This window comes from Prionailurus viverrinus, chromosome B2, assembly GCF_022837055.1.
Source record: "Prionailurus viverrinus isolate Anna chromosome B2, UM_Priviv_1.0, whole genome shotgun sequence".
NCBI classification, from domain to species: Eukaryota; Metazoa; Chordata; class Mammalia; order Carnivora; family Felidae; genus Prionailurus; species Prionailurus viverrinus.
The window spans coordinates 150,446,570-150,516,835 of record NC_062565.1 but is presented as its reverse complement, the minus strand read 5'-3'; the positions used below and the strand labels follow the sequence as shown (position 1 = coordinate 150,516,835).

The 70,266-nt window shown below is 54.9% G+C and overlaps 2 protein-coding genes across 2 annotated transcripts in view; both read left to right on the top strand.

The window, feature by feature from the left end:
• The first annotated feature begins 26,929 nt into the window (after positions 1–26,929).
• UNC93A (unc-93 homolog A) lies at positions 26,930–54,438 on the top strand. Its single transcript, XM_047860886.1, has 8 exons — positions 26,930–27,052; positions 32,933–33,114; positions 34,121–34,350; positions 35,847–35,972; positions 40,038–40,249; positions 42,051–42,186; positions 43,186–43,317; positions 53,343–54,438. The coding sequence occupies exons 1-8, from the start codon at positions 26,963–26,965 to the stop codon at positions 53,606–53,608; spliced, it is 1,374 nt and encodes a 457-aa protein (XP_047716842.1). The 5' UTR covers positions 26,930–26,962; the 3' UTR covers positions 53,609–54,438.
• An 8,085-nt stretch (positions 54,439–62,523) lies between these two features.
• The window catches only part of TTLL2 (tubulin tyrosine ligase like 2), a 14,173-nt gene continuing 6,430 nt past the window's right edge, over positions 62,524–70,266 (top strand). Inside the window, 1 exon segment of the mRNA XM_047857805.1 lies at positions 62,524–63,790. The gene's annotated coding sequence lies outside the window, so the exon portion shown is untranslated.

Below are 70,266 nucleotides of genomic sequence, written 5' to 3'. Positions count from 1 at the left end.
GTGTGCATGCGGTGTGTGCGTCTATGTGCTTATGTGTGCATGTCTGTGTGTGCACCTGTGTCCGTGTGTCGTCTCCTTTCCTCCCCGTGGTTTGTGCACTCCGGGGTCCAGGATTGGATCCCCGTCACTGCTGACTCTTTGGGCATCAGAGAAAGATTCCAGGTGCAGTGACCTCGTGTCCTTGTTCACACCGGTCCAGGGTCATGTCCTTGTGTGCAGTGACCTCGTGTCCATCCCCGGCCTGGCCACAGGACCAGTTCACGCCCTTCTGCTCCTCCTATCCACCCCTTCCCCGGGGCCCTTGTCTCTCACTCACACATGGAGCACAGGTGGGCGTGGGAGCGCCGTTTCCTGTCGCCTCCTGTAGCACGGCCTTGGTGGGACAGTTCCTCTTGCCCCCAAACGCCGCTCTCTCTCGGGTCTGCATCCACTAGGGGAAGGTTGAAACCCAGACTTCAGCAGCAGCTGGGTGGGCACCTTCCGGCACCTTCTCGGCCTTGCTCTGCTTTGTTTCCTCTCCTCTGGCAAAACCGGTGGTGGGACGGCTGCGTGCACACACTAGGGACGTAAGAAAATGCAGCCCTCCACATGCACCCCCGTGTTTTGAGCGGCGCTGTCGACAGTAGCCAAAGTATGGAAAGCGCCCAAATGTCCCTCGATGAATGAATGGATAAAGAAGGTGCGGTCTATACAGACAATGGAGTTACTACTCAGCAATCAAAAACAATGAAATCTTGCCTTTGGCAACTACGTGGATGGAACTGGAGCGTATTATGCTAAGTGAAATTAGTCAGAGAAAACAAAAATCAGATGACTTCACTCATTTGAGGGCTTTAAGAGACAAAACAGATGAACATAAGGGGAGGGAAACAAAAATAATATAAAAACAGGGAGGGGGACAAAACACAAAAGGCTCTTAAATGCAGAGAACAGAGGGTTGCTGGAGGGGGTGTGGGGGGGGGCTAAGTGGGGGAGGGGCACTAAGGAATCTACTCCTGAAATCATCGTTGCACTAGATGCAAACTAATTTAGATGTAAATTAAAAAATAAATACATGAAATGCAGCCCCCATGACCCGTGAGAAGCTGCTCCAGGGCTAATACTGTCCGTAAACGTTGGGTCTTGTGAATCTGTGTTGTGCCCAGTCACCTGGTTGTCCTGCTAAACCCCCAGTCTCGGGGGGTCGCCGTTAGGCCGGGTCAGCCCGTCATGCTGCCTCCTCCCCGGACCCTGGGACAGCCGCAGGCCCTGGAAGAATGTGGAAGGATCGGTCACTGCAGAGGCGGCTGGCTGCTTCAGGGACATGGGGCTCCGTGGACTTTCTGTCTGTCCATCTGTTTATGACAGTCTGATCTTCCATTTTCCAGACGATTCTCAAGGCTGCCCCCGAAACGCAGAGCCGTGTCTGGGAAGCGGCGCCCCAGACGTGGACTTTCCTGACACCTGGTGGCCACTGCCTGCCCCCCGGCATCACAGGCTCTCTGCCGTCATACGGTCGTTGCTGAGGAAGACAGATGAGCAGGAGAGAAACCACAGAAGCCCAGCAAGCACGCGGGGGAGCTCGGGACCAGTAACGCAGGGGGGTGGTTGGAACCTGGCTTCAGCGACATCTCTGCCGAGGAACAGTGCGTTTGTAGACAAGGGACAAGAGAGGGAAGGGGCCTGGGGATTCCACGCTGGCGAATACACGGGGAGAGGAGGGAAGATGGGGCTGTCTACACAGGGTCTGCGATCCGGGTCCTCCGGTGCCAACTCTGCGCAGAGTCTAGGCTCCTCTCGTGATTAAGAATCACCTTGCCCTTCCTGGTCGGGGGAGGGCAGCGGGTTTCTCTGTGTCCGCCTTTTCTCAGCTGCCTTCAGCTGGGAAAAGTCCTACAGCAGGGGCCGTGTGACCCCCGGCAGCTTGCGGGAGGCCGGCTGTGGCCGGCGGGCCGGGGGGTTGGCTCTTTCTGGCTCCCCGCCAGCTGCCGGAGGAGCCACTGCGACATCTGTACGCATGTGGCCAGGTGGCCCACGTTTCGTGTCTCCCGAATAGTCAGAGGCAGCAGGCCTGGCTTTGTGGAAGTCACAGAAGTGTGCGGACTGGCCGGACCAGCCGGTTTGCCCTCAGCACCCGCCCCCCAGCAGCGTCGGCCAGGCAGTTCCACCCAGAATGAGTGGGACACGCAGCCCTCCCCGAGGTTCAAGGTTCGCGGCCTCGCCTTGGTTCCTGCTCCACTCTGAGCACACGCTGGGCCCTCGGGAGCCGCGGGCGCTGGCATCCCCTTGTGAAGGCGTCTTTCTTTTGATCTGGACCTGAGCTAAATTCTCCGGGGTCAGGGAACAGAGGACAAGGATGGGCTCTAGCAACATTGACGTTGGAGGAATTTAAGAATATTCTCGGCTGTAGGGAAGAGAAGAACTTTTCCCTCAAAAGTTAAGGAGTTTCACGAGACTCTCAGAAAGGAGGCCTTTCCCTTACACTACTGAACAATTCTTACTCTGTGTGGGACCGTCCAGGGACCACCGGGTGCTGTTTGTTCAGGAACACCCAGACGGAGGTGGGACTGGTGGCCCCAGGCTCAAACTCTTCCTGAAAATCACCTTTCAGACATAATACGTTGACACAATGCACGGAACACATCGTACTGTTGGGACTTGTGATTCGTTGCCAACGTTCTGTTCTACGTGCGTGACCGTCTTAGGCTGCGGGCTTCCAGGAATCAGAAAACATATTCTCTCCTTGATTCTGTTCTGAATAGGACCCTAATGATGTGTCCAACACTTACAGCACGTCTGCAGAAAATATTTGTAGAGTTTGCCTCGGACAAGGTATTGCCACAGAAACAGCAAGGGGTGAAGCATTTAGTTAGCACCGATTGTGTGCCCACAAGGTGCAGGAGAGAAGCAGGAACCCCGCTGAAAAGTAGCAAGAGAAGTGGGTGAGACAGCACACAACGCCCTGTCCCAGGGGGAGACGCCCAAGCATCCCGGGTGAATCTGAATCTGTGTTTCGGTGGAGTCCAGCTGGGAAGATAAGACTACAAGAAATACCTCAAAGACCCTACCGAGCAACACACAGTTTATCGTGAAGAAGTGTAAAAACACATGCTCTCAAAGAAGTCTAAGAAAGCAAAGGCCGTCATAAGCTCAAGAAAGCGTTTGCTTTGGATAAAACCCAGTGCCCGTCTCTCTCGGCTCCTGCCATGGCCTTTCCTGGACACCTGCTAGTTTGGGGTCTGAGAACCGAAGCTCACCTTTGAAGCTACAGGAACATCTGTGCGTGGGGTGTTCAGAAGCAGAGAGCCAGGTCCCAGGATCAGCAGACTCACCTCCTGGCTTGGCCAGCAGCCTCATGGCCCCTGCGTGGCTGCCTTAGGCCAAACGGCACCCTTTCAGACACTTGAGAGGGTAGAGCAGGGGTGGGCACAGATTCATACTTGTTTCTGAGAATAAAAGCTCTGTGCTGTACAGGGAAAAATGCTAAACACGTTGCCACCGTGTCCTGATGACTGTCTCCACAGAAGGCAGTGGGCTCCCTCACGTCTAAATCAGACCGTGCCTTTCAAAGCTTCGCTCCCTGTTCTTCAAGTTTCTCATCATCAAAAGACTTCCTGTGCCTAACCAGGCATGGGTGAGCTCCCCTGTTTTGGTCCTGCTGTTTGGAATGACGATTATTCCAGTTAAAGAGATCCGAGAAAGCCTAAGGCAGGCTTAGTTTGGAAGCCTTAAGCAACTCCATTTGTGCGGCACAAAGCTGGGTTCACACTGGCCCCCAGAAGAATGAAGTGCAAGGCCCTGAGCGCCTCGGGACCCGACCTCCCAGACCAGTGTGTGGGGACCCACCCAGGCCTAAGCTTCTCTGCAGCAGGTGGATGGGGTTGGTGGGACCTTCCTGTGCCCAGGGTGAGTCTGGACCCCAAATCCAGAGCTGGAGCTTGCAGGGGGCATGGGTACCAGAGGAAGTAGAGGATGCAGGTGCCAGAAGGTCCCCACTAAGGAGTGGCAGAATATGCCATCCCAAAATGAGTCTCTTTGGCATAAGGATTATTTTGAGCTGATTCTTTTGAGAAATAGCAGACACAGGAGAAGCTCTGAAGCAGAGAAGTTACCCTTTTGTAGGGGACAATTACATTTATAAAGGAAATGTCCATCTGTGAGGGTGTCTCCCTCCTGTACCAGGAAGAGGAGGTGACTCAATCACGAGGGAATCTTGTCAGTGGAGAAGACAACAACCTGACCCTTGCTCACCGTGTTCTTCCTGGTCACTGCCCGTGACTGGTCTCCCCCACCCCTTCTCTTGTCTTTAGCTAAAGATGGTATTTAATTCAGCCTGAGTTCTAAGCCGTTTCTGGGAGTTGCTCATTTTGCCCTGGGTGTCTCCCATGGAAATATACATGTTAATAAACTTGCATTTGTTTTTCTTTTGAAACCTGTCTCCTGTTACAGGGTTTCCAGCTGAGAACTTAGAAGTGTAGAGGAAGAATTATTTCCTCCTCCCCTACGTGACCCAAGGTCAGTGTCAGTCTCATGAAGGAGAGATGGAAATTCAGACTTCTCCTCCCTCCCTTGGGGGGTTTGAATAAACAACTACAGTCGTAAGATGATTTGCACGCTGTAACTGGAAATGTATAAGATTGAGAGCTAGTCATCCCCTCCTTCTCAGCTTACCAAGCATCTGCCAGAGGTAAGGAACCTGATGAGCGATGTGAGGACGTCACTGTTACAAGGTAAACTGAGGCATAATAAACATTTTAAGAGTTCATTTGAGCAAAATTGATTTCAACTGGGCAGCAACAAACCAGAAGTGTTTGGCAGCCCTGCATGGACAGAAGCCTGGCAGAGACTGATACAGAGAAAAGGCAAAATAAGGAAATTACTGATGGGCTGAAGCATAGAGCCTAGTGGCTGTTTCTGACGGGTTGTCCTTACGTTTTCACTCCGGAGCCGGAGACATTTTGGGCTTAGATCTGGCTTTGTTACTTAGGCTGCAGACGTATTAGAGCCTCCTCGTGGCCGCCTTGGTAAACTAAGTTCATTGTTATGTCTGCCTTGTGGTCACAGTCCATCCTCGAGGGGCTGACCGCGATTTTGGCATCAGCGCCGCTCTCGGGCACATCCGAGTTGAGCGACTCTCGTCTTGTCGTGAGACTCGCAGGGTAGGGCGCCAGGTCTGCAGAAAAGCTGTCTTCCCTGTCCACCTGGTTTCCTTTACTCTTCGTGCCCGGACCGTGTGATGTCCTGCTGAAGGCTGGGAACTCGCGCTTCGAACCAGCAGAGAACGCGGTGCCTGAGAGACCACAGTGGTGGCCGTGATGGAGACAAAGCCAAGAGCCTGTGGTACGTGCCTCGGCCAGGCCGCTGTGAACCAGACCAGCTGATATCAAACAAATGGGAGAATGTGCCTGAAGGGGCATCCGCCTGGCTTTACCGAGTGGCTTTTGTCATTTCTTGTGTTTGTCACGACACCAGTGCATCCGTCCAGGTGTAGCGGGAGGGATGTTCTGTGGTGCACACTGGCTCAGCCAGTAAGTACTCGAAAGCAATCCTGTTATCTAAAACCACCTTAGTGAGAAAGCCCCGTGAACTTTGTTGTGCTGCTACGGCCTTGGCAGTAGATTCAGCGACTGTTACCAGAGTTAAGGAGCAGTGTCCTCCCTGCATTAACAGAAAAGTCAAATAGCGAAACGGCCAAAGGAATGATAAAGGCTTCACACTGGAGATGAGGGTCCAGATCTGTGAGGTCAGGACAGTGATCCGCCTCATGGCCTCTCAAGTCCCCAGCCATTGTGAGTTTCCAAAGTCTGAAGGAGCCTCTTCTCACTGAGACACGTGGACCCAAGGTGCGAGTCGCTGGCTGGGCTGCCCTCTGGGGTGTGGTCCGTGCAGGGAGGCTGGAGGGCAGTCTCTGCTCCAGCCCGGTGGTATAATCCAAGCGTTGTCAGAAACCTGTGTTTGTTAGAGTCTTTCCGTGTCTGTGTGAAAGTGAGGCACTTTGCGAAAGCATCGGAGCAAAGCCATAGCTACAAGTGACAAAAAGACTATTTTAGAACGGCCTTGGTTACAGGTACGACGAGAGCTCATCTGATAAGGAAACCTCGTTATTTCTGAGGCAGTCAACACTTAAGATCATGACTGGACAATGAGGGTACAGACAAATTTCTATGAAGTTCAGGTGATTTCTGGACACCTATGGTGGTGACGCACATCCATTCCCACGTGACCTAGGGAGATGTGTATCCCCTTGTTTGAAGTGCTTGCTTCCCACGCTGTTAACACGGCCAACGCAAGCCCGCTTAGCTTGACATCTCTTCCGCCAGGGTCCTTCTGGGAAGTCTCACAGTTCATTTGACGTCAGGAAGATTCACAGTCTGCTTTCCGTAGACAATTGTTTCCTTTCAGCCTTATTATTTCTGGTGGTGTTCATTATAGGTACTGATGCAAAGTTTTAGCCCTTAAAATCCTTCATTTTTTGACCTTGAAGGTCAAGAAAAAGATTGTGGACTCTTGGTTACACTGGCATTCTGTGGATTGGCTACTTTATGAACACATTTCATAGTTTCCAGAAGTAATATGCTTCCTCACAGCAGATATTTCAAATCGGCACAAAAAAATGTTTACAAATCGGCTCAAATGTCTTCAGCAATTTAATAAGGAGCCCAAAAGTAGATAACCTTAATTGCAGTATTTTATCTTATTTGGAGAAGATCTGAATATTTAATGAATATCTTAAATTTTAAGGTTTCAAGTTACCAAGAAGATGTTGGAAAATAATTTTTTTAAGTTTATTTATTTATTTTGAAAGTGAGGGAGGGTCAGAGAGAGAGAGAGAGGGAGAGAGAGAAGATCCCAAGCAGGCTCCATACTGTCAGCACAGAGCCTGGTGCGGGGCTTGAACTCACAAAGCGTGAGATCATGACCTGAGCGGAAATCGAGAGTCTGACACTTAACCGACGGAGTCTCCCAGGTGCCCCAAGATTCTGGAAAATATTTTTAAGTAGACATATCGTAAAACACAATTATTCTTCAAAGGTATATTTATTAACTTTTATTTTACCTCTGTTTAATGTACTTGTTTTTAACAATTTTAGTTAGATCGTTCACGAAAATTTTATGAGACGTTAAACCAACTCTCCGTCGTCTTGTCATTTCTCTTGATGACACAGTCTGCAAAAGGGGCCATGCAAGCCAACATCGTTCTCAGTAAACTCAGGTAGAAGAAAAGTGTGTCATTTGATGCTGATAGCTCTGAACACGCCTATTTTAATTAAATCAACAAAACACAAACTAGCTTTTATTTACCGACAACTATCCTAGATCACATGCACCTGAAAAACATTTGGGTTCGGTTCTGTATTTCTGAAAGAACACTTACTGTTTACAAACACGTAACTTGTTGTTAAGCCAAAGGGGCTCCCGCCTGACAAGGGAGGATTTGCCCAAACCCGGGGTCCTGGGAAGCAGCCGCAATCCCCCCCTTCCGTGTAGCCGAGGCCCCGTGACCCTCTCGTGCACGTGTAGTTATCAGAAGTCAGTCTGTGACTTGAAACTTTAGACTAAGGAGACCTAAAGGCCACTAAGAGAAACTCGGGAACCGCGCAGATGGGACAGCGTGCTGGGAAAGGCGAGGCTTTCACGTGAGGCCAGGGTCCGCGCTCTCTGCCCTAAACTCCAGAAGCCCAGCCCGACCCGCACCCTTCACGCGGCCAGTCGCACACAACAAATGGCACAAAGTGTTTGGCAAACTGGAAAGCACGTGAAGGGAGAGTGACGAGCAGAGAAGCGTCTTCCACGTGGGCAGGAAACCTGCTTTGGGGTCAGGCACAGGCCACGGGCCTCGGTCTGCTGTCCAAAAGCCCACATCGATGGCCAGCTCTCGGACCCTCCATTGTCTTCCTTCACAAATGGTTTTTATTTTTAAAATTCATATTGTTACTCAATAGAAGTCTGATACTCAGAGCATACCCAAGGGCGTGGTGTCGCATGTGTGCCCCAAAACATCCCCTCGACCCCGTGTCTCCGCAAGCTGTCAGTCATTTGACTGTTAGTGTCTTGGAGCTACTTAGGGTCTCCAGGGCCATCTGCTACCTGGGTGGCTTTGGGCAAACTGTAAGTTCAGTAAACTTACACTGCTTCATCAGCTAAGCGGGGAAAACACCTCTACCTTACAGGCTTATCGTGAGAACATCATTAAATAACATATGCAGATCATCTGGTTAGGCAGCTGCTGTCGGAAAAAATCGCCCAGACTTAGCAACGAGACAAAGAAATGATCTATCTGGTTTCCCTTTAGCGGAATCCTGGGATTGTGCCTAAACCCTCCAGGATGCTTCTCCGGGAGAGCGCATCTTTGATCGGTGCTGTTTCACCGCCTTACAGCCCTGGAGGGATAGCAAGTCACTTATTGAAAATGGATAGTAAAGTAAATTATTGCTGTCCATAGTGATGCAAAATAAATTTTGTTCAGTAGAGAGTCAATGGATTTCCTATAGGAAAGATAACCCCAAAGGCTACCTTCCTGCTAGATATTAACTGGTTTTGCATCTACTAGAACATTTATTTCAATGTGCTTGACTATATTTCTGTATGTGTATTTGTGGTATATGTCCACACGCACACACACACACGTACACAGCGGACCCTTGAACAACGCAGGTTCTGCATGAATCTGCTTACATACAGATTTTTTCAACAATTACAAGTACCGTAGATATATTTTCTCTTTTTTATGACTTCCTTAATAGTTTCTTTCCTCTGGCGTACTTTATTGTAACAAAAAGTATTATATTTTGTATATGTGTTCATCGACTGTTTATGTGATCGGCGAGGCTTCTGGTCAACAGAAGGCTACTCATCCAGTTTTTGGATGGTCAAAATTCATACCCAGATTTTCGCCTGGGCAGGGGTCGGTGCCCCAAACCCCGTGTAATTCGAGGTCAGCTGTACACGCGTTCCGTTCGTCCAATTCTCTTTGGAACTGGCTTTAACAACTTTCTGGTTTCCTCACTGATTAATGGCCCGGATAAAATCTTTGCCGTGTGGCCACTGAAAATTTGCGTGAGAGTCAAATTTGTGTGAGCGTCATGATTCTGCCATTTTGAAAATTAGGCTTCCGCCATGCCCCGTGGGGCAGCACGAGTCACTACAGAGCTCTACACACCCCACGTGGCGAGTGCAGGGCTGTCCCCAAAGCCGGGTCTGCGGCCTCGGGATGGTTTTCCCTCCACACCCCCGCCGTCTGCTGGGAGGCTGACAGGAGGCTCCCGCCCATGAAGCGATGAGGGGAACAGGTACTTCGGACGGGCCCCCTTGCTGGCCGTTCCGGGGACAGCAACAGACACAGCCTACGCTCTGGAAACCCCACTGGGTGAGGCACTTTCCGCACCCCCTCGTCTGAGCTCAGGCTGCTGGGGGGGGGGGGTGTGGGAGGGGACTGGGCCGCTGGGGAAGTTTGGAAAGTAGAGGTGGTTGGGGCGCGTGGGGCTGGCCCCACATACTCTCCACAGCTCCGGGCACAGCACCCACGTCCACGCAGCTCCGGGGCACATCTGACGCGAGTCTTAAAGCTGGCGTGGCTGGGAGGGTGACGAGTGGCCCCAGACTTGGGCACCGGGATGGCGAGAAATGACACTGACTTAAATAATCTACCACTGGGAATGACTTCTGGAAGCTGTCCCTGCTGGGCCCTCTTTGGGGTTGAAGCATCTTTCTCCCTGCATGTCTAGAGAGTGTGAAAAGACGAAGCAGTGTGGAGCATTCTAGAAGGTGGCAGGCAGCAGGGGTCTGCCTTCTCAGCCTCCTCGCTGTCTGGAAGGTATCTGGATGGCTCTCAAAGCCAGCATTGGAGCAACTGTGAGCCATGGCCTGAGGACGGGACAGAAGGAGCCCGGGTCCCCGACAACCCGTGTGCTGCCCTAAGGGAGACCTCCTTTAGCCTAGAGAGGAGGGAACGCTCGTGGCCGGGGGGAGCCCCTGGAATTTATGGTCCCTCAGGGCCGAGTCTAACCCTACCTAATGCACCCAAGGGACTCACGCAGGCACGACTGGAATCCGGTCACAAGCTGAGTGACCACGGAAGGTGTCCTTTCCAACGGGAGTGGCAGTCGCATCTCTGGGGAACAACTGAGATCATCAAACGCCAATTTGGTCCAACCATCCCACTCCCAAAAGGCTGGCTTTGTGCCCACAGTTCCGAAGACGAACCCCTGCGTCGCGGGTCGGGTGACCAGAGCTCGTAGCTGTAACACGGCTCTCAGTCTGAACCTGGCCTGACCATTGATCTCTGGCAGGAAGTCTGCCTGTCCTCAGGCCTGTGCTGATATCATGTCAGGTTCATGTAGAGATGCACATCATCCCAGGGAAAATGCCAGCAGGGTTTTGTTAAACGTAATAAATTATACTGTATCAAAATACATTAAAAAAAAATGGAAGTGTTGAGACACCAGTAAGTTCTGGCTCAATTAATGTCTCTTCTTTCTCAGGAGTGATGTAAGAAATGTAGCCTGACACCAGAGCAGACACTGTCCCCACCACCACCGGAGCGCGTCCCCTGAGGACCTGTCCGGCCCAGGAGGTCACTCCCCGCCACCCCCGCCGGCCACACTCCCCCCAGGACCAGCGGGACAGCCCCAAAGGGCCAGCCCCGAGTCAGGGCCTTGGGTGACCCCAGGCCTTTGCTGCAAGCATTTTGGTGGGAATCCAGCCTTCGTTCGCTGCTGCGCGAGCCCGAGGCAAAAGCAGACCGTGAACACCCTGACTCTGCCTTCCCCGAGAGCCACCTGCAGAAAAGGCAAAGATTCCTGAAAACTCTATGCTTTTGGCAACGGCTCAGTCTGGATGTGCTTGGCTAGAAGGCGCCCAGTTAGGGCACAGCTGGACAGGGGAGGCCGTCTCCCCCCCCAGGATCCCGAAGGTGCAGAAAACACAACCAGCACCATCACGGCCAAGTTAGGGCAGGACCCCTCGGAGCCAGTGACCCTGGGGATGGTGTCCCCACACCCAGGTCGGCCGGGCCCCTACACTCACTCCCAGGGCGTAGGGTTGCCCAAGGCACCTGCCGGCAGGACAAGACACGAAGGAGGCTCGGAGGGAGCGTCGGAGGGAGTAGGCATCCCTGGAGGGCAGGGGGCGGTGTCCCTGCTCTGACGGGGCCAGCACACCCTCATGCCGCCTCTGACTCTCCTATTCCCGATCCCTCTTCTGCTTTCCCTCTGCCCTGTCCTGCCTCCTTCCCCGGACTCCTAACAAAATGTCCATTTCACGCTCTGCTTCCCGGGACATCTGGAAAACCCTGAAAATAAGGGCAGTGAGAAGCACCGGTCCCACCAGCTATCAAGGCGCATTATAAAGCGTCGGTGACATGAACAGTGAGAGGTCACTGCAGAGACGGAACGAGGGACCGACATCCACGCGGGTGTATGCGTGAGAACGTAACGCCTGACGAAACAGCAGAGCAAACAGTGGAAAACGTGGACTATTCACCGCACATCGTTGAGCCAAAAGGCGAATGGTTTTGAAAAAAAATTAAGTCGGTCCCTGACCCTCCTGCTTTTACCAACATAAATTCTAGTTGATCCAAGATTCAAATGTTAAAAAAAAAGACAACGCGTGAGTACAAAAGGAAAAGATAATTTTTAAAAATATATTTGCTGTGGTTTTCATAAACATGAAAAAATATACCGTCGCGAGTTTTAATGAATTACCGTTTTAAATTTGTGCACGGCCAAATAGAGCACTGAACAAAAGAAGGGCTACTGGGTTTCTTTGTTTTGCCAGGAACATTGACGTGAGGTCTGCCCTCTTAAAAACTACAGAGAATTGCACCCGTATAAAGTAAGTCTGCATGTGAGTTAAGAGAGTTAGAAAATAGGAGAAGAGACAGAGGAGGATACGTACGCAGGACGGTAACCCTGGCCTCCCTCTTCTTGCTGGTGTTAACAAAGGACAAGTCTTCCGCAGAGCAGTGACAGCCGTGGTCACCGCCTCGTCTTGAGCTGAGCCGCCTCCCCCCCAAGCCACACTCAGTGATTCGACCTGTCTCGGGAGCCATGGACTGTCCCCCTGTCTCACCACCCAGTGCCCTCAGGTTTCGGCTCCGACGCTGCTCTGTGAGGCCCCCCTCCTCCACCCAGACACGTCCTTCGAGCCGTCCAGAAGTACCTGCAGGGCCCACGTCTTAGTCCTTCTCCGTGTAAACGCCCGTTAATGCACCCATATCTCCTGCCACACGTGAGGGCCAGTCGTTCGAGGACAGTGACGGCTCCCGGCTTTATCTCTGGGTCTTTCCCCAGCTCCCGGCACGTCCCAGGTGCCCATTACGCACATGTCCCATGAACGAGCACATGCACTGGGGGAACTAAGTCCGAGAAGCCCCCGCGGACGCAGCCCGGCCAGGGCCCAGGGGTGGGGTGGCCTTTCTGGCGCCATCGCCCGTGGGAGCAAGCAGGCAGGATTACACAGCTTGGAGTGGTTGCTGGAAAGTCATGTCTGCGAGCGGGATCCGGTGACCCGGACAGGCATGGCCTTCCGAGAAGACAAACACGGGGCCTCCGGGGAGCCCCGCCTGAGTTAGAGCGACGGTGCTTCATGAGCACGCGGAATGGGACGGGGGCATAGACTGCGCACCCGTGACTGAGAGTTGAAAATCTTAGGAGAAAGGCATGATGTTTGTACGTGACAATTGCCTCCGAGGCAAGGTGATGCTGCAAGAGGTTTACGTTGCGTTTTTAGAGTTTGAAAATGTAAAGCGCCGAGGACTCCCTCCCTCTGGCAGGGGGGTGGTGGATGAAGAAGGAACTGACACAACGAGCTGTCCCTCCACAGAGACCCTCGGGTGAACCCAAACAGTGACACTCTAGAAGGGAAGGCGTCCCCGCTGGCCTCACGCAGAAAGGTCGGAGATTGATTTTCCCTGCAGTCCATGTGCAGGGGAAGCCATCCGGGTGTCGCCTGGCCCTGGGACCATGCATCCTGTCCCCGGGCGTTCCTGTCGCCGTCTGGCCTCGTGCCGGGTCAGCGCTCCCCACCACACCCGCGGCTGAATCGGACCAGCGGTGGAAATCGGACTCAGACTGATCCCAATCGGCCTCTTTCTGTCCTGGAATATTGCTTTGAGGCTGTTAGAACTGAGACAGCCTTCGCTTAGGGGCAGAATTGGAGGGAAAAAAATTTTTTAAGTGAGTTTTCTTGTAAGGAAGCAGAGGGATGGCTGGATCAGGCAGCCTGTCCCATGGAGCTTGGCCCTGGCCGTGCGCACCGAAGGGCCCTCACCTTGACCTCGCAAACTCAGCTGCCATCTGGCAGGGCGAGGAACCCTACTCCAAGTGAGCACCAGCCCTGCGTGTTTCCCTCAGTAGACCCGCCCACTCTCTAGAGGCTTCTACTGAAGCTGAGGTCACCACAACCGCCGAGGGAGACATCCAGGCGGGAGCCCCGGGGGGCTGCATCAGCCGTAAATCCCTCCCCACTGGAGCCGCCTGTGCGCCGTTAGATCAGAAGGCGACAGGTGTCCTCCTGCTCAGGAGTGGGAGCGAGCGGACGTGTAGGACAAGACACAGTGGCCGACTTCGTTTTGAATAACAGGCACCCGGGAGCCTCGGCACCAGAGCAGGCCTCCAGCACTTGCTCCCCGGCCTCAAAGAACAATCAGGAAGGTGCTGCGTTAGAGACGGGGGTGGGGAGACAACGCGTCTGGGGGGTCAGTGGGGCAGCCACACTCAGAGGAGCCCGTCGGTCAGCGGGTAACGAAACGACTCTGTGCTCCCGGCCGGGTCCAGGGAGCCAGGCCAGTCTCAGGCGCAGCGGCTCAGCCACGAGCCCGGGGGGCAGCCGGGCGGCCAGGTCGGCCTCGGCACAGGTGCACGAGGGGTCATCCACGAGTGCCGCGGAGGTCATGAGAAAGTGTGGACCGCGGTCTCATCTGTGTCCCTCGCACGAGTCCTCTCCTGGGGCGAAAAGGAGAAGGGGGGATTTTGTAACCGGCGCTGTGCTCCCATCAGGAAAAGTTCAGCGTCGTCAGTGGAAAACAACATCCCCCACAAAGGACAGTGAGGCCGACGGTAAGATCCCCTTGCTTCCCGAGTCCCAGGCAGACGTGAGGACCCGTATAAGAGAGTGAAGGCAGGTGAGGCGGTAGGAGACCCGGGGGGGTTGGGAGTGTGTCCGCAACACATTATCTACGCGATAAACCCAGCCCCGAAATGGGCTCGTGCCCTCGCTTCCTCCTTGCCTACCAGCTAGAAAGGAACAGGGCAAACACTGAGGCCACACGCACACACCTGCAGGGGCCTGTGCACGCGCACATACACGTCTATACGCATAAACACACACGCATATACACATGTATGTACACATATGCACACGCACACACACACACACATAGGCACACACACACACGGATATACACACACAAACGCAGATACGTACACAGGCACACCCATCCATCTCAACTTTCGTTCGTTAGTAGTGGGTCTGAAAGACAAGAGGCCGGGTATTGGCGACCCCCTCATAAACGACGAAAGAGACATTTGAGCTGCTTCTTTGTCGAAAGTGTCGTAAAAGGGAAGAACTTCCAAGACGCCACGTCGGGCATCACTTAGGACGCCAAAGTGCGCTAATTCCCGGATATTTCAACAGTGGGTTGGCTGTTCCAGACACCGGGCCACGTCGGTCCGTGGTTTTATAGAGAATCTCACAGAATGTCGGATCCCTTCCGGGAAAGTTGTAGTCACAAGTCAGATAGTCCCTTACCCTGGTGGAGTCTGCGTTCTAAATCCAAAAATGTTTACCGAACGCCGAGCACGAAACACAGGACAGAGCGTCGGTGAGACCCCGGGACGCCTGGCTGCGGACGGACAGCGGGATGCGGGGCCTCCCAGCCTCCCCTCCCGGCCGCCCTGCGCGGCACAGCTCAGCCTCTGCAGACACCAGAGCCGCGAGTGTGGCTGGAGGGACACACACGGACACTTCCAAACCCCGACCACTGTCGACTGCAGCAGGAAAAGCCTTCTCTGTGTGTGTATTTTTATTCATTTTTATTACTTTTTAACGCTTACTTATTTTTGAGAGAAAGAGCTAGCGGGAGCAGGGGAGGAGCCGGGGGGTGGGGGCGGACAGAGAGAATCCCAACAGGTTCCTTGCTGTCAACTCAGAGCCCGACTCGGGGCTCGGACTCACCAACCGTGAGATCACGACCTGAGCTGAAAGAGTCGGAGCTCAACGGCCCGAGCCACCCAGGCGCCCCATCTGTGTGTTTATTTTTAAATCGTAAGCCACGTTTTCTGCCGCAGACCCCGAGAACGGCGCCGAGTGCTGCTGAGACGGGGGTCGAGCACGGTAAACACCCGTGGTGTGGACGCAGCGGGGAGGATGCTGTGTGGACGCTGCTTGAAGCATCGGGGCCATGAGCGGAAAGACCCGGACAAGAAAATAGTCCGAAGGCTGCGAATATGACCTTCCTCCCTCAGTCCCCGCTCCCATCCCACTTCGCAAAACGGAGCTCGAGCCACGGCCACCGGGAACGCAGTAAGGACCGTGCCATCACTCACACGTGGTGTTAGAAAACACAGACTATCGGTGATGACTTGGAAAGACGCGACCTGGCTCGCAGGACCCACAAACAGCCCATTTTCCCGAGGAAATCCGGTCGCGAGGTGAGGGGCAGGCCCGCGTGGGGTTCGGAAGGTCGCCCGACACAGCAGGTGCGCTGCTGACTCCCGGCTGGCGAAGGACCCTCAGGGAGACATCTGCGTGGAAGGCTCCAGGTTCACACCAGCTGGGCGCCCTGCCTTGGGAACGCGGCACACGGGGCCCCGGTGGCGGGACCCTGGCCCCCAAGGGCCGAGTTGCCCCGCAGGCCGTGCGCTGTGAGCGCAGAGCCCTTGCTCACCTGTGAGTCACGATCCCCCGGTTCCCGGACAGTCATCAGCCTGATTTCTCTGTGCCTCCCCACCGTGTCACGGCCTCTGGTCCCACGGCCCCGCCACAGTCGTGGAGGTGCGGGGAGAGCTTCCCGACTGAGTGGCAGCAGCAGGTGCGTGGCTGCCTCCCAGACGGGGCGGGGGAGGGGGGGACAGCTGATCCTCGGGGGCAGAGAGCAGCGTCCAGCGTGCGGCCACCACGGCGAGCGGGCCTAGCCAGGGGTCTCAGGCCGCAGCACCGCACGTGTCCCCGCGGCCCTGGAGGGAATGTCCGCAGGGAGCCGTGCGCCCAGCTGTTGGCCAGGCCGCCTCCAGGGGCTCAAGCACATGTCCTGCTTCTCTCCGGCTCGTCCCAGACAGGCCGGGCCTCGAGGAGCCGCTGACCCCGTGTGGAAGCAGGTGGGGACGAAGCGGACACGGGCAGCAGGGTGACAGTGGGGTTCCGCCACGCTTCCGAGGGACGCCCGCGCCTCGTGCAGGGGCGGGGGGTGGCGGTGAGGCTCCGTCTGGAGGCACAGGAAGCTGTGAGCAGGGCTAGCGGTTTCTGGTGGCAGCTACTTGGACAACCTGTTTACATTGGCTTCGGGGGCCGGGGAGGCCGGAGAACGCCTCAGAGAGGGTGCTGATGAAGTCAGAGGCTAGAAATAATTCTGAGTTTCAGTTTAATGTTCAGAGTTCCTTGTCACAAAACCCTTTCTATAAATATAGTTTCCTTTAAAAATGTTTACTCTCGGGGGGCCTGGGTGGCTCAGTCAGCCGAGCGCCTGACTCTCGATTTCAGCTCAGGTTATGATCCCACAGTTCATGGGGTGGAGCCCCGCATCAGGCTCTGTGCTGGGCACGGAGCCTGCTTGAGAGTCGCTCTCTGCCCCCCCCCCCCCACTCGCACACCCTCGTTCCCTTTCTCTAAAAAAAGTAATAATGAGGTAAAAATCTTTATGCTTTTTCAAATTACATGGTTTTCCTAAAAATGGGGGAACGGTATACAGGTGCATGGGACAGAGGGCACGTTCGCCCCCTACGCCCACACTTGTGCTGTGCAGAGAAGGGTTTGGCCTGAGTCTGCTTGTAGGCTCATTGTATGCGGGTGTGCAAAGCGTGCACCTGTGTGTATGTTGGTACTCACGTACGCATATGCACATGTGTCCGAGAGGTTTCTTTCTTCTTATTAAATGTCTTCATTTTTCATTGAAGTATAGTCAACACACCGTGTTGTATTAAATCCAGGTGTAGGAGAGAGTGATTCGACATCCACACACCACACAGTCCTCACCGCCACATCACACGCCAAACCACCGATCCCTTCCCCCACCCCTCCCCGCCGGTGACCAGGGTGTCCTCTGTGCTCAAGCGTCTGTTTTTTGATTCGTCTCTTTCTTCTTTATCCGCTCATTTGTTTTGTTTCTGGGCCCCATGGAGATGACTTTTTCCATTAAAATGGCCTCGCGCTACTTTTGTTCAAAAACCAAGCAATAATGTTCAGTAGAAGGGTTTATAAAATGTTCTCGGCCACACCACGCTCTCATCCGGTCTGCCTTTCCACATCTTGCCGGCAAATCTTTCCCAGAGAGCCAAGCAGTTCCCAGATAAGCAGCCGCTGGATGATCTGCAATTTGCAAACAGGTCCTGCGACTTGCCGAAGCGAAAACAGGTCTTACGCAAGGGTTTCCCGAGGTACTACTGAATAGAGTTCAGTTCTCGCTCCTTGCGGCCAAAGGCAAACCAGGAAAACATCCAGCGTTCTCCACGATTCAGGACGCCGTGCACCACGATAGTGACGGGAGCGAAGGAGGCACAGAACGAGGTAAAATCCACACGTGTGACGTTGCTGACTTTGGGGACATAATTCAAACTTTATGGACGTTTGCGTGTTGTGGGATCAAAGGCACAAAATTATCCTTGGAGATTTACCAAGGTAGTTTCACAGCCCCGAAGCTTTGCCTGTGCAGACAAAATAATGTATTGAAAACTACCCAGAACATTCCAACATGACCACCACTCTGCCGCTCGCCCGGGGATCACGGGCGAAGGTGTATTTGGCCCCTGACGGTCTCAGCTTTCTTAGCTATTCACAGGGCTCCCCAGGACCCTGTTCAAGCAGAAGGTCTCGGGCTCTGCTGGGCTCACAAGACGTGGGGCTGGAATCCTCTGTGGGGGAAGACCCCTCTGGGTAGGCATCGGTGGAGCCGGGCAGCCGCTCTGTCACCCTCATGGAGATGGGGGCGGGGGCAGAGTGTGATCGCCCTCCGCATACGATCCGTCATATGACCTGCTCTGCTGGGGGACGGTCTGTACCCCACCTGAACTTGTCTGATTTCTCTGTTTGCTTCGTTGCGAACAAAGCCCTTGTGTTTCGTCAGTGTCCAGATACGATTCTGGGTGCTACGGGCGTATCCGACCCAGGGCAGGCCCAGCAAGTAGCTTGAACGACGGCGGAAGTTGGTGCTGGAGCTCGGGCAGCAGAAGGCCCATCGGAGGGAAAGGGAGCGTGCACGTGAAAAACAAAAGGGCGTGGGTGCGTGTGCACGCACGCGTGTGGGCTAAACCTGGCGCCTCCCTTCCCCTCCCAAATACGAGAGTGTGGGGCGCCTGGGGTCTCAGTCGGTTTGGCGTCCGACTTCAGCTCGGGTCACGATCTCGCGGTTCGTGGGTTCGAGCCCCGCGTCGGGCTCTGTGCCGACAGCTCGGAGCCTGGAGCCTGCTTCGGATTCTGTGTCTCCCTCTCTCTCTCTGTCCCTCCCCCGCTCGCACTCTGTCTCTCTGTCTCTCCTTCAATTAAAACGAAACATTAAACACAATCTTTAAAAATATATGTCCAAAGACAAGAGGACGGCGTGGGACGTTTCCCCTCTCAGACTCGTTCCACGTCGCGACGCTGGCAGGCGCAGACACGAGCGCTAAGCGTGGCCCGCCAGCCTTTCTCTCCGGGACAAGGTGACGCTGCTTAGCCTTTCCAGAAGCCGCGGCTCGGGGGCTCTGCAGATTCCCGTGGAAGATGCGGCCTGCGTGGTCAGGCCTCTGAGGCTCAGGAGGAATGGGCGCGAGGGACCCCGGGGGCGGGGAGGACCCAGAATCGCAGCACGGCTCCGAGGGAACACCGTGAGCATGAACACAGTTGGGGATATTTCAGGTCCTTCCCCGGGCCCTGCTTCTGCTGACTTTGTCCTGAGCAGGGTCTCCGCTCTCTGATAAGTGATGAGGAGCAGGAGGGGCCTCAGCCGAGGGAGGACAGGACCCAGGAGGACCGCAGCCCGCTCCAGAGGACCGCCTACCAGAGTGCTCCTCACAGGCACCCGCCTCACCCACCGGCCAGCCTGCCCCTTCGAGGCTTCAGATGCTTTGAAACCCTGGCTAGGAGATGAAGAGAATGCTTTCTGGAGCCAGAGATCAGAGAGTATAAATTGCTCTTCCAGGAAAAAAAAAAAAAAAAAAAAAAAAAGGAGCCACCAAATACATTTGTTTCCAAAGTATAAGAATTCTGAACTTCAAGCAATAATTTGCTCCCGTCCTTACATACGCATTTTTCATCTTTATTAGATGAAAGTGTAAGTAATGATGACGACAAATTTGAATTTGTATGGTGCTGCTTTTATCAACAAAGGTATCAGGTTTAAATGTCAAGAAAATTGATATTAATTGGCTTCCAGAAGTAATTTCTTTAAAAGAGCCGATCCCTGATTAGACTTCCGAGAATTAAGGCTGTCTTTAGCTTCTTAGCTGGAAGTTTGCTGATTTAAAGTGTGACCTTCTAGGACGCCCCCTGGGAGCATTAGGGGAGCTCAGTGTTAGCCCAACAGTGGCACCTAGTGGCTGGGAGAATCTCCTGCCTGTCAGACCCCATGAGTCTCTAGAACATTCTTTGTCTCAGCGGTGTGCCAGGCGCTGAGTCTTTCACCTTAATATCCAGTGAGCGATCCTGAGGATCCAAGCAGATCTACAAAACCATCTTTTTCTCCTCCAAGTGATAAGGTGCTGATGTTAATTTTATGTTTTTTAATGTTTATTTATTTTTGAGAGTGGCCAGCGTGTGGCCGTGTGGTCGTGTGGCCAGCACAGCGCCATGAGGCCAGGTCTCCCCCGAGCCTCTGGTTCCTCCAGTGGGAAGAGGGAACCTGGGCTCACAGCTAGGCTGCCTGGCACGTGAGTCATTTTGTGGGAGCCCCTAATCTGATTTCATACCATGGGGGATGCCGGGGAATGTGCAGGGCTCGACCACTGGGAGTGTGACTGTCAGGGAGGAGGGGGGCGGGGCTTGCGACGGCACTTGGATCTTGGCAGACCAAGTTCATATTTGCGGTGCCCAAGCAGGGATCCCAGTGAGAGGTTTTGTTCCACAGCAAAACTGCAAAAGTCAGGGGCGCGGTCTGCCCGGGGAACGGGATGGGGTGCAGACCTGCCTGATTCGGATCCTCAGACCAGGATCCTGCCAGCCCTGGAGCCCAGTTCGCCCGTGCCCAGGCAAGGTGCTGAGTCACAGCCCCGCTCACCGTGGAGGCTGCCTTCTAGCCCCGTTTGAGCAGAAGGGCTGGCAACCAGTCCTGGAAGCCGTGCCCCCAGTGCTGCTGGAGCCCAGAGGCGGGCGGGCAGAGCTGACGGCCCCCAGAAAAAGCCAGCACTGAATGTGGGGGCTTCCCGTGTGGCACACGGCAGGGAAATTAATGCACAGCCGAGTCCCAGCCCCTCCAAACCAGACAGCTTGTTTGGGAAACCGAGAGAAACCTGGAATGTCTTTTCCTCTTCCCGTCCGGGCACAGGGGCTGAGACACAGCCCCATCCGCGGTGCAGAGTGTCTTCCAGCCCCGTATAGACAGAAGGGTTGGTGACAACGCCTGGAAGCCATGTGACCCAGCAGTGCTAGAGCAGAGAGAGGGGCAGACAGAGGCGATAGTTCGCAGAGCAAAGCTAGGGGCCCTGTTCTTCCAGGGAGCTTGGGTACGGGTTGGCTTGAGTTAAGAAACAAAGAATTCTACCAGCTTTAGAACTGTTTCCCCTGTTGTTCCTGGGCATCCCTGTCCATCTAATTCACAGCCCCGCTCATCACTGAAGACAGCTTTCAGCCCGTCAGGCCAGGGAACCTAACCAAAGCACGTGAGAAGCTGAATAGCCCACTCAATAGTCCTGTGTACAGCGGCACTTGAACCGAGGGTCCAGCCTGTGACTTCCCCCATCTGCAGAGCTAACCGGTGGCCTCACCTGACCAGAGAATTCTGGCCTGATTCAGGTCCCCAGACCATGGGCTGTACAGGTCCTGGTCCTGCAGCCCTGCCAAGGCAGGGAGGCTAAATCACAGCCCCAGCTAGTACTGAATATTACCCAGCCCTGGCCAGCTGGTAAATCTGACCAGAGAGTCCAGCCAGACATGGAGCCCATCCTACAGCCTCACTTGGGTAGGGAAACAAACCAGCAGTCCTATTCAACAGTTCTCAGCCAGTAGCACAACCCCAATTCTCAACCACAGAGCTGGAAAAGCGGTCTTGCCAAAAATAGACCGTAATAGTAGGGCCCATCTGCCCGAGGACATTACCAGCAGACACACCCAGAAACTCAAACTGAACTGACTGGTGAAGAACTCTCCCTGCCAAAGCAAATCTGGAACATCTAGAAGAGCTCAGTTACTCAAATGCACAGATACCACTGCAGTGAATCAAGGATCATGAAAAATCAGGTAAGTACGACACCACCAAAGGAAACCAGTAAAGCTCCAATCACTGACTCTAAAGAAATGGAGATCTATGAGCCGTCAGACAGACAATTCAGAATAATCCTGTTAAGGAAGTTTAGTGAAGTGCAAGAACACAGACAGACAACTAAACAAAATTAGGAAAACAATGCACCAACAAAATAAGAAGTTCAACAAGGGATAGTGACCATCGAAGCAAACAAATGAAATCCTGGAGTTGAAAAATTCAATAACTGAGCTGAAGAATTCAACAGAAGAGAAGTTTTTAAGAGTAGACTCAGCCACGCAGAATAAAGAATCAGTGACCTGGAGGACAGGACAATGGAAATTATTCAGTCAGAGGAGCAAAGAGACAAAAGAATGAAAAAGAGTGAAGAAAGCCTATGGGAATTCGATAAAAAGAAACAATATTCACATTATGGAAATTCCAGAAGGAGAAGAGAAGGAGAAAGGAACAGAAAGTATATTGAAAGTAACAATGACTGAGAACTCCCCAAACCTGGAGAGAGAAATGGACATGCAGATCCATGAGGTCCAAATAGGTTGAGCCCAATTAGGGCTACACTGAGACAAATTGTAATTAAATTGTCAGCAGTCAAAGACAACAAAATAAATAAATAAAAATAAAAATAAAAACGGAAAAACAGGAAACAACAAAATGGCAATAGTAAGTCCTTACCTATCAATAGTTATTTTAAACATAAAGGGATTGAATTCTCCAATTAAAAGACATAGAACAGCTGAATGGATAAACAACCAAGATCAAACAATATGCTGTCTAGAAGGGGCTCATGTTAGCCTTAAAGACACTCACAGACTGAGGGTGAAGGAATGGAAAAGACATTTCAAGCAAATGGTAACAACAACAAAGCAGGGGTAGATATATCTACGCTGGACGAAACAGACTTTTAACTAAAAACGGTAACAAAGAGACAAAGAAGATTATTAAATGATGATAAAAGGGTCAATACATCAAAAAGATATAACAATTATAAATATTTCTGTACTCAACATTCGATCCCTAAATATATACAGGAAAAACTAGCAGAGGTAAAAAGAATAAATCAGTAAGAATACAATAATAGTTAACGACTTTACTACCCCATTCTCAACAGTGGAGAGATCATGCAGAGAATCAATATGGAAACAACAGATTTGAACAACACTGTAGACCAAATGGTCCTAATAGACATGTACAGAGCATTGTAATACACACTCATTTCAGGTACACGTGGGCCATTTTTAGAATAAACTATATGTTAGACCATGAAACAAGTCTCAGCAAATTCTAAATGATTGAAATTATATCAAGTATCTTCTCTGACCACAATGTCATGAACCCAGAAATCAATAACAGAAGGAAAACTGGAAAATTTATAAACACATGAAAATTAAACAACACTCCCCTGAACAACTAACTAATGGATCAAAGAAGAAATTAAAGGAGAAATAAAAAAGGTTTTTGAGAAAAACAAAAATGGAAACATAATGTATCAGAACTTGTGGGGTGCAGGAAAAACAGTTCTAAGAGGGAAGTTTATCGCAATAAATTCTTATATTAAGAAGCAAAAAATATCCCAAATAAACAGCTGAACTTTATGCCTTAAGGAAAAAGTGAACACGAAGTTAGAAGAAGAAAGGAAATAATAAAGATTAGAGCAGAAATAAATGAAATAAAGAAAGAAAAACAATAGAAAAGATTAGCTAAAGTAAGACTTGGTTCTTTGAAATGATAAAATTTACAAATCCTTACCTAACCAAAAACAAAAGAGAAAGGACCCAAATCAACTAAAATATAAATGAAAAAGGAAACTTTAGAGTGGATACCACATAGATTCAAAGGACCATAAGAGGCTATGAGGAGAAACTATATGCCAACAAACTGGACAACCTAGAAAAAAAATGGAAAAATTTTTAGAAACATATAACTACCAAGACTAAATAAGGAAGAAATAAAAAATATGAAGAGACAAATTTCTAGGAAGGAGATTGACAAAGTAATAAAAAATCTCCCAGTGAAGAAAAGCCCAGGGCCACTGGCTTTATCAGTGAATTTTACCAAACATTTAAAGAAGAATTAACACTAACTCGTCTCAAGCTCTTCCAAAAGAATGAAGAGGGGAGGATGTTCCTAAACTCATTTTATGATGTCAGCATTATCCTGATACCAAATCCAAAAAAGGATGTTACTGGAAAAACAAAGAAACAAATAAAAGGCCTACAGGTCAATGTCCCTGGTGAATATTGATGCAAAATTCTCAATAAAATACTAGCAAGCCAAATTCAGCAGCACACTAAAAGGACTGTCCACCATGATCAAAAGGGATTTACCTCTTGGAATGTGAGGATAATTCGACATACAAAAATCAATCAGTGTGATACATCACATTAATAGAATGAAAGAAAAGAATCATATAATCATTTTGGGGCACCTGGGTGGCTCGGTAGGTTGAGCATCCGACTTCGGCTCAGGTCATGATTTCGCAGTTTGTGAGTTCAAGCCCCGCATCAGGCTCTGTGCTGACAGCTCAGAGCCTGGAGCCTGCTTCAAATTCTGTGTCTCCCTCTATCTGCCCCTCCCCCCACTCGTGCTCTGTCTCTCTCCTTCAAAAATAAATTTTAAAAAAACATAAAAAAAATTTTTTTAAAAAGAATCATATAATCATTTCAATAGAGGCAGAAAAAGCATTTGGCAAAATTCAACATTTTTTTTCTCAGTAAAAACTCTTAACAAACTAGGTATAGAAAGAACATATCTTAACATCATAAAGACCATATATAACAAGCCCATAGCTAACATCATGCTCAATGGTGAAAGTTTGAAAACTTTTCCTCTAAGATCAAGAAGACAACAGTGCCCGTTCTCACCACTTCTATTCAACATAATATAGAAGTCCTAGCTAGAGCAATCAGGCAAGAAAAAGAAATAAAGGGGATCATAATTAAAAGGGAAGAAGTAAAATTGCCTCTATTTGCAAATGATATTATTTTATATAGAGAAAATCCTAAAGATTCAACCAAAAAACCGTTAGATCTAATCAATGAATTCAGTAAAGTTGCAGGATACAAAATCAGCATATGAAAATCAGTAGTGTTTCTATACACCAAGAACAAATGTTCACAAAAGGAAATAATTGAAATTTATCCCACTTGTAAGTGGGATAGCATAAAAAACAAAATACTTAAGAATAAATTTAAGGAGGTGAAAGATCTGTACTCTGAAAACTATAAGACATTGATGAAAGACATTAAAGAAGACACAAATAAATGGAAAAGTATCCCATGTTCATGGATTAGAAGAATTAATATTGTTAAAATGTTAATTCTACCATAAGCCTTCTGTAGATTTAAGGCAATCCCTATCAAGATTCCAATGGCATTTTTTACAGAGGTGGAAAAAACCTCCCAAAATTTATATGGAACCACAAAAGACCCCAAATAGCCAAATAAATCCTAAGAACAATGCAGAAAGCATCACTCCCTGACTGGAAGCTGTACCATAAAGCACTACTTATCAAAAGAGTAAGGTACTGGCATAAAAACAGGTGAATACACCAATGGAACAGAAATGGGAGCCCAGAAATACACCCAAGCATTTTGCAGTTAACCAGTGTTTGACAAGGGAGCCAAGAATACTCAGCGGAGAAAAGAAGACAGTCTTCTCAATAAATGGTGCTGGAATAATTGGATATTCACATGGAAAAGAATGAAACTGGGTCCATATCTTACTCCACCCAGAATTAACTCAATCAACATGGTTAAAGACTTAAATATAAGACCTGCTGTCATGAAACGCCTAGAAGAAAACTTAGCAATAAATCTCCTTGACATGACTCTAGGTGGTAATGTCTGGATGCGACACCTACAGCACAGGCAACAAAATGAAAAATAAACAAGCGGGACTTCATCAAACAAAAAGCTTCTGCTCAGCTGAAGAAACCACCAACAAAGTGAAAAGACGACCTATGGAATGGAAAAAGTATTTGCAACCCATGTATCTGATAAGGGGCTAATATCCAAAATACATAAAGAATGCACAAAACTCAATAGCAAGAAAGGACAAAAGACAAATAAACAGCCCAATTAAAAAATGGGAAAAGGACCTGATAGCCACTTCTCCAAAGAAGATCTACAAAAAGACAACAGGTACATGAATAAATACACACGTCTCGAATCATTAGAAAATGTGAATCAAAACCGCAGTGCGATGTCACCTGACACCCGTTAGGATAGTTAAAATTAACAACACTGGCAACAAGGGTTGGCGAGGATTCAGAGAAAGGGGAACCCTCATGCACTGGTGGGAATGCAGACTGGTGTAGCTGCTCTGGAAAACAGTATGGAGGTTCCTCAAAAATTAAAACTAGAATTGGGGCACCTGGGTGGCTCAGTTGGTTAAGCGTCTGACTTTGACTCAGGTCATGATCTCACAGTCTGTGGGTTCAAGACCCATGTCAGGCTCTGTGCTGACAGCTCAGAGTCTGGAGCCTGCTTTGGATTCTGTGTCTCCTTCTCTCTGCCCCTCCCCCTGATCTCTCTCTCTCTCTCTCTCTCTTTCAAAAATAAATAAACATTAAAAAAATTTTTTTAAATACTTTGGCCCTTGGATCTTACAATCATGTTAACTATTTTTCAGAAGTTGAGCTATGTGTCTTGAAACTCACATTTATACTCTGTTCTTTAAGACAAGTACATCCAGGGGCGCTTGGGTGGCTCAGTCGGTTGGGCGTCTGACTTCGGCTCAGGTCATGATCTCGCGGTCTGTGAGTTCGAGCCCCGCGTCGGGCTCTGTGCTGACAGCTCAGAGCCTGGAACCTGCTTCGGATTCTGTGTCTCTCTCTCTCTGACCCTCCCCCGTTCATGCTCTGTCTCTGTCTCAAAAATAAGCAAACATTAAAAAAAAATTTTTTAAAAAAGACAAGTACATCCATATTCTACACCATTGACAATTTCTTTCAATGTGAAAGGTACCATTATATAAATATATCTATATGTATATAATGTAATCATATTATACATGTATTACATTATATAATATATATAACGTGAAAATCATTACTTTAAAGATTATATCTGCTAGAAGTTAATAGGGGGAAAGTTCAAGTACAAGCTGATAGAAGTCCGATCTTTTGCCCCGTTACTGTGGATTGTAGTTACTGTGGATTGCAGAGAAGGTGAATACATAGCAGCGCCCCTAGTGTTTCACAGTGTCAGTGATAACCAAGCTCATGAACTCCCAGCAGCCTTAATGACCTAGGTGCCTCTAACTCCGACGAGAGACAGAATGTGACTTCTCGGTACACACCGCTTTTCCCGTGCCCCGGTTGGTTTCTTTTAGGGAACTACGAACCTACGTGTCCACTGATGGTTGACGTCTTTAATCAGGATGATGGAAAGCAGCCTGAAGAATGTTCTTGTGGTTTCGTTTGGATTTCTGCTTCTCTTTACGGCCTACGGAGGTCTGCAGAGTCTGCAGGTAAGCGAGGACACTTCTGAACAAACGTCCATCTCTTGGCCTCTGAGAATCCGCAGGGTCACAGAAGACAAGGAATGTAGGATTTCTTGTTAACCGATTCACTCCCAAATCCTCTCAAACAGTGGTTTTTATGTGCTTACAAATGTGCAGCCCCACCCTCTCCGACAGGATTGCACAACAGGGAGTGTGTGTTTGACCCTTGGACAAGAACTGTGGGTCTTGGGCTCGTGATGTGATTTGCCTTTGACACAGTTAAAAAGAGAGAGGCACACGGGAGCGGCGGGGTGGCTTAGTCGGTTGAGCAACCAACGTCAGTTCAGGTCATGATCTCACGGTTCGTGAGTTCGAGCCCCCCGTCGGGCTCCGTGCTGACAGCTCAGACCCCGCTTCAGATCCTCTGTCCTCTCTCTCTACCCCTCCCCCGCTCGTTCTCGTTCTCTCAAACATAAGTAAAACACTCAAAAAAAAAAAAAAAAAGAGGGAGAGTCACAGGATGACTCATTGCGGATTCTGTGTCTTCGTGCCTTTGGCTTTGTGGTTGGGGTAGTAACATGAATTTATCCTATTTTGCTAGACCATAGAGATTCCAAGCTTCTTTTTTTTTTTTAATTTTTTTAATGTTTATTTATTTTTGAGACAGACAGAGACAGAGCATGAGCATGAGCAGTGGAAGGGCAGAGAGAGAGGGAGACACAGAATCCAAAGCAGACTCCGGCCCCTGTCAGCCTGACACGGGGAGTGAGCCCACAAACCGCAAGACCATGACCTGAGCCGAAGTCGGACACTTAACCTACTGAGCCACCCAGGCGCCCTGAGATTCCAAGCTTCTTTAAGCAAAACAGTGAACTAGGACAAAGTTGTCTCCATAGCTTTGTCCCCAACCCCCATGGCACTCTCTCCTCCTCAAGCCTCTAAGAGGCTGTAACAAGGGTCACATTTGCCTAAAAGTAGATTGGCTGTATCTTCCCCAGGTAGTTACTTGTTGTTGTTGTTGTTTCCTTTTTAAAGTTTATTGGAAGGAACGTGTAGGTTTCATGAGCGGTAGAAAGGTGTCAGATGGTTTTCCTCTCTTCTCTTCCTCATTTCCTGTCGTCTGTTTCTCTCAGTAACCAGTTCCTTTCTCTTGTTTTTCCAGCTTCTGCTCCATAATGACTTTTTGGCTCTGATGTAGGAGACCTGTTTTTGTTTTTGTTTTTGTTTTAAATCCGAGTTACTTAACATACATACACAGTGTAGGGTTGGTTTTGGGAGTAGAACCCAGCGATTCATCCCTTGCATACAACACCCAGTGCTCATCCCAGCAGGTGTCATCCCAGCAGGTGTCCTCCTCGATGCCCATCCCCCAGCCCCTCCCCCCTCCCCTCCAGCAACCCTCAGTTTGTTCTCCGTATTTAAGAGTCTCTCATGGTTTGCCTCCTTCTCTTTCTTATCTTGTCTTTCCTTCCCTTCCCCTGCGTTCATCCGTTTTGTTTCTTAAATTCCTACATATGAGTGAAATCATATGGTGTTTGTCTTTCTCTGACTGACTTATTGTACTTAGTGTAACACACTCTAGTTCCATCCACGTTGTTGCAAACGGCAAGATTTCATCCTTTTTGATTACCGAGTAATATTCCATTGTGTATATGTTGTCTTTATCCATTCATCACTTGATGGACGTTTGGGCTCTTTCCATACTTTGGCTATTGTCGATAGCGTTGCTATAAGCATTGGGGTGCATGTGTCCCTTCGAGTCAGCACTCCTGTATCTTTTGGATAAATACCTAGTAGTGCAGTTGCTGGGTCGTAGAGTAGGTCTATTTTTATTTTATTTTATTTATTTTTTTTTTTATTTTTTTTTTCAACGTTTATTTATTTTTGGGACAGAGAGAGACAGAGCATGAACGGGGGAGGGGCAGAGAGAGAGGGAGACACAGAATCGGAAACAGGCTCCAGGCTCTGAGCCATCAGCCAGCCCAGAGCCTGACGCGGGGCTCGAACTCACGGACCGCGAGATCGTGACCTGGCTGAAGTCGGACGCTTAACCGACTGCGCCACCCAGGCGCCCCGATTTTTAATGTTTTCAGGAACCTCCACATGGTTTTCCAGAGCGGCCACACCCGTGTGCATTCCCACCAGCAGTGCAAGAGGGTTCCCGTTTCTCCTCATCCTCGCCAACATCTGTTGTTTCCTGAGTTGTTAATGTTAGCCACTCTGACAGGTGTGAGGTGGTATCTCGTCGTGGCTTTGATTTGTATTTCCGTGACGATGAGTGATGTTGAGCATCTTTTCATGTGTCGCTTGGCCAACTGGATGTCTTCTTTGGAGAAGTGTCTTTTCACGTCTTCTGCCCATTTCTTCACTGGATTATTTGTTTTCTGGATGTTGAGTTTGACTAGTTCTTTATAGATTTTTGTATATTAACCTTTTATCCGATACGTCATTTGCAAATATCTTCTATTTTATTTTAAGAGAGAGAAGGAAAGAGAGAGAGAGAGGGAGCAGGGAAGGGGTGGAGTGAGAGGGAGAGAGAGAATCCCAAGCAGGCTCTGTGCTGTCAGCACAGAGCTAGATGTGGACTCAACCCCGTGAATCATGAGATCATGACCTGAGCCGAGATCAAGAGGTGGACACTCGACTGGCTGAGCCACCCAGAGGCCCAGTTGCTTGTGTTTGGAAGTGTACTTAACACAGGGGCCACAACCCAGAGAGAGCAGGTGGCCCCCACCCCCCGCACACCCAGGCCCACCCCAGTCTGCCTGGGGTCTTGGGAGTAGAAGCACCCACGATCATTGCTGAGGTGCCCTCTTCCTTGGAAGACATCAAAGGACCAGACCTCCAGCTCTGTGCACCATCCCGCCACCCACTTCCCCCACCCTCTGTCCCAGCCGGAACCGCCTTATCTCCTCCTTTGCTGGTCCAGAATATGTAAACATGGTTTAACTGGGATAACTGTCTCCATTGGTCAGGACTGGCTTAAGCAAAAGAATTCAATGACATGGACAGAAGTGACCTGAGGCATGACTGCATCCCCGCCATGCTGGAAGCACCTGTCTGTCCCTGTCATTTCCTTTGGCTTTCAACTGGCGGGCTTCATTCCCAATCCCCAGGGTCCCAGCCCTGATCTGGACTCACCCCGGGACCCAGGCACGCGTCTACACAGCCTTCCCCCTGCAGCAGCTGCAGCCTTCACACCCCTGTGGCTACTGATCTGCTAGTCCTTCACATCTCCACTCGGATGTCACCTCTTTCCCTTCCTTGCTCCCTGGAGCCGAAGTCTGGGTGGGGTGCTCACAGGTGCTGAGGCAGACGCCTGTGATCGCGTGATGCCAGGACCACAGCCACCGCTCCATGACCGAGTCCCCCTGACCAAGACGGGCCAGACACGCAGGGGGCAAACTATGGATAGTTCTGTGAATGAGAGTCATGGGTGCGTGCTAATCTCCAGCTGAACTCTCTTCTCAGGCTCTCTATGGGCTTAAAGATCCGACCCTACTCCCCAGTGCTGAGCTGGGACCTATCTTGGAAGGCTGCCCAGCATCATCTCCCAGAAGAGCTTGACGGCTCTGGCCATCGTGCAATGTTCCGTGCTGCCTCTCCGCCCAGGATGAGGCCCGTGAAAACGCATCCCCACATCTCCTGCCCCCGGCACCTCCCACCCTTCCCCAGGTTCCCCCTCATCCTCCAGGTCTCATTTGGTCTTCACTCCTTCTAGAAAGTCTTCCTGACCCCACTGGGCTGGCCCGAGTTTCCCTTGCAGGACTCACTCCCCACTGCAATAGACTGTTTGCTGCTGTTAATGATTCCTCTTGGCTCCTGTCCACTGTGCACTCCTGGAGGGCAGCGGCTGCTGAAATTTCCTTTCTTTCCACTAGAGCAGGTGCATACAGCCTCTGCGGGTAAGCGTTGAAGACTCTATTTGTTGAATGAGCTGAGTGAATGTCCCAATTGTTTATGCAGGCAGAGCTTGCACAATTCGAGCTCAACATGCACACGTACTTATCTGCACACGTGTATTTGCCGACTGGCTCTCCTAACACATGCAAACACAGGTGTTTGAACGTGGCCATTCACGTAGAAAAGAAATTTGCTTTTGAAATTCCACTTTGGCTTCTGGCATCCGTCTTCCTTTTCGGTGGTTTGCAGTCAAATCCGATTACAAGTGCCTTATGCACTTCGCTGGCTCGCGGCGGTGCCGTGGGCGGAAGAGGTCCCAACGCAGAGAGACGCCTCGCGCCTCTCACTCCCACCCAAGGAGGCGACCCCAGTCATACAGGAGGAGTTAACGCTCATGTATGAAGGAAACAAAGCTTCAGGCTCATCCAGCTCTCTCGCTCCGCACTCCTAGCAGCCAGAGTCATAAATGGAAATTCCCAGCTAACCCCCACGGCAGAACAGAGTGCTCAATTTCCACCTTCCAGCCAGATGTCAGAAATCTCTTGGGACTAGCTGTTTTTATCATCCGTTTTAATTCATCCGCAAATACCAGTTTAAGTACCTGCTTTGGGCTAGGCATCGGGAGAGATTTGGAAAAAGCAGAACATTTCCCTGCGTTCGAAGGTATCGTTGTCAGCAGGGGTGACATCGTGGGTCAGCATGTGGTGTGTGCCAGAGGTCAGGCAAAATTCCAACAGCAGATCAGAGCACAGGTCTCCGTGGATGACGTTATCCAGGAGCCCTCAGACACCCCTGATCTGCGCTGGAACAATGGGCACCCTCTGCACAGCGAGGACAAGGAAGGTGGGAGCACGTCGGGGGGCCGGGCAGCAAAGGAAGCGGGAATCCTGGACCGGTGGACACAAGGCAGAGTAAGAAGTCAGCCCGAGGGTTTGGGGTTCCGGGGGGCAGATCGGCAGTGAGGGAATGTCAGAGAGCAGTACCTGGCCGCGTGGTACAGGGTCCCTCACCACAACACATCTTGCCGGGGCGACCGGGCAGGAAGGGATGTTAGAAACCAGGCGTTAGAGTACCAGCTTCCAGATCATCTGGGCACCCCACTGTGCGTGTCAGTCTGCGAGCAGTGTCCCCTTCTTTATCTCTTCCATGAGGACAGTAACTCTGTTTCCTCAGCTTAAAGGGGAGAAATACAAAGCTCTCCTAGAGATAAAAACGGATTCACAGAAGGCGTGTGGCCATCTGCCCCAAGCGACCCCAGCACCGGGCCTCAGGCTTTCCCTCTCCCCAGGATCTAGCAGCAGCTGACTCATGGTTCGGACTGTGCTTCCTCCCAGGCCTCACCTGTCAGCTGGGGGGGAGCACCTGTCAGCTGGGGAGAGCACCTATCAACTGGGAGGGGAGCACTTGTCAGCAGGAGGGGAGCTCCTGTCAACTGGGAGGGGAGCACCTGTCAGCTGGAGGGGAGCACCTATCAACTGGGAGGGGAGCATCTGCCAGCAGGAGGGGAGCACCTGAGCACCTGTCAGCTGGGAAAGGAGCACCCGTCAGCTGGGAGGGGAGCACCTATCCTCTGGGAGGGGAGAACCTGTCAGCTGAAGGGGAGCACCTGTCAGCTGGAGGGGAGAACCTGTCAGCTGGGAAGGGAGCACCTGTCAGAGGAGGGGAGCACCTGTCAGCTGGGAGGGGAGCACTGTCAGCAGGAGTGGAGCACCTGAGCATCTGTCAGCTGGAGGGGAGCACCTCTCATCTGGGAGGGGAGCACCTGAGCACCTGTCAGCTGGGAAAGGAGCACCTATCCTCTGGGAGGGGAGAAACTGTCAGCTGGAGGGGAGCACCTGTCAGCTGGAGGGGAGCACCCGTCAGCTGAGGGGAGCATCTGCAGCTGGGAGAGGGCACCTCCTCAGAGTAGCCTGTTGCTCGTGGCCTCAGGGACCTAGTGGTGACCCAGAGCTCTGTCCCCTTGGCTACTGGCCCCTCTGACCAGGGCTGGGTTTGTCCCCACAGAGCAGCCTGTATGGCGAGGAAGGGCTGGGGGTGACGGCACTCAGCACGCTGTACGGCGGAATGCTCCTGTCCTCCATGTTCCTCCCACCGCTCCTGATTAAGAGGTTCGGCTGCAAGTGGACCATCGTCATCTCCATGTGCTGCTACGTGGCCTTCTCCCTGGGCAACTTCTACGCCAGCTGGTACAGCCCACATGGCTCGCGCCCGGGTCTGGGTCAGGACGCAGGTTCCTGCTCAGGAGCACTGAGCTGGAGCCTGCTTGAGGGTTCCCCGCTGCTTTCACTTTAAAATGAGTGCCGTTTCCGGGAATTCCTGTCTGCTGCTGGGACAGGACAGGCTTTCTTCCCCTTTTTTCCCCGCCAAGATGTCTCCGTCCCTTTTGCTGGGCCCATCTCCTCCCCTGCTTCCCAGCCCTGACCTTCCCTCACATTTTTCATGGGCCTTGAGTTTCCCTGTCTGCACCAGGGGCACTTTTGTGGCCCCAATGATGAGAGCTAGACCTTGACGAACACGTCGAGGGTGAATTTCAGGAGACTTAGCAGAAGGTGACCCGAGGACCCAACACCGTGGCCTCACCCCATCACAGAGAGTGGACACGTCAGGGTGCAGGGGCCCAGCCTGAGACCTACCTCCTCCCTGATGGAGAGGTGTCCTCTGGGACCAAGCTCCAAGGGCACCGGCCCCACAATCTTATTCCCGGGAACACACCTATCAAACATCCCTTGGAGGGACACCTGTTGTCACCTAGGACATAATGATTACGGTGATTTCACATTCTTCTTTTTCTTATTGCCATGGAGTTTTCACACAGAGTCCTCAATGAAGAAGGTAAACCAATCACTCAATCGATCGATCAACGTTTCAAAAAATAAATAAATCGTTTTAAACATACAGCTGTTAGAAATACTCAAAAACCACCCAGCCTTATTTGTAATCCCAGCTCATTGGTGGTTGCTTGCAAACACAAAGAAAACTCACTGGCAATGAATTTGTCTCTTGCAAACTAACCAGAACCAGAAAAGGCACCGAGTTGGGTCCTTTATCTGGGTCTTGTGGTGAAGCCGTCAGTCTAACCAATCCATAAACATGACAAGGCTTACGACGGGCTAGGCATGGAGTTTCCTCCTCCGCAAAGGTAGGGAAGATTGGAGAGGGGAAGGTACTGTCTGTCTGTGTTTTATTTTACAGGTTCACCTTGGTTCCGACCTCCATACTGCTGGGTCTGGGAGCAGCTCCGCTGTGGTCTGCTCAGGGCACGTACCTCACCATCATGGGAAACACACAAGCAGAGAAGGCGGGGAAAGTTGGCAGAGACGTGGTGAACCAGTATTTCGGCACCTTCTTTCTCATCTTCCAGTCGTCCGGGGTGTGGGGCAACCTGATCTCATCTCTGGTATTTGGCCAGACACCCAGTCAAGGTAAAAGGAAACGGGGCTCCGTGATGACCCCTGAAAGGGCCCCCCATCCCATTTACACATGTCTTTATTCCACAACTGGAGCAGGTGAATCACCTAAAGACGTGGTTCTCAACTGCCTGTGCCCAGCCTTCCCTGGTCCCCATCTGTTCCCTGGGGGAGTCTGGGCGGGTCCGTCTTGTCCACAAGTGCCCTGGCCATTCTGACCCTGCCCTCTGTGGGCAGGGGGAGCCTCCCAGAGTAGTGTCCTGGGAGAACAGAGGGCCACTGCCAGTGGACCTTGGGTTCCTGGAGTCATCACTATCCTTTTAGACTAAGAACAGGCTCGACTGATTTATTGTCCCACTGAATTGATCCATTATCCAGTGTCTTAAATGCTCCACAAACGACCTGTTGTCCCGTAACCGATTTGAACATTTGACGGCTGATGTCTTAACCCATGTTTTCATCTGGACGTAAAGTGTGGGTCTGTTTTATGCCTGCGTCCTCTGACGTCTGAAGATTTAAACCAAGGACAGAGGGAAATAAATCTCTTCAATTCTTACAGGAAACCTTTATTGATGGGGGGTGGGCAGAGGTCCTGACTCCTGACTGCTATCTAGATTATTTCTGTCTCTTTGTCCTGGACCTGCATCCTGCCATCCCCTATGAAGTCCTGCCTTTGGGGGACTCCCAAATCCCCCTTCCCCTGTTCCTCATGTGATGCCATCACTTGCTAAGTGCATGGAGAAGGGAAACCAGCAGGTCATAGACACCCGTTTTTACTCATTATCGCTGTCGAGGTCAACAATAATCCAACAGAAACTGGAACTAAGGTTCGGTCTCTACAGCATGACTGGTGGGAAATGGAGTGGACAGGTTTAAAGCCATTTGGGCAAGAGAGCTTAATTCTCTAAGCGACCCCGGGACCCAGACCCCGAGGAGCAAGGCATTCCAAGGGCCCGGCGAGCGCACCAGCCAAGGGGGACTTGTGGCGCTCCATGTGATGACATCTGTATCACGACAGATGTCCTTTCTTCCATGACGTCCCCCTCCTCCAGAGACTCTGACACGGTCTGGGAGCCACTGGTGGTGCCCATTTTATTCTTTCAGCAGATTGGGAAACCAGCATTCAGAAGAGGGCCAAAGCAACCTGCCCAAGGTCATGGGACCACTACAGATGAGTGTGAAAGAGAACGCAGTGGTCCTGACACGTAGCCTAAAGCACCTTATTTCTTCTTGATTAGTTCGGAAATGTTGGATGTTTTCATTATGTCCGGAAAGTAATACAAGTAGCTGTTGTGCAGCGTGTCTTAAAATCATGGATACGGACACGTGCCCGGGGGAAGTGTATCTGGAGGCACTTGGTCAAACAGACCCGTGTCTCGTGGCTTTGACCCATCGTGACTCTTGGCCCTGGGGTGTCCAGGCCCCTGTTGGCTGCACACTTGAATCCTCCTGCGCCTTGTCCTATCAATTTTCCACGTTCTCCTGTCATCTTTTTGCTTCCGACTGCACAGAGGCCATCCCAGAGGAGCAGCTCCTGTCTTGTGGGGCCAGCGACTGTCTGATGGCCACAGCGTCCACCAACAGCACCCAGCGACCCTCGCAGACGCTGATCTACACCCTGCTGGGCATCTACACGGGTATGTGCTCACGGCGGGCCGAGTCCCAGGGGAGGCAAACCTAACTCTTCCCTGGGTTGAGAAAGAGCATCTTCCCAACGTACAGATATTCCTGTAAAGTGTGCTCAGCTTTGCACCGATGTGTTCTTTGTAGGAAATCAAGTGCAGAAGACCAGGGCTGTCTAATAGAGTTTCCTGTGATGACAGAGTCATTTTGCTTCTGCAAAGTTCTGTAGCCGTCAGCCCCATGTGTTTATTTATATTTTTACTACCTAAATTAAAAATACTGTACCATATTGGATAGGACCAGGGTATACCACGGTATTGATGGATTGGCTACTTGTGTGTCAACTATGTCCAAGTGACCCTGGAAATCCAAAACCCTGTAAGTTGTCATCTTTTTCTGAGGAATATATTTGAATGGCTCCTGCTGGTGTGGGGCCGGGGTCCTTCCTGCAGCGACCATTCTCCAATCAGGAAGACCCCAGGGTTCTCAGCCACTGGTCACAATGCAGCTGAGGGACGCACACATTGGAAGTTCATGGAAAGATGGCTGCCCAAAGGGAGTTCATTCTTCTACTGGTTCTTATCCTTAGAAGCTCATGTTAATGCAAAATATTTATGTGAATCATTTTCTAAATGACCTCCCTGTTAGAGTCACTAGATTTATAATTAAAGGGAGTATGTTTAGAGTAGTGTTTTTTGTGTTGGCTGGGTCGGTTTGTTTGTTTTTACCGTTTGAAGAGAATTTAAATCTATTCTTTGTCCTTCTTAAAGATCACGGGTCTGAAATATGTTGAATTTGGTGGGACTGAGTCCCGGGATCCTAATGGGATCAAAGGTTACCAAGGCTGCGTGTGCCGTCAGAATCCGTCCCTATGCTGAGACCATCAGCTGCCGGCAAAGTCACCTCCAGATCAGAGGTCACTGAGTGAGAACTTGTAAAACAGCCACTTTGTGTTGGCAAAGGGGAGCGAGCACCAGCGAGTGCCACGCCATGACGTGGACCTTCTCCGGTCCTGAAACTAGTAACTCAGGACCTTCGATAAGCTCAGAGCCCGATGCAGGAGAAGATGTGTATTCGGCTAACAGAAATTCGATGCACCTGTTTTGAACGAGGTTTCCAGCTGACACGCGGTCACATCTTCTCGGGGGATTGGGGTCCAGGGCAACTTTGACGAGGCGGTGGTACCGAGCGGGTGTCAAAGGACGAGGAGAGGCTTACCAGGCAGAGAGGGAGGGGGGAGAGGGCACTACAGGCAGAGAAGCACAGAGGCACTGGTGTGGCCGCGGCGGACGAGGCCCTGGAGGGGACAGAGGAGCCGGAGACAGTTGTGGGATGAGCCGTGACCCACCGTGAAAAGCCTTGATGCTGTGCTAGACGGTCCGGACAGGTGTAGACTCCTTTCCTGGACAGACTCCAGCATTAGCGTCCTTTGGAAATACAGAAAACTCGTGGGCAGAGAAGCCGGCCCTTGTGAGACCCCCCCCACCCCCGCCCCAATCCGCAGGAAGAATGAAGAGTAAAGGGCAGCGAGCGTTTAACCACAAAAACTAAAGCTTCTGCGGACCCCGAACTGCGTGTTTGTCCCCCGTCTGCAAAACAGCAGTGCTCCAGCTCTTCCCCCACCGGCCGGACACTAAATATTCTAGGCTTGAGGACCGAGTGGTTTCTGCTGCAACTATTCAGTGATGTTTTTGGCGGGAAGAGAGGCCACAGTTAACATGTCAATGAAGAGCGAGGCTGTTTTCTTTTCTTTTTTTTTTTTTAAATGTTTATTCATTTCTTGAGAGAGAGAGACAGAGCGTGAGCGGGAAAGGGGCAGAGAGAGAGGGAGACACAGAATCCAAAGCAGGCTCCAGGCTCCGAGCCGTCAGCACAGAGCCTGACGCGGGGCTCGAACCCATGAACAGGGAGATCACAACCCGAGCCGAAGTCGGACGCTTAACCGACTCAGCCACCCAGGCGCCCCGAGGCTGTTTTCTAATAAGACTTTACTTACAAAAGCAGCCAGGAGCAGGAGCTGGCCCACGGCCTGCGTTGCCCTGTCCCAAGGAACAGCACAAGCCGTGGAAAATGCGTTTTTTGCATCCTCAGCCCCCGTGTGAGGTTCCCCTGCTCAGCACGAGGCCCTCAGTCCCCTCCCGCAGGTCTCTGGCCGCTGCCCCAGGCCCGACGTTACCCAGAACTCGTGCCCACGGCATCCAGGGGCCCAAGGGAGTGGCAGTCCAGACGGTCGTGTCAAACGGGCACTGTGCACGTGTCCCATGAAGAAATCGTCTCTGATTATTCGTACCCTGGCCTCACACAGGGTTTCATGGGTCCCCTTCCTGTGAGCAAGGCCGTGTTACCGTAGAAACACACACGCACACACAAAGCAAACCAAAATGGAGAAGAACGGACTAAAGGAAAGAACTCCGCCTCCCCAGAGTGTTTTCCCGCGATCCCTGAGCTCTGTCCTCACGAGGCAATTCCTTTCGAAGCCATTCCCTCCAGTATACTAGATGTGCGACACACGCACGTTCACGCCCCTTGAGAAGGTTCTGGGTCACAGGCGGCCCTGGACCGTGTGTGATTTTTCCTAGTAAACACGTGGCTTCCGTACCACGACCCACCCGCAGGGCTGCCTCGAGGCTCTTATCCTGGGAGTCATGTGTCCCGATGGCTTCACGTGCCTGCCCACGGGGGAGGCCGTGGCCCCAGTCAGTGGGGAGCTGACGGCACGCCTCCTCCACGTGGTTACACACCCGTCTTGCCTGTGCATGGACCGCTCTGGAAACCGCTTCGCAGCTGAGATGCCCAGAGGCCCCCTGCACGTGGCTCTGACTGGTGGCACTCACCGGGTCTCCAGGGACAGGTAGTGACTGCCCACGACCTCGGACGGCAGGTCAGCAGACTTCCGTGCGCCGTGTGTTGGAAAGTGTCGTCAAAATGCGGAGTTACCCCGACCTGGGGAGAGAGGATTGTGTTCAGCCCAGGGGAAAGCGGCTGAATGACAGAAATCAGGTTTAGAAGTAGATCGGCACCTTCAGGGTGTGCGGGGCGTGTGGGGACGGGTCCGGCATCTCTGCCGACAACGTGGAAGGGGGCGGGTCGTGAGCCGGGCGCTCCCCCAGCACCGGGCCAGCGCACCGTGCAGGCGGACGCTGAGACCAAGTACAGATTAAAAAATAACTCAAGTCCTCTTCAAGGCTGCCGGGCCTCAGCCATCGGGCTAGAAATCCCTGGCGGCCCCTCAGAGAAACGGAAAAAGCCTCCCGGCTCCCGAGTCCCTCTGTGGCTCGCAGAGCACCGTGTTTAGCACCGAGCCAGGGAGGAGAAAACCGGGTATACGCGGACCCCACACCACCAGGAAGGAAAGAGGTGTCCGTGTGAACAAGAGTCAGTGAGCTGTAGCCCTCGATCCGGGTATCGAGGTGGGTTCGTGGTGCAGAAGGAGGTCCGGTCACCACTGGGGAATCACGAAGGCTCATGGTGTCCCCCATGGCAGGGGGTGGGGATGAAGAGTTGTCTTGAACAAAACCCGTTTGCACAGTTAGCACACCTGCACCCACCGCGAAGGGGGCGCCCCCGCGCAGTCTCTCCGCCCGGGTCCCGGGCTTCCGCGGCCCCGGGCACAGCACCCCACCTGCAATGGCGCCCCTCGGCGCCCTCCCTCACCCAAAGCCCGCAGGTGCGCGGCTCTGCTCTGTCCTTCCCCTTGGCCGGTCCCCTTGGGGGATCTGCCGCCTTAGAGCAGCTTACTGCCACTTACTGTCTACAAACACGCGCTATCCCATCGTATTCAGGAGACGCCACACTCCTGCACCTAGCTCGCCCCCCAGGGCTTCCGGGTAAAGATGCTGGAATAGACACGAGACTCAGCAAACGAGAACCGCGGCGACTCGCCATCCCGAGAAGGGAGACTGGCCGTCAGTGGGAATTCCGTGAGGGTCAGGACAGGGGAGTGGTCGCTCGGGAAGGGCGCCGAGGAGTTTGTGTTGCTGGCCCCGAATGGATGCCCCCAAGGAGAGGAGGGGGCAGATGGGGGGTGAGTAGCAGGCAGGTCCTGGACCTCGGCCTCGCGCCCTCTGTCTTCCCTCCAGGGAGCGGCGTCCTGGCCGTCCTGCTCGTGGCCGTGTTTCTGGAACCCATCAAAGGTGCGCAGAGGAAACGCGAAGGAGACGAGGGGCCGCCTTTCTGGTCCACCCTGCTGTCGACCTTCAGGCTCCTTGGAGACAAGCGCCTGCGTCTCCTGGTGCTGCTGCCCATGTACAGCGGGTTCGAGCAGGCCTTCCTCGCGGGCGACTACACCCGGGTACGAGACAGCGCGGCACGCGGGGCACCTGTGCGGCCTCACCTGCGCCCGTGGGTCTCAGGGCCACCTGCCCCGGGGCCGGGCGGGGGCCGGGGCTCCCGAGGGAGGGGGACGCCAGGTCCTTCGCGGCCTGAGGAGAGCTGTGCTCGTGGTCTAGGTCACTCCCGCCTCCCCGGGGCCGGGCCTTACCTCCAGGGACCATGCGTCCCTCGAGATGTGTCTTCGGGGGGGAAGGGGGCCCCGGTCACGCGCGAGCCATCGCACAGAACACCTGCGGGATGCTCGCCTGCACCCGACACTGCCCGTAGTTTAGACTCAAAAGTAGGGAAAGACATAAAATCCACGAATAACACCTGGAAGTCCCCCTCGGGCCAGTTTTCAAATGATGCGTCTCAATCCGGAGACGGATGTGGCTCTCGGGCCTGTCACCCTGTCCTGCCCTAGAGGCCTGACCCACGCACTGCCCGCCCCCTTCTGTGCGCAGGGCAGGCCTCCGTGGGGCAGGCCAGCAGAGGGAGGCCCGTGCCCTGGGGCGGGCCCAGCGGGAAGGCTCGGCCACCATCCAGCTCGCTCCCTCGTGGCACGCTCACCAAGCTGCTGTCTCTCTAGCTCCCTGCCCACGTGGTGTCGGGTCCTGAGGAGCCTCCCGGGGCCACAGAAAGGCTGCCTCAAACAGGGGCGGTGGACATTGGAGACCCCCTCTTCCAGAAAGGGCTGGGTGGGAGCTGGGGCGCCGAGGGGCTGGGGAGCCAGTCCCAAGGGTGCTCCCCGAGGATTGCCCTTCCTTGTCCGGAATCCGGAATTTTCTCCGAATTCGTGCCCGCCACAAGCCCCCTCCCAGGTTAAATCCGAATTCCAGGCAAACCGCAGTATCTTTTAGGCTGCGTATGTTCCGGGCGGGGTTTGTGCGTCCCGGGTCCTCTCTGGCACCCTGCTCCCGGGACGGCCCTGACGGAGGGCGGTGGGGTCCAGAGAGTCCACACAGATGACGGAACCGTCCCTTGGCCTTTGGTCAGGGCCCCTCCCACGGGCCTTGCCGCTGACCTCCGGCCTTCTTCCTCCGCCTCTGCCGTCCGAAGCAGCAGCCTGTGTCTGTGTGTCTGTCCCGGCTGTGCGCGGGGACCAGAGTGGTGGGTGCGGGCGTGAGGGCGTCGGCGGTGGCAGCACCGGGGCCGGGGGCGCAGCCGCTGGGACCTCACGGCCTCGTGCGAGAGCACTTCTCGCCTCCGCCGAGATGCGCTCCGTTCTCTTCACTTCTTCTCTATCAGGTGTTTGCCTCCAGGGCTGTCGTAGGTTCACAGCAAAACCACAGGCGGTTCAGGCTCCCGAATCCCCCTGCCCCCTCCCCACGCAGCCTCCCCATCATCCACGTCCTGCGCCAGAGCCAACAATGACATCCCGTCACCACCCCGTCGGGGGCCGTCCTGGCGCTGGACGCCGTGGGTTGGGGCAGACACGCAAGGACACGTGGGTAAGACACTAGGGTGGCACAGAGCGGCTTCGCCGCCCCAAGAATGCGGGGGGCTCTGCCCGTTCACGGCTCCCCACGCCTTCCTCCAACTGTCGTGCAGAGGAGGAAACGACCGAACCCGCGAGGAGGGGCCCGAGGTAGCGCCTCCGTGGTCCGTGAGAACACACAACGTGAGGCAAAGGCTGCGTGGGGGGAGCCCCGTCCAGATGTGTGTCCTTGTTACTTCCTACCCGGCTCGAGCACGAGGCTCCAGGCCGGTCCCGCCTGGCGGCCGTCACGCTGTAACCCCCGCGGGCCGCCCGCTCACGTCCCCCGTGCTTCGTCCTGCAGTCCTACGTCACCTGCGCCCTGGGGATCCGGTTTGTTGGTTACGTGACGATCTGCTTCTCGGCCACCAACTCGCTGTGCTCTGTGCTGTACGGAAGGCTCTCCCAGAAGACGGGCAGAGCCGCCCTCTACGCGCTAGGTGCGTGGACGCGCTTCCCAGACGCGGGCGGGAATGGTGGCCGGCGGAGTGAAGGGCGCGTTCCGCTCAGCGATGGTGCAGGGGCACCACAGGGAGGCTCCCGGAAGGAGGCGACCCGTCCTCACGCGGCGCACAAGGACGCATCCCCCTCTGTCCCTCTTGGGAAGGGAGGAAAGAGGAAACACACAGCGGTCGGCGCGAATAGCGAGAACTTGGGCGTCAACGGTCACCTGGCCACCCAGTTAGGGTCTGAAGCGTCTGGGGCAGCAGGGACACGGCGAGAAGGGGAAACAGTAAATGTTTGTCAGCTCCTGGTGGGAGTAACCCGCGTAGGTTCCCAGGTCATCCTTGCAATCACCCCGTGGGGGGTGGGGGGGGCACTGCCCACTCTGCAGATGAGGAAACGCAGGAACAGAGAAGTGTGGTGGCCCACCCCAGGCCACACAGCCAGCGCAGATGCACCCGTCTTCAATGCGACAGCAGTTTCTGGACCGTCACGAGGCATCTCTCACCGCCTCGTCGAGACAGACGCCGCAGGGCGTGTGCACAGACCGTGGCCCAGAACTCAGGGCCCGCTGGGGTAAAGCCAGGAGGAGTGAGCCTGGGAGCTCCGGCCGCCCCTCCGTTCTCACCCCTGCCCGCTCGGGAGGGTGGTGCCGTCCCCAGGCCACCACCACTCAGGGAGCGGCTCCTTCCTCACTTCGGGGTCTCCTCGGCCAGGGCACAGAGACCCCCCCCCTGCCAGGCGCAGGGCACACCCCCCGCACGGTGCCTGATGCAGGGGAGGCCTGCGGTGAGCAGAGGGGTCACCCTGCTGGGCACGTGGCAGTTGGACTCTGGAGGGCACACACGCGGGCCAGCCGGCCCGGCCGGGGTCAGAATCCACGCGAGGACGTGGGTTTGGGGCATTCCCAGGAAACGTTTACACAGTGCGGCAAATGGAGACTCCGGAACCACTCGGAGCCCTCACTTCCGGCGGTTTCCCCTCTGTATCCACAGGTGCGGTCACCCACCTGTGCTGCATAATCGCCCTCCTGCTGTGGGAGCCTCACCCCCGCCAGCTGGCCGTGTTCTTCGTGTTTTCTGGCCTCTGGGGCGTGTCCGACGCCGTCTGGCAGACGCAGAACAATGGTGAGCGCCCCCGCGTCTCCCGCCTGGCCCGGCCGTGGGGGGCAGGCGGTGGCGGAGGACCCCGCGGCCGGGGCCACCTGGGGAGATGACGTGCCCGGCGGGGGGTAGTGGGAGGCCCGCTCCAGGTTCTTTCCGTGGACTCGAGGGACTTTCTCTGAGCGTCGGTTCAGACCCGAGGTGCAAAAGACGAGAATCACCCAAGGGTACAGCTCCCTTCCCTTCTAAGAATGGTGGTCCCTCCCCGGCTTTCTGCTTGAGGAGCGCGCCCGGTGCCGGGCCCAGGAGGCTGGAGAGGCCTTCAAGGCGGCCTCGGTCCAGATGGGGAGATGGCTGTGTGATACCCACGGTGGACGAGCTGGCAGGTTACGGTGACAGCATCCAACCAAGGGCACTGGGACTGCGGGTTCGGCTTTCTGGGAGAACGGAGTCGGGGGTGGGGAGGCGGCCAGTGGGGGCTGCATCTGGAGGTCACGCCTGAGCCAGGCCCCGGCTGATTGTCCCCAGATAGAGCTGCGGTGTCAGCGGGGTGGGGAGTTTGGGAGGCAGGGGGAGGCCGGGGTGGGGCACAGGGGTGGGGGAGGCCAGGGGAGCTTGGGAGGCAAGGGGAGGCAGGGGGAGGCCAAGGGAGCTTGGGAGGCAGGGGGAGGCAGGGGGAGGCCACGGGGGTGGGGGAGGCCAGGGGAGCTCGGGAGGCAGGGGGAGGCCGGGGGAGGCCAGGGGAGCTTGGGAGGCAGGGGGAGGCCAGGGGAGCTCGGGAGGCAGGGGGAGGATGGGGGGGCCATGGGGATGGGGGAGGCCAGGGGAGCTCGGGAGGCAGGGGGAGGATGGGGGGGCCACGGGGATGGGGGAGGCCAGGGGAGCTCGGGAGGCAGGGGGAGGCAGGGGGAGGCTGGGGGAGCTTGGGAGACAGGGGGAGGCCAGGGGAGCTCGGGAGGCAGGGGGAGGCCAGGGGAGGCCAGGGGAGCTCGGGAGGCAGGGAGAGGCTGGGGTGGGGGGGCCACAGGGGTGGGGGAGGCCAGGAGAGCTTGGGAGGCAGGGGGAGGCAGGGGGAGGCCGGGGGAGGCCAGGGGAGCTCAGGAGGCAGGGGGAGGCCGGGGGAGGCCAGGGGAGCTCGGGAGGCAGGGGGAGGCAAGGGGAGGCCAGGGGAGGCAGGGGGAGCTCGGGAGGCAGAGGGAGGCAGTGGGAGGCCGGGGAAGCCAGGGGAGCTCGGGGGGCAGGGGAGGCAGTGGGAGGCCACGGAGGTGGGGGAGGCCGGAGCAGCTCAGGAGGCAAGGAGAGGCCGGAGGGGGGGGCACAGGGGTGGGGGAGGCCAGGGGAGTTCAGGAGGCAGGGGGAGGCAGGGGGAGGCAGGGGGAGGCCGGGGAGGCCACGGGGGCGGGGGAGGCCAGGGGAGCTCGGGAGGCAGGGGGAGGCCAGGGGAGGCCACAGGGGTGGGGGAGGCCAGGGGAGCTCAGGAGGCAGGGGGAGGCAGGGGGAGGCAGGGGGAGGCCGGGGAGGCCACGGGGGTGGGGGAGGCCAGGGGAGCTCGGGAGGCAGGGGGAGGCAGGGGGAGGCTGGGGGAGGCCAGGGGAGCTCAGGAGGCAGGGGGAGGCCGGGGGGGGCCAGGGGAGCTCGGGAGGCAGGGGGAGGCCGGGGAGGCCACGGGGGTGGGGGAGGCCGGAGCAGCTCGGGAGGGATGCCACAGAGCAGACTGGGGGCTCGTCAGCAGCAGACGTCCACCCCTCGCAGTCTTGTGCCTGCCAGTCTGAGACCAAGACAGCAGAGGCCACTTCCTGGTTCAGAGAGCTGTGTCCTCACGTGGCGGAAGAGACAGGGGGGCTCTCTGGAGACCCCTCATAAGGACACAGGTCCAGCTCACGAGGAGTCGCCTCGTGACTGAATCGGCCCCCAGAGGCCCCGCCTCCTGACACCATCACCTCGGGGTGAGGGGTCAACCTATGAATTTGGGGGACACAGGTGTGGTGGCCACGGAGGATGGGACACGCTGAGGGGACAGCTGGGCCAGGATGCCGGGTGGTGGAGTGGGGAGGCAGGGGGCCGACGGGGGCCAGGCCGCCTGGGGAGGGTCCAGCTTCGCTCAGCAGAAAGCGCTCACCCCGGGAAGGACGAGGCCGGCCCCATCAGGTTACGGAGGGACGGACGTCTGCGGTGTTAACTCGGGAAAGACAGCACAGAGCTGCACGGAGGAGGCGGCCATGGCTGCGCAGAGCAGGAGGGGAGGGAAGGTGAGGAGGCCAAGCTTCCGGACAGAATGCACAGCGTGCGGGAGCCGCCGGGCCAGTGGACGGGCAGGGCCTGTGGCCTCGGGAGCAGCGTCCCAGGATGGGGGGGAAGGGCAGACACATGGCAGGGGGCACAGACACAGAGAGAACGCGGGTGGGGGCTCTCAGCGCTGAGAGGCGCTTCTGTGTAAGGTCCACACTCACGAGGATGCGTCTAGATCCGAGTCAGGGGAAGAGTGAGGGAAGGGCCAGCAGAGGGGAAAGCAGCTGAATGAGGGCATGAGGACGAGGAACGGGGGGACAGGAGCACAGAGGTGTCCCCCTGGCTCCGAGGAGGACAGCCGCCCTTTGGGGACCACAGGAAGGAAGTCGGAATAAAGATCCACAGGAGGACTTGTCACCCCGAGGAGAGGAGTTAGCAGAGTTCTCACAGAGAGCTGGCCAGGGACAGTGGGGACAGCAGGGGACAACAGGGACAACGGGGACAGTGGGGACAGCGGGAGACAGCGGGGACAGCAGGAGATGGGGGGACAGCAGGGATAGTGGGGGACAGCGGGCACAGCAGGGACAATGGGGACAGCGGGGACAGTGGGGGACAGCGAGGACAGCAGGGGACAGCAGAGACAACAGGGGACAGTGGGGACCATGGGGGACAGTGAGGGACAGTGGGGGACAGCAGGGACAGCAGGGGACAGCGGGGACAGCGGGGGACAGCAGGGACAGCGGGGACAGCTGGGACAGGCGGCATTAGTGAGCTATACTGCATGCTAGATGCTGGGAAGGCACTCAGGGACAGAGCCCACGGGCAGGCTCACTGTCACCCACACTCGGGGAGCCGGGGGGGTGCAAAGCAGAGAGGCAAGGTCACATGCAAGGGCCGGGCTCTGAGGGCAGAGTTCGGACTGGGGCCCAGGCCTGGAGCTGCCGCCCAGAGCCCCGGCCGTTCCTTTAGACCATCTCTGGAGTCGGCCGGGAGCGAGTGCAGAGCCAGCTGGTGACCCCGAGGCTTGGCCACCCACACACACAGGCCAGGAGGCAGTGACACGGCACTTGCCAGGTCACACAGGGTGCAGCCTGAGACAGAGGCCACCAGAGGTCGGGCTGAGGTTGATGGGTGTCTGTAGGATGCGAGGCCCCACGGGGATGGGCGGTGAAAGACACACAGCAGAGGAAGGGACCATCGTGGCACAGGGGTCCAAGGGCCTGGCTCTGACTTCAGGGGCGCGCCGCGCTGGGCCGTTGGTCGTAAGGCTTCCGGGCGGGAGGCTGTGCACGGAGGGTCTCACTCCCGCTGAGCAGGAGGACCCCCCGTGGGAGGGAAGCGAAGGTCACCTTGCAGGTGACAGGGGCAGCGGGGGCGGGTCCGGCTGCACAGTGAGTGGCTGGAGCCCAGCAGGTGGCCAGGGAGGCCCCGTGGAGGTCTGAGCAGGGGGCTCGACCAGCCCCCAGGGAGGCCTGATGTGGGAGTCAGCCGGAGCCGAGCGATTGGGGCTTCAGGGGGGCTCCCGTGTCAGCTGTCGGCGGTGATGGGATGAGCCAGAGCCGAGGGGCCTGGGAGACACCGCCGGGACGGGAGCGGGAAGCAGGGGCGTGGGCGGCAGGGGTGGAAGCCACGTGACCGCGGGCTTAGATTTGGGGAGTGGGTGAAAATGACACCCGAGTCTCCCACAGACCCATCTACAGCCTGGGATGGGGAGGGGGTGTCAGGGGCCCAGGACGGGCCAAGAAGAGAGCCGCTTCCCCTAGAGATGCGACCACCCAGCCCTGACCTGGGAAACAGCAGGGGGCTAGAAATTCGGTCGGGCCCATCCCCCGACTCCTCGAGGGCGGGAGGCCGGCTGCTGCCCCTGCGGCCACGACCGCGGCCCTCACGGCCTCCGGACCCCGCGGTGGCCCCTTCCTTACGACCTGTGCGCTTGTCAGCTCACAGGGCAGCTGGAAAACGTCTTCGGACAGAGCGGACCCTGCTGCGTTTAAGGGCTTCGGGCTTCACGGCCTGTCTACTGTCCCCATAGCGCCGGTGAAGGAAGGACGCGCAGACGCTGGCGTTAGCGTTCTTGGCGGTCCCGAGTTGTAAACCGGGGACAGGTCACGTCACCCAGCGAACCCGCACGCAGGGGTGGGCGACTGCGGGCGGGTTACTGCCAGCTTGCGGGCGTCTCTGACCCCTCGGGACTTTCTTCGTGTCTGCACGTTAAAGGTCAGGCGAGGGACCGGGGAAGGGGCCGCATGACGCGTGACACTCCTTACGGTAAGCCTCCAGCTGTTTCAGGCGACTGGGGCAAAAATGCTTGGCTTTCTTTCCCCCCGAGACGCGGGAATCGCGGCTCTCGCCCTCCTTTCCGGCCTCGGACGCGGGAGACTGAGGCCGGGCCTCGTCCAGATTGTGCAGACCACGTCAGGCGAGGTCTCGCGGGTGAACGGAAGGACTGCCTTGAGTTAAAATGAGCTATTTCCATCTTCCTGCACAGGCACAAACTTATTTTTTTTCAAGGAGAGACTGGTTGCGGGGGAAAATTGTTCTTTTCATGATTTAAGACTTTCTTTTGGATTTCTGAGCTCGCGGTGGCCTCGGCGGGGAGCAATGGTTTACCCCCCGAGTCCCCTGCAGGCTGACTCCACCAGGCTGGCCTAGAACTCACGGCCGGGCAGCACGGAGCGTCCCCGCGGTCTTTGTGTGTATGAAGGCTGCAAATTTGGTCAGCTTTCGCCGCCACGGCCGCCACCAAGAGCAGCTCTCTCTTGTGTTTGGAAACAGCGAGTTGGGCTTCTCATCTTGTCCCTGGACGTGTGTCTCTCGTTTGAGACAATACGTGAGGCGAGCCCGTCCTTTCCCGATCCGTGAGGCAGCACACAGTTCCGTGTTCTCGCCGTCGCTTCCCAATTCAAATACTGACGCAGAATCAGCCGGATGCCTGGCCCACCCGGCCTCCCTCCGGGAGCGGGGCTCTGCAGCCCGACGCTGGACATCCCCCGGGGCTCCAGAGGCTCCCGCAGAACCTTCGATCTGGGCCACTTGTTCCCGTCTGTTCATTCGCCCTGACGGTTCAGGAAAGACAGGTGCCGTTGCCATAGCAACCCTCGCACACCAGTGCGCTGCATTTGAGATTCAGAACGTCTGGGCTAAAAATACTCCCTCGCCCTGCTGGCCGCCCAAAGGGGTGTTCTGGGTTGATGAACACAGAAAACGTGAGCTCTCGTGTGCCCAGTTCACTTAACCTGTCTTTTCCAAGCAAACAAGACGGCCCGAGGACCCGTTCACGCCTCACGCGAGGACGGGAGTCAGCCTCTGCCCGCTCCCACCCACCGGCGCCTTCCTGGGGCGGGATGGGGCTGGCAGAAAGTCTCCTTCTCTTTTTAAGTAACCTTTTTATTTTGGAATCATTTGAGCTCACAGAGAAGTTGCAAAGACAGTCTGGAGAGTTCCCGTATACCGTTGACTTAGTTTCCCCTAACGCTAACATCTTACAAAATCGTGGTAACACTTGTCAAAAAGAGGAAGTAATGTTGGTACATGAGTCAACTAAACTTTAGACTTTATTTGGTTTTCTCTAGTTTGTGTGCTCCAGGGTCCCAGCCAGAGGCCACACCCAGGGCCCCCACCCAGGGTCCCATCCAGAGTCATCCAGGGTCCCTCCCGTGGCCCGCCCCAGGCCCCCACCCGGGGCCCCCACCCAGGCCCCCACCCGGGGTCCCATCCAGGGCACCTATCACGTTGAGTTGCCACATCTCCTTTGTCTGATCTGTGAAAGTTTCCTTGTTGTTCACGACCTTGACAATTCGGAAGAATACCGGTCCGGCATTTGGGAGCCTGTCTCTCATTTGGGGTTATCGGATGTTTCCCGTGATTAGGCTGGAGTTATGGCTCTGGGGGAGGAAGCCTCCAGAATAAAGTGCTCTTCCCATCACATCAGTCACTGAGGATGAGAAGAACCTTGATAGGCGGTCAGCCTGGGCCCGCCAGACTCAAATTTAATCTTGAAATCTAAAGATGCCAACCTCCAGACAAACACATCAGCTTGAAGTCAGAGTGGCTGTGTCACTAGAATATTCATGAAATTGGGGTGTGTTTGCTCTGGCACTGTACCTACTAAGGGGGCCACCGTACCTGTTGGCCACAGAACGTGGAAACACCTGCCGCTCACAGCCCTGGTGTCTCGGACTTGGATTTTCTTCCTACTCCCCCCACCCCCCACCTGCCCTCTGGTGACCATCAGTGTGTTCTCTGTAGGTAAGAGTCTGTTTCTCGGTTTTCCTCTCTCTTTTTTCCCTATGATTGTGTGTTTTGTCTCTCAAATTCCACCTACGAGCGAAGTCCTATGGTATTTGTCTTCCTGTGACTGACTTATTTCGCTTAGCGTAATACACCCTAGTTCCATCCGTGTCGTGGTAGATGGCAAGGCTTCGTCCTTTTACGACTGACTGATATTCCATTGTATACATGCCACATCTTCTTTATCCACTTGTCAGTCAGTGGACATTTGGGCTGCTTCCGTCATCTGGCTCTTGGGCATGATCCTGCCATAAACGTCGGGGTGCTTGTGTCCCTTTGAATCGGTATTTTTATACCCTTTAACTAAATACCAAGCAGTGCAATTGCTAAACCATACGGTAGTTCTATCCTTTTTTAATGTTTACTTATTTTTGAGAGAGGGAGGAGAGAAAGCACGAGCGGGGAAGGGGCAGAGAGAGAGGGAGAGAGAGAATCCCGAGCAGGCTCTGTGCTACCAGCACAGAGCCCGACGATGGGGCTTGATATCATGAACCGTGAGATCGTAACCTGAGCCGAAACCAAGAGTCGGACGTTTAACCCGCTGAGCCACTCAGGCGCCCCAAGGTAGTCCTATTTTTAACTTCTGAGGAACCTCACAGTGTTGTCCATAGTGGCCCCACCAGTTTGCTTTCCCACCAACGGCGCACAAAGGTCCCTTTCGCTCCACATCCTTGCCAACACCTGTGCTTTCTTGTGTTGTCGGTTTTAGTCATTCCGACAGGTGTGAGACGGTATCTCATCCCGGTTTTGATTTGCATTTGCCTAAGGATGAGTGACGTTGGGCACATTTCCTGAATCTGTCGACCATCCATAGGAAGACGAGAAATCTTCAAAATACTCTGAGGAGCTGCTGACTCCCAGGTCTTGTTATCAGACTCTCTTTGTGGGTGAACTTGTACTAACATGGACGCCTCGCAGACCCGGACAACAAGGGCACCTCCTCTGAGCCTTCCAAACAGCCTCCTGTTGTCCCAAACACACGTATGTTGTTCATAATGTGCGTCTCACGTTGTATCGTGCCGGTGGCCTTGCCCTCCTGAGTCCCTCCCGTGGTAGGTGGACAGCCGAGTAACCAGATGCCAAGAAAAACCTTCTGGGTGTTGATGTTCACAGGCAGGGCCACAGGAAACCCTGCTGCTGGCTCCCAACCTTCCCCGCGGTGCTGGAGGGCCTCTCTTCCCTCCATCCCTCCCCTGCAGAACGTAGGGAGAGGGAACAGGGCAAAGGGCAAGGGAAGGAAGGGAGCTGGGGGAGGGAGGTGTGTGGGAGTTCCGTGTGCGCTCTCTCTCCCACCGTGCACAGCTGCCCACCATGCAGGAAGGGAAGGACGGTCCCAGGAAAGTCCCTACGACTTCCCAGACTCCCGCTGTCCCCAGGAATAACAGGCGCAGATCACGTCTGGTCCCACTGAGGCTGGGGGCAGAGGGCAGTCCGTTCCTCCTGCCCGAGCTACAGGACTACACTTGACACGTTGGTCTACTTATTGTCTCATGCTCTCTACTCTGGTTACACGTCCTGTGTTACCTCCACTCCCACCGGGGTGGGGGACTTCTGGGCAATAACTAGACAGAACGAAGGGGAAGAGGCAGCTCTTGTCCTGGAATCGCCCCCCCCCCCCCCCGTTTCCTTGTGTTACTATTTATCCTCTGAGCGACCGCATCGGGTCTCTGACATGGCGCAGCAACCCCACGGGACGTGGGCTCGGTGTTTTACCTGTTGGTTCCCTACTCGCTTCATGAAGTCGCCGTCCATCCACGGGCCCACTTGGCCATTCCACGAGTACCTTTACTGACACTTTGAGAGCGCTGGAATTACTGTGATGAGGATGGGACGCTGGGCGGGATGGCCTCGTGGGGAACGTGACCGAAAAAATCAGAGGCGTGCCGCCGCTGGCCGGCCACGCGCAAGGGCACGAGGCATAGAAGCCTGGCAGTGGGGCCGGAGCGGGGGGCACGCTCCACAGCGACAGGTGGTGCTGGGCTGGGACAAGGCCAGGTGACAGCGGCATCTGCCCCCCTGATGAGATATTTGTTCTACCCCAAAGCCAGGCGGGGCCACTGAAGGCACCGGTGTGGGAGGGATATGACACGTTTACACTGTAGAAAGATGGCCGTAGCAGCAGTGTGGGGTAACACGGAGCAGGTAAGACAAGAGAGGAGGAAACAGGTCTGGAGCTGATAAGAGACGAGGCAGGGAACCGTCCAGACGGGACACATGGGCCACAAGGAGAGGGAACCCGAGCCCAAGTCCAGTGAATGGGCCGAGGGCTTCCTGAGAGCACACATCACACCTTGTTCATGTTTGCAGACCTCAGTGCTGTGACTGCCGCGTAGTTGGTGTGGATGGACAGCGGTGTAGACGGAGGCAGGAGGGGTGAAGGGGACCCGAATCCAGCTCGTGTGATCTTTGGGAGAGACCCGGCTTTGTTTCTAAGCTGAAGGGAAGGAGGAGGGCTCCAGTGATGGGGTCAAGTGCCCGAGGAGACAGGAGTGGAGTGTGGCCTCTGTGGAACGTGCCCAAGGAGAGGTGTCCTTGGCGAAGAGACAAGTCTACCGGCCAGAGGGGAGGGTGTGGTGGCCGGGGCAGCTCAGGAGGACGGAGCGGGACAGGCGGGCGCTGGGCATCAGCCCGGATGCTCGGGACGACCCCTGGGGGTCCACCGTCCTGCCGAACGCTGTCAGCCTCCCCGCACGTCTGCCAGCTCCCTCAAGTCACGGAGGTGGGGATGCTTCCAGTCCTCGGCGAGGGGCACCACACGTCTTAGCACCCCTGCAAACTGGAAACAAAAATCGTTTACTTCCACCCAGAAGCATGTATCAGGTTGCAGCAGGCTGCTCGGGCCGCCAACGGACTACGGTGGGTGGGGGGGTTGGCAACACGCAAGGCTGTTTCCCACAGTCCTACAGGTCCGGGTGTGGACAGGCTGGCTCTGCGGAGGCCCCTCTCCTTGGCCTGCGGACGGCTGTCTCCTCCCTGTGTCCACACACGATCGTCCCTTTGTGCACGTCTGTGTCCTGACTCCCTCTTCTTATAAGGACACTAGTCATGTGGGACGGGTGGGAGGGGCCTCCCTAACGAACTCATCTACCTCCATCACCTCTTTTAAGGCTCTGTCTCCACACACAGTCGCATTCTGAGGTCCTGGGGTTAGGATTGCTTGCGTTCGTCTTTGCTTGGGACCCCAGGGAGTGGTCGTGTCTTGTGTGGCACACAGGTCAGGCCTCCAAGCTCACCTTTTCCTTTCCCACGTAGTCACCCACCGAGTGACGGCTTGGCCCGAGTTCCCACCAGTGCTAACGTCGTGTGAATTCTGTGTTTCCTTTACGTACGATGCTTCCTCACTGCCAACGATGTGTCGCCTGACTTGGCAAAGTCCCCATCGTGAAATAATTCCGGTTTTGGTACGAAGCGAAAATTCCTGATTTTGTTGAGAAAATTGGGCAGCAGGAAAGCCACCGTTTTCAGCAATAGTTGAAAGCAATCGTTTGAGGTTTGGAAGCAACGTGTTCATGCCCGTGTCTCCCCCGCAGCTCTTTACGGCGTTCTGTTTGAGAAGAACAAGGAGGCGGCCTTTGCGAACTACCGCCTGTGGGAATCGCTAGGCTTCGTCATCGCCTTTGGATACAGCACTTTTTTGTGTGTCAACGTCAAACTCTACATCCTGCTGGGGGTCCTGAGTCTGGCCATGCTGGCCTACGGGACCGTGGAGTATCTGGAGGCCAAGAAGGCGGCCAGGCCAGCCGCTGCGGAGCAGGCAAAGCCAGCAGAGGGGGAGGAAACGGAGACAGCCGTGTGAAAGGGACGCGCACCAGGCCCGGGAGCCCCGCGTCCCCAGGAGATCTCCATCTGAAGTGCCTCAGACCTTATAACCGATTCTTCTCAACTACGGCAGCGACACCGAGCCGTCCTGAAGACATCACACCGTCACATGGTTTTGTGTGATTTTTTTTCTATTCTAATAAGCGTTCCATCCACCCTGTCGCTCGCAGAGATCGAGAGGGAACGTGAAGGGATCCATTCAGCTCACAAAGGAAGAAAGTCGGGGGTATCATCAGCCAACGGGAACTTGCTTAGATACAACAAACCACTGTACTTGCTTCTGTGGTACTCGCTGTCGTGGTCGTTCGTGAGAATTGGAAGGATGTGGACGTAGGGAGTCCAACACTGTCGTTTCACAAATGGGTAAACTGATGTCCAGGCAAGCCCGCCGACTCCCTCCCGGAGTCAGTGAGCGACAAAGCCAGGCAAGAGTTTACGTCTCTTGAAGCTTATAGACGATGAGTTTCTAAATAAACGCAACTACATCATGGGCTTATCTTCTGTGCAAACACTTTTATTCTAAATACTCAGTAGAGCACACACACACCAGTCACCAAGTAAGTGAGTGAGCCCGCCGTAGACTAGAATCTGTAAGACAACTGTTACACACCCACCTTCTGATCAGAACCCGCATCCACCAACGGTCTATTCCCTCTATTCCCACCCTCGTGGTCTTTAACAAGCTGCTAACACTGGCCTCTGCCCCCTGCTGAGCCTCTCCCTTTTCCACGGCTCTCAGAGCCCTCTGGCCCCTCTGACGGTGTCCTGGGGTTTGTCACCCTTGCCCCCTTCACCCCAAGGCACCTGCTCTTTTCCCAGGCTTCTCCCTCCACTTCCCATGAAGCCCCTCCCGCTTCCCCATGAACAGGCACCCCCACCCATGCCCCAGCCTCCGTTGCAGCCTGGCACTCTTCCAGACCTTCAGCAAAGTCCCATCAGGTCAAACCTCTGTTGAAAACCCTTCCATGGCTCCCCATCTCAATGAAGCGAGTTGAGTCCTGTCCCAAGGAGACCGCCAGGCTCCTCTCCAGGACATCTTGTTCCAGACCTTTGCTCGCACGCCTCTGCGACCTTGAGAATCTTCTGGTCTCTCCACACCAACACACCCAGCTCATGACAGGCACGGTCCCCTCCACCTCGGAGGCTGAGGCTTCCGTAAATAAACCGTGTGGCGTTCCTGGATACAAATCAGGTAAGACAGGCCGGTGTGGAACTGATCTTCGGTTTCTCCCTCGGCTCAGAGCCTCTGAGAGGGAGACACCCCAACTCGCTTAGGAATCCCTCCTACCTTCCAGAGGCGCCCTGGAAGATTATCCTGGAAAAAACGGGCCACATCGTCCTGACCCCACCGGGTGTCTGCTGAGACATAGATGGCACTGAGAAGCATGCCCTGGGCCAAAGGTCGACAGGAAAGCACCCCCCCACCCCAGGCTGAGAGCAGAGCCGGAAGTTTGTGCAAAGCCCTGGAGAGACCTGGAGAGGCACCTGTCCAAACTGGCACCCCACGGCAGAGCCCAGACACAGGGGGGACGCAGGCAGGCCTGATATTTTATGTTACTTTATCTTATTTTGTCTCGTTTTTATTTATTTTTTTAATTATTATTTTGGAAGGCTGGGGAGGCGCCCTCGGTGATTGGTGACATTGGGCAGCTTGCTGTCGAGTGTCTGGCTTAAACGGCAAAGGCTGGATGCTCTGCTCTGTCGCTCGGGGTGCCAGCCCCTTCCTGATCCATTGGGCACTCGAAGATGAGGGGAGCGTGGGCTGAGGGGCCTGGTCTGGAACTTGGGGCCCCAAGGCCAGCCTGGTCCCAACGCGGGGAGCAAAGGCTCTCTCAGTAAGGGCTGAGGGCACGGTGTCCCCCGGCACCCCCACAGCAGGGGTCTCGCTGGCCTTGAAAGAGGCTGAGGGGTCCCACGGGTCCTGACCTCGTTTGCCTTAGTGGATGCGGTGACAGAGGCCCACAGGTCAGCGCTGCCGCGGACACGGGCTGTGGTCCGGGGCGGCCGACCGGTGCTCCCGGAGGCTCTGGGCAAGCGGCACTCTCCCATCCGCCAAACCAGCCGCCTGGCTGGACATCGGGTCTCCCCGAACATCGCCTCCTACACCATCACCGCCTTCTCTTCTCTCTCCCCGCTCCGAACTGTCTGATGAGAAGAGTTGGTGAGCGTGCCCCTGTGCCCAGCTGCGGGGCCTGGCCGGCGGGTGAAGGATGGGTGGCCAGTGGCCTCGGTCAGACGAGCACTTCCTGCCTCGCCTGTGCCAGCGGGAAGCCTGGATTGTGGCAGAAAGGAAGTGATTGAGTCTCGCTCTCAGTCTTCCATTTGTACGGTGAAGATCTTCCTGCTTCCCCGGAATCCGGACAAGGTGTTGTTGCGAAACTCCGTGGACAACGGGGTGTCCCCGCCTCTTCCCCGGACTGAGGTTAAAAGACAGCCCTGCCCGTGCGACCCTAGACTCCGTGGCGTTATTACAAACCTCAGCTGATCTGATCCAACAACCATAAATCGCTTGGCCCGACTCCCAGGGCTCAGCAACAAATACCTAATTTTATTGCTCGCTCAGAGTAACTGAAGGGGGTGAGGTTCAACAACTGTAGAACGTATGAATGTATATATGTCACAATGTATGATTAAAAACCTTCCTGGGGCGCCTGGGTGGCACAGTCGGTTAAGCGTCCGACTTCAGCCAGGTCACGATCTCGCGGTCCGCGAGTTCGAGCCCCGCGTCGGGCTCTGGGCTGATGGCTCAGAGCCTGGAGCCTGTTTCCGATTCTGTGTCTCCCTCTCTCTCTGCCCCTCCCCCGTTCATGCTCTGTCTCTCTCTGTCCCAAAAATAAATAAACGTTGAAAAAAAAAAAAAAACCTTCCTGAAACCAGAGATAAATCTAAAATAAAATGGCAAAGGTAGAAATAGGAAACTTAAAAGCACCTAATAAAGAGAAAGTAAATGTCTTAAAAAATCTAGGCTTGCAGCCAGTAGGGAGTTCCTGCAATTTACAAAAATGAGCCCAAGCGTCCTGGCAGCCAAGGCCATTAAAAAAAACAAAAAAACAAAAAAAACATTATATCATCATCGTTACTTGATGAAAGGGGCCTTGTCAGTGTTTTCACAGAGAATCATTTTCCAGGTCCTAAAATGTAAAGGGGTGTTCATGCGGGTCCCCCAGTGGAGACCGGGGGCAGGCACAGCAGACGCAGTCTGACGGACCTCCGCGTGTGTTTTATGGCGGTTTGATCGCCGTGACCCTTGACAGAGCAGAGGGCCTGCAGTCCGAAGGGGGTCCTGTGCCCAGGTGGCTCGGGGAGCCAGCACGCCCAGGGCGCGGGCTTCGGGGACAGCTGGGTCACTTTCTGCTGCGGGAGCCTAGAGCCTTCTCCTCCAGAGCCAGGGCCCAGGGCCTTCGGAGATCCTACCCTACCCCCGACGGGGGCTGGATCGGGGTCCACTCCAACCTGGGTCATTCAGGGAGTCACAGCACACAAGCCATTTCACTGGTCAGCAAGTGACCGAGTCAGAGAGGAAGTACCAAGGGACTTCACCACTTCCGGCCTCACGTCGAAATCAAACCCAGAGAGTCTCCTTCCTCCGGGGCCTCTTTCCAGGCCCACTCTGGCCACTGGCCCCAACTCGAGTCCTCCCAGAAGCCCCTGCGCCCCCTTCCCAACCACGTGACCGTTTGTCCCCCTCCCCCCGACCCTGGCCCACAGTGTGCTAATGTCCCCAAGCCCTGCGTCCCTGGGCGCTCACCGCTGCCTTGCTGAATCACTTCCTCTCCAGCTCACAGACCCACGAGGCCCGGCCTTCTCTTTCCAACGTCGGCATAAAATATATGCGATGTGGGCCTCGTCACGGAGTGCGTCCCAGTCGCCTCACCCCAGCTAAACCAGGAGTCTCTGTGCACACGTGCTCTGGTGAGATGACCAGAGAGGGAGGCGCCTCACTCTCCCGAGTCTGCTGGCCTCCAGACCCCCACCAGGCACCCCCGGAACCCAGCGCAGTGGGAGAGCACCATGCAGCACGGGTGTCCCGTGAGTGGCAGGGCAGGCCCCCCAGCCTCAGGATCAGCACTACCAGCGCCCCGAGCGCTTGACCCCCGGCAAGCCTTCCACGTGCGTGATCTCATTTCGCGACCTCCGGACTCGTGGGCATCCGGCTTGGTCTTTCCTGACCTCTGACCCAAAGGCACTAAGTCCTTCTCAGGTGCCCGGGCCCCTGCGCGGGGGCCTGACTTCGGGCAGTCCGGGGTGGAGCCCGGGTACCAGCAGTTTTAAAGGCTCCCCCTGTGACGGGGCGCTTGGGGGACTCAGTGAGCTAAGCCACCGACCTCGGCTCAGGTCATGATCTCGCAGTACCTGGGTTCGAGCCCCGCGTCCGTCTCTGTGCTGACAGCTCGGAGCCCGGAGCCTGCTTCCGATTCTGTGTCTCCCCCTCTCACTGCCCCTCCCCCACTCATGCTCTGTCTCTCTCTCTCTCTCTCTCCCAAAAATAAATAAACAGACAAAATTAAATAAATAAAATCTCCCCTGTGGTTTGACTCTGTGGTTGATATATGAGTCTAACTGAGCATTGCTTTTATTTTGTTTATTTATTTAATATTATTTGAGAGAGAGAGAGAGCATGCGGGGAAGGGGCAGCGAGAGAGAGAGAGAATCCCAAGCAGGCTCCACACCCAGCGCAGAGCCCGATGGGGGGTTCCATCCCAGGACCCTAAGATCATGACTTGAGCTGAAATCAAAAGCCAGACGCTCAACCGGCCGAGCCCCCAGGCGCCCCGTAACCAAGCATTGCTTCTAAAGCGGATTATTTCTGGGTCCTTGACGCTTCGTGCTCACTTAATTACTTCATGGCATGTGAAGTGCGTTTTTTAAAGTTGGAGACAACTTCTAAAGAATTTCTGGGACTAAATATTCACTCATTATTTATTCGTTCATTGCAAATATTCATCAGATACTGTTATTACCGTGGCTCGCGTCATCTGACGTCGCAGGATTCCGTTGCCCCTGGGATGCCATAAAACAACACAAAGCTAATAGCAGTTCCACCCACATTTAGCCCACCAGCCTAGGGAAACGCCACACCGCGGCACACTGAGGCCCCAGGAGCACACACACCTTGGCCATTGGTACCTCCAGCCTCGGCCACTCCCTCACTGTCAACGGCACCCCTTGCTCTCCCCCCCACCCCCCGCCAGCCTCCAGTGGCCCTGCACCCCCGCCCAGGTGGCCTGGAGCTCCTCGGAGGCTCCCCCTCCTCCTCGGCCACCCGCAGGCAGGCGGGCATCCCGAGGTCCGGCCCCTGCCAGGGACCACCCTGGTGCTCTGGTCCCCCTCCCACGCAGAGTCACCGGCCGCAGGCTCCTCCCCGACACTGCCGTCACCCCACCTGTCAGCCCCCATCAGTCACCAGCCCTGTCCAGTTTGCTTTCTGGAATTCTTCCAAACCCCTTCTCTCCCCGTGGTCTCTGTTGGCAGATGACCCCATCAACAGTCCCTCGAAGTGCAAGGCTGACACGGTACTGTCCCTGTCCCTTCACCAGTAATGGCCGTTCTCTTCAGGATAAAACCCCAATGCCCCCACCTGGGGTGCGGGGCTCCCCATGACTTGTCCCACCTCACCTGCACCTGACCACCCCCCCCGCCCCGCCCCAAGTATCAACATCCCTGTCTCTTACATCTCTGTGACTTTGCGGTCATTGCTGGCTTTATGAAAATTCCCGTCCTCCTCCTCTGCCTGGTTGACTATCTCAGTGCTCAAGATTCAGCTTAGATGTCACTTCTTCCTTGTAAAACCGGCCTGCTCCCCGCAGGCAGCGACCTGCCTGCGTCAGGTGCCCTTTCAATGCGTCCCGGAGCCTTCTGTCCTCTCCTTCACGCCGGCTGGCACCTGCAACCATCTGTCCCCTCCCGTGTGGGGGTGAGAGTGTGGGCAGATCGCACAGCTGGAAGGTAATCTGGCGGTCGGGCCATTTCCCATCCCTCCCATCCCGTCCCTCCCTCCCTCCCACGGGGCTTATCAGCCTGCAGGGCGCGGATGAGGACAGACTGCCCGGCGAGCGAGAAAGCCAAGTGGGTGGGACCCCGCGTGCTCCCCGCTTTCCCGCAGCTGGAGCCCAGGCAGGAGCCCAGGCCACAGCGCTTACACAGCGCCCCCTGGCGGGCAGGGCGGCCACCGTCGCCCTCACGCGCGGGAAGAGGGGCATCCTGTCCCTGGAAGGTGCTGACGCCTGCTCACCAGGCCACCCTGCGGCTCCCCCCCCCCCGCCCTTTCCGTAAGTGTGGCCAGGCACCCTCCCGACGCCCCGCGCCTCGTTCGGTGTAGAACAAAACCCTGCCTCCCAGCGAGGTGCTCCTTTGCCCTTTCCCCCAACTTCCTTACAGAAACAGAACAAAACAACGGAAGGCCTCCCTACCAGCCGCTTTGGAAGGGCCAGCCTTTCTCGGGGAGTTCAAAGGCAAAGCGTGGAACAGGCCTGCATCTGTGTTTCCCCTCGGGATGGTTTCCTACAGTACGGACCATTCCTCATTACAGAGGGATTCTCTCCTTCCAGTCTCTGTCCGGCTATCCCCCCGCAGGTGCTCAGAGACCCAAGTGGAGAATTGAAGCTATGACCGTGAGGCCCATGGGGGATCTCTGGACAGCCAAGCACGCATGCTGGGATCTGCTCACCCACTCGGCGAGCCCTGGGGGCCATCCACAAAATCCTGAGCAGTGATGCCCTTCAAGAAAAGCAGATTTGGGAACATTTCCAACACGCTAGGGGCCACGGATCTGATTCAACGCTCCAAATACGTGAGGAGCCCCAGGTGCCAGCATTTGAAGGTCTTTCCCGCCACCTGTCCCTCGCCGACCGCCCTCCATGACCTCTGTCCCACGGCGGTTTTAGGGAAGACAACCTCGATTTCTGCTGTCTCAGCGAGTATTTCCTGCCCCTGAACCGGATCCGTGAGGCTTCCATCGGTGACCCCAACAGGTCCCAAGCAGGAAAATGGCCCTGAACAATTCTCGTCACACCAGGAAATTCTCAGGTCAGCAAATTAGACCGTGTCTATGCACTCACTCGAGGACGGGGTCAGGACCGATGCTGGTGTAATTGAGGGGCAAGTGCCCGCTTCCGGGGGAGGTGATGTGATGAGGGACATCGGGAGGCGCTCAGCAGACTGGAGTCCAGTTAGGTAAAGGGGAGCCAGCCTCCCACTGCAGCCTGGGGCTGGGACAGGTGCGCAGGGAGGGAAGGCCGGACGTGCACGAGGCCAGAAAGCAGAGCAGATCACGTAGGGCCCCCAGACCAGGTTCGACTGGATTCTATTGTGAGCCACATGGGAACCTGAAGAGTTTCCTGTGGCTTCTGTAATGAAGTCCATAAAAATACGTCTGAGTGGCGAACACAGTGGGAATTCATCCTGTCACGGTCTGCAGGCTGGAAGCCCCAAATCAAGGTGTGGGCGGGGCCACGTTCCTCCGAAGGCCGGAGTGGAAAATCCGTCCTGCCTCTTCTAGCTCCTGGTGTTCATGTCGTCTCAGGTTATTCCCAGGCTCGTAGATGCATCACACAGGTCTCTGCCTCCGACCTCACGTGGCCAACTTCCGTGAGTCTGTCCTCTCGTGGCATTCTCCTCCCTGTGACTGTCTTTGTGTCTTTCCTCCTCTTCTGATAAGGACACCGGGGCCCACCCTACCCCAGCATGACCTCATCCTAACTAATCACGTCTCAATGACCCTGGTTCCAGAGAAGCTCATGAACGTGGGGGGACACTCTTCACCCCCACACAGAACCCACAAGATAGAAGCGAGGCCATATGACTTAATTGTAAAAGGCTCACTCTGGCTGCTGGTGGGAAGGCACAGTAGGTGCCGAGGTGAGACAAAGAGTCACAGGCCATTGCCTTGGGAAGCTGTCGAATTGTTGGAGCAAGAAGCAAGAGTGGCCGGGTCCCAGGCGGTCACGGTGGCAGAGAATGGAAAGAGGGTGAACTGGTGGCACTCAGGACGTGCTTGAAGGGCAGAGGCCACAAGATGTGTTGAGGCAGAGAAAGAGCCAAGGAAAACTTGGGAGTCTGGCTTATCCAATAAGTGGGAGAAGCAAAGGGCCGCTTACTCAGACTGGGGAGCCTCGCAGACGAGAAAATCAAGAGCCTGGTGTTGAGCACGTGACATGTGAGGCTCTCAGACATCCACGTGGCTCTGGTGGGCAACGGTGAGACGTCTGGGGCTGGAATGTGGGGGTGTCCTAGGGGCAGAGAGACCAGGACATCAGCCTAGAGAGAGGATGTTAAAGCCACGGCGCAGAAGGAGACCAGCCGAGTGAGTGGTCCTGGAGCGGAGCAAAGCCCTACGGTCTCACTCCCTGCACCTTCCATCTTCAGAGGCCAGGGTGAGGAGGAGGAACCAGAAAGGAAGTGACCGTGGGGACAAATGAGTGCCCCCAAGAGACTGACATGGCAGAGCCCAGTTAGTGACAGGTCCCAAAGACGCTCAGCTCTCTTGTCAACTGCTGGGGTGTGTTGGGCAGATACAGTAGAGGACAGATCATTGATTTGGCAGAATGACATCACCTGTGCGAAGGCCGGGCAGCTCAGTGGGAGTCTTGGGGATGAAGACTTGAACCAAGTGGCTTAGAAAGAGTAGAGAAGTGGAGACAGGAAGGATTCCCAGCCCTTCCCAGAAGGTTTCTTGGGAAACGAGGCGGTGGCTAGAGCCCGATATGGGAGGGGGTGAAGGATCATTACAGGACTGAAATACTGGGGGGTTGGGAAGGACAGGGCATTAAGATTATTCTAGTTCGAATCCCTTGTGTGGTAATGACGAAAAAAAGCAAGAATAATCAGCAAGGTTAATGCCTCTGATGACTTGTCCTGGGTCACAGAGTTGGTTAATTGAAGAAATGGGATAGAACTTGACCTTCTTAACTCTTGGTTGTTTTTCTACTAAAAGGGTAAGTGAGGAGGGTAACTCCAAATGCTACTCGTCAATGTAGATATATGCCCTTAATTTTTTTTTTTTCGGAACGTTTTACTGACTTGTAAGACAAAGACAATGTAAAGTAAAGGAAATGTACAATCACACAAGTACAGCTTGATAAAATTCTACGACCTGAAGACATCCATATGGCCAACACCCAGACCAGGAAACAGACACCTGCAACATTCTATCACTTCCTTCAAGGGCAACAATTGTCACACCACGGATTTTTTTCTTGTACTTAGTTACCTGTATTTCTCTCTTGATTAAGTTTTTGTTGTAGAAGTTTCATGTTTGTAAACGTCCTTTAAGAAGTACTGAGGAGATCATGGTAACCAGAAAAAGCCCGTTCTCCATCCTTCCAATGAACCGGGTGCTGTGCTAGGTAGAGTTTTCAGTGAACGTTAACTGGCAAATGTCAAGGGCTTGGTTGTTGGTTGGGAAGATGTTTCGAAGGCAGGAAAGATTTCTAGGCTCCCAGAGACCAGGCGGTTTCTCACACGTCCCTCCCTTGGGCCTGGTAGGTGGTAGAGAAGAATCTCTTTCCATCAACCACCTGGGGTGTGAGTTTGATGCTCACTTGGGGGAGGTGGGATTGAGGTATAAAAAAAAAGTGAAAATTCTACTTACTGGTTCCCTGTTTCCTTGGACTCCACCAAAGTTCTAGATTTAAGCATCATAATGAACCTAACGTCCTCTGGATCCTGTCAGAGCAGGTAAGTGTGTCCCAGTGTGAGGACCGCTCACCCTTGAAGGTGAGGCGAGACAGTCATGAACAGCGCACACCGGGGAGGCCCCGGGGCTGTGATCAGCGAGCCCCAAGGGTGTTGGCTCCAGCATGGGGAGGCCCCAGAGCTGTGACCAGGGAGGCCCCGGGGCTGTGACCAGCGGGCCCCCAAGGGCACTGGCGTCAGCCTGGGGCAGCGGTGTTAGCGGTCCCTGAGCAACGCAGAGGTGGCCCGTTTGCCTCCCGGCCAGTTCTCTAGCCAAAAGATCCAAAGTCCATGTGGTCAGCTCCTGGGAGGCCCCCCAGGCTTCCTTAAGCCTTTCCCTGTCTGAGGAGGACAGGATCCCATGGGCACAAGTCAAGGGAGAACTGAGCCCATTGAGAAATCTGGAGAAGAACCTGAGAAGAAGCAGTTCGGGGAAATGCGCTCGCTCTTGGCGCTCACTTTGGACGAAGCCAACACGTTTCACCTGGTAAGTGTGCACCCCACCTTGTTCTGCTCATGTGCCCTTAGAGTCTCTTTTGTGAGAGGTGACTGTGTGCCAACGTCCCCAGAGAGCAGACAGCTGGGAAACTCACCCAAACGTCTCTAATCAAAGGGGAAAATGGTACACTATTCAACAAATTCAGGATGCGTAGACGATTTCGGCCCAGATATCCTTCCTTGTGTCTGGATGGCCAGCCCTGTCTCTGCCCCTGACTCAAAATCATCACCAAACCCACCTTCATCTGGTGCTCGGGAAGACGGTCGGGGGAAAGACTCAATGACTCTTGGTTTCTACACCACTTCCCAGCACGTACGGCTGCAGGGTAACGATAAATAATTAACAACGAATGAACACATCAAACCCAGAAAGAAAAATGCCTTCTGGGCCACGTACGATGAATTGCTTTTGTTCTTGGTTTGCTAATTAGGAAATCCGCAGTGTTTCCCTCCCCCTGGGACAGCTTAGCCAGGGCTCTGTTGTGCTGTGCGGTTTTATATATCATGTGAGGCAATTTATTGGTCCTGAAAGGGTATAACAGTGTCTGTAATTAAATAGTTGGTGTCGAAACATTAAACATTCATCAACAGAGTAATAAGATGCTGAAGCCTGAGTGAGCTGAGTTCAAAGATCCTATGGGGAGGCACCTCATATACAAATGCAGGGCGGATTCTGCCCGGGGTGTGTCCCAAAGTCCACAGGTGTGGTGCTCGGGGCCTGGGGGACAGAACGAGGGTGTGGAGGCAGCACACAACCAGGGAAGGACGGGGCCAACTGAGGTCTCAGGTGTAAACTTGACTTACAGAAATGATAAAGATTCAGGGGCGCCGGGGGGGCTCAGTCGGTTGGGCGTCGACTTCAGCTCAGGTCATGATCTCACGGTTCGTGAGTTCGAGCCCCGCATCGGGCTCTGTGTTGACAGCTCGGAGCCCGGAGCTGCTTCGGATTCTGTGTCTCCCTCTCTCTCTGCACCTCCCCTGCTCACAGTCTGTCTCTGTTTCTCTCTCAAACTGAATAAACCTCTCTCTCTCTCTCTCTCTCTCTCTCTATATATATATATATATATACATATATATATAAAGAAACAATAACGATTCATTTTGGAAACTCAACTGTTCTTATGTGGAAATGGTCTATTTTGAGGTCCCACCTGGGTGGAGTACAAGAAGGTCCCCCAGAGGAGCCCACCTGCCTCTTCTCGTCCGTCTGTCAGCCGCCCTGGGCCTCTCTGTGTCCTCAGGTGTGTGGCTGATGGGGCCACTGGGCTCTGAGCTGAGTGTGGTCCCCACAGATAGAAGACAGTCCTCCGGAGGAGGGGGGGGACGTGCAGAGGAGCCCCAGGTCCGTATCCGGATGGGGCCTGGTCCCTCAGGCCCTGCGGTGACGTGTGCCCCCCCTTGTGAGGAGAGCAGGTTCGCATCACGGAGGGACCAGCAAGGAAGCTCCCAGTTCTGCCCCGTCGACTGGGCTCTGCGGCTGCCGAAGGCTGACCGCACACCCACTTGGAAGCAGGGCCGGGCTCGGGGACGAGCGTACGGAAGTCACCCCGGGAGCCGGAGGGGGCCCCAGCGCGTGCCTCTGTCCCGGGACGCACCCCTCCCCGACGGCTCAGGGGGCCGCGTGCGCTCTGACCAGCGGGGCCACCGCGCTCAGACCTGGTGGACTTAGGAGGACGAGCATCCCGCCCACCTGGGTTGTATCGCTTGACGACACGCTTTCGTGCGCGAGGCGGGAGCACATCCTGGGACGCGTGGGCAGAGGGAGCGCTCAACGGCACCCCATAGTGAGTGGGGGCGCTCCCCCCCGGAACACACCGAGCAGCCCGTGCTCTCCGAGACCTGATGGACGGACGCTACGGCTTCGGGGCGGAGCACGGATTGCCTGGCACACAGACGGCTGGATGCAGAGGGAGCAGTTTTCCCCAAGGCAGGTGTGGAGGGTGTGGGCCCCAGAGGAGGGGAGAAAGGGAGGGCAGGCGAGGAGAGAAGGCGGGGCTCAGGGCCACCAAGTCGCGATGCCCTGAGGCCACAGCTAGGGCTTGGGTCGGACACCCGGCTCCTGACCCTGCCAGGCGGGGCTGGGAAGTCCGGGCGGGGAGTGGCGTTGGGCTGAACAGCGGCTGAAGACTCATACGAAGGCCTTGAATGCCACGCTAAGAAGTGTGGCCTTCAGACGTAGACGTGATATCTCAAAGGCTTTTCGGTGGGGGGAAGAAAAAACCCCACTGCCTTTCCATACACAGTTTGCAAAGCGGCAAATGTAGCTCCCCGGTCCCGGGACACTGGACATTTTCACGTCAAGTCAGTTCCGGTCCACTGGATGCAAGCCAGTGTGGCCTCACCCCCGGGGAACTGAAGGCTTTAATGATAAAACAAAACCTATCACCAGTATAAAAAGTTGTGCCCAGGCACTGATTTAGAATAATTAAACACTGTTCTGATTTTAAGTTAATAACAACTTATTTTAAAAAAAAGGGGGGGGGATGGTTGAGGGGGACGGTCAGCCACCAAGTGGCTTCGCCCACGTAGAATCACACAGGAGTCTACAGCCGCCGTTCGGTCCTAGTTGATAAAAACGGAGTGCCTTGCATGTCTGAACAACTCGCCTCTAAATCTGAAAATCGCTGCGCGAGGCAGTGTGAAGTTTCTGTCGTGTGCGCGACTCTTTGATCCACGACAGGGCGGTGTGTTTTTACTGTTCCGGGTATGGCCGGAGGCAGGGCCGTGTGGATAGTAAAAAAAGTTGATGAAACCATGTTTTCACCCAGGACACATGAGCACACAGGCTGCGCGGGGTAAATCTCCAGTAACTCCAAACGAAGGCGGGGCAGAGGCTTTCGAAATTAATCGTTGAGGTTCCGAAAGCCGAGACCAAAGGACGTAGACAGAAGCCGGTTCTCTGCTCGGTGGGATCTGTGTTTGCTTTTGCAGCGCCTGATTTCAGGGTCACCCAAGAAGGGTCCCTCTCCTCGACCCCCAAATATTTCCTCTCTCAGTTCAAAGACGACAGAAATTCATGGAATTCAATCACATGGTTTCATACTACAGCCCGGTCTGGTTCCAACAGAAGGTAGCTGGGGGCGGTTTGTCCCTCACACGGTGAATGAGCTCCAAACGCAGTGTGCATAGACACAATGGCCTCCCTCCTGATTCTTTTTCAAGGTCCCGCTTTGGAAGGACCAATGTGGGACTCAGCAGTCTGAGGGGCTGCGGAGGCTGGGGGCGTCCCCTCCCACAAATTCCGGCTCCGGAATGAGTCTTCTGGGAGAAGCAGGGATCCCAGGGGCCATTCTGAGGGTTCATTGTTCCCACAGTGGGGGCAACAGTTGTGTTTGGCCCGCTTCCCTCCCAGCGGGCCCCGTGTGCCCAGGAATGTCATCAAGGTGTGGGAAAAGAAGCCCTTTCCCTCCACAAGCCAGGAGAGAGCGTGGCCAGGGCTGAACCAGACTCCAAGAGATCATAAAACCCCGTAATTATAACAATGACCTAATCACACGCTTGAAGTCGGCTTCTGAAGTTCAGGTTGCTGCTGCTTCTCAGACGCGGCCTCTGTCCTGATTACACTGGCCGGGTTTCCGCCGAGGAGGACGCGAGACCTGGGCGCGCTCTGCGATGTGTGTCCCTGGTTGCACGTGACCAGGTCGGCCCCGCCTTCGCTCGTTCCCGCTCCATACGCGGTGGTTCAACGGTGATGATGTTTTGATGCATGTTGGTGTTTTCCGTGCACGCGCGGGCTCGCTCTGCCCCTACGAGCGTTCTAGCCATGTTCACGGTAACGATCTCGGGCTCTCCTAACAGAGATACAAGCACGTGGCCTTCACCTTCTGGGCGGGTGCCCCTCTCCCTTCGGATAGCGGCTTGGGGAGTAGCCCTGCGTGCTCTAGTTTCCTTCTGGAAGTTTCTATGTGGAGGCCGACCTCCGTCTTGGAGGGCCCGAGAGGGCTCTATCCACCAAGCCTCACTCGCCTGCAGGGTCTGTAGATCTGTGGCCGTCCCCCGGTCAAGGACGTGCCCGCCTCACAGAGCCCCTCCCACGGGCTGCACCTGAAAAGCGTAGCCTCCCACGCGACAGGGCACGCGGAAATGCACGCGGGAGATGGCGACTCTGTCAATATACACATATATGTCATAATTTCCCTGCAGTGACCTTGTGGAGTTCGCATGTTATTAGTAATTACTGCTACCTTGATACGTTCCTGGGCCAATCAGTGTGACTGCCCAGGGATGCTGAGAACCATGGTTCCCAATAAAGTGTTTTCAAGTTCAGCGAGAATGTTTACCGCCTTCTTTTCAGAATAAAGCCCGCGGACCCTGAGAGCTCTTCGCCCGGGCTATTGCTCAGTTCAGAACTGCCAGGGTTAAGTTGACCGGTGTCTCGGCTCCTGCCCTGGCTGAATGGCAAATGCCCTTAAATAATTGACAATTTCATGTCATAGTTTCATGTTATAATGCGCACGTGTATTTGCGTACGATATTTTTATCACATTACACGATACTTTGCTTGCCTCTTAAGTCTTAGTATCGTAATTATGTATTATGAGCATCAATGAATATAAAGTGATGCCTTCGGGAAATAGCCAGGGCTCGCTGCCTGTGCGGGCTGCTCTGATCATAGAAGTTATTTGTGTCTTTCATTAATTTCATTGTAATGGTGATCATTTCAGTTCCCACGAGGACCGCTTACTGTCACAGTTCCGAGTGCAAACACCCAAATAAACATACAGCGTATTACATGTTTTATATGATTTAAACCAATCAGTTGCTGATTTAAGCACTCGTAGTAAAGGTAGAAAGGCCTAGTGTGTATCTGGTAAAAGGTCAGCAATGGTGATGTCTATTTTAATTATGAATAGAATTTGCCACTAAAGTTTGGGCTCAAGACTGAGAAGCTGAAGTTAGCCATAAATCTCTTGGATCCTGACCCAGATAAATGGGAGTTTATAAAAAGAGAGAAGGGGGCACCTGGGTGGCTCAGTCGGTTAAGCAGCCAACTTCAGCTCAGGTCACGATCTCGCTGTCCGTGAGTTCGAGCCCCGCGTCGGGCTCTGGGCTGACAGCTCGGAGCCTGGAGCCTGTTTCCGATTCTGTGTCTCCCTCTCTCTCTGCCCCTCCCCCGTTCATGCTCTGTCTCTCTCTGTCCCAAAAATAAATAAAAACGTTGGGAAAAAAAATTTTTTTTAAATAAATAAATAAAAAGAGAGAGGAAATTTTGGGCGGAAATGAGCAACAGAGTAGGAATCATGGCTGACGTGGACAGAAAATGTATGAAATCTGTATTCCCCTCATCACAGGAAAAACTATACCCCCCCTGCTCCTCCCCTGTCCCGACTCCACACTGGGCTGCTGGTTCATTCATTTATTCCACAAACATACAGGGCACCCAATGCAGGAACCGGGATTAAAAAGACAGCCCTGACCTCAAAAACGCCTATGTCGCTGGGTGAGGCGGGCGAATGGCCATTTGCACAGCCGTGCTGGCCCGCAGCACCCGGGAAGTGCAGGCAGCGGGGACCCCGGGGGCGGGGACAGCCACCGCGGCAGACTAGGAGCGCAGACACGCAGAGCCCACGCCCACTGGAGCGGACGGGGTCGCCTGCAGCCCCAGCAGATCCGCTCAGGGTGCAGCACGCAGGTGGGGGACCCCGCGCACAGTGGGCGTCGTCCCGGCTCGGCTCGCGGTGTGAGCCCGCCCTGTGTTCACGGCCAGGACAGCAGCGGGAGCTCGCGGACTGTGGTCAAACAACCCGCATCGTCTCCTTACCACACGGACGCAGGCGAGGCTGCCTCGGCAGTAAACAGTCTGACCCCCGCGTGACGCGCAGCCCCCCCCCCCTCCAGGGGCCCTCGCTCCCCCTCTCCTCTGCAGGGTCTCTCCACCTCCATCCAGAACCCCCCGGGCCCTGACCCCTCTCGGACCGTCCGAGCCTCCTCTTAACAAGGTCACAGAATATGCGACCCTTCAAAAACCTCTGAAGGAACAGTGACACCTGGGACCCACCACCCAGTTTACACAGATGACGGCGTGGAGGGGCCACCGCTAACCCTCTGCGGGACTTTGATGCCCCCTCCCCTCCTCCCTCCCCTCCTCCCTCCCCCTCCTCCCTCCCCTCCTCTCTCTCCTCCTCTCTCCCCTCCTCCCTTCCCCTCCTCCCTTCCCCTCCTTCCTCACCTCCTCCCTCACCTCTTCCCTCATGTCTCCTCCTTTCCCCTCCTCTCTCCCCTCCTCCTTCCCCCTCCTCCTCCCCTCCTTCCTCCCCTCCCCCCTCCCCTCTCCCTTCCCCTCCCCTTCTCCCTCCCTCCTCCCTTCCCTCCTCCCTCCCCTCCTCTCTCTCCTCCTCTCTCCCCTCCTCCCTTCCCCTCCTCCCTTCCCCTCCTTCCTCCCCTCCCCCCCTCCCCTCTCCCTTCCCCTCCCTTCCTCCCTCCCCTCCTCCCTTCCCCTCCTTCCTCCCCCTCCCCCCCCTCCCC

Excerpts from the sequence above, each read along its gene's own strand:
- UNC93A (XM_047860886.1), top strand. The coding sequence starts at position 26,963 with ATGATGGAAAGCAGCCTGAAGAATGTTCTTGTGGTTTCGTTTGGATTT. Across the intron at positions 27,053-32,932 it reads GAGGTCTGCAGAGTCTGCAG|AGCAGCCTGTATGGCGAGGA; the intron begins GTAAGCGAGGAC and ends TTGTCCCCACAG. Across the intron at positions 33,115-34,120 it reads GGCAACTTCTACGCCAGCTG|GTTCACCTTGGTTCCGACCT; the intron begins GTACAGCCCACA and ends TTTATTTTACAG.